Source organism: Haliotis rubra, unplaced genomic scaffold (genome assembly GCF_003918875.1).
Source record: "Haliotis rubra isolate DU_JTF1 unplaced genomic scaffold, ASM391887v1 Scf519, whole genome shotgun sequence".
Taxonomy (NCBI): domain Eukaryota; kingdom Metazoa; phylum Mollusca; class Gastropoda; order Lepetellida; family Haliotidae; genus Haliotis; species Haliotis rubra.
Genome location: NW_025767212.1, coordinates 400,022 through 472,110, shown reverse-complemented (window position 1 = coordinate 472,110; position 72,089 = coordinate 400,022). Strand labels below are relative to the sequence as shown.

The 72,089-nt window shown below is 39.9% G+C and overlaps 5 protein-coding genes across 5 annotated transcripts in view; 3 read left to right on the top strand and 2 right to left on the bottom strand.

Annotated features, from left to right (window-relative positions):
• Nucleotides 1–13,365, top strand: part of LOC124292484 — a 23,880-nt gene extending 10,515 nt beyond the window's left edge. The window contains exon 2 of the mRNA XM_046729574.1: nucleotides 11,003–13,365. Within this exon, the coding sequence (XP_046585530.1) occupies nucleotides 11,148–12,986 (1,839 nt within the window). The 5' untranslated portion in view covers nucleotides 11,003–11,147 and the 3' untranslated portion in view covers nucleotides 12,987–13,365. The remainder of the gene's footprint in view (nucleotides 1–11,002) is intronic.
• A 7,535-nt stretch (nucleotides 13,366–20,900) lies between these two features.
• Nucleotides 20,901–24,019, top strand: LOC124292488. The gene is made up of 5 exons (XM_046729579.1): nucleotides 20,901–20,957; nucleotides 21,576–21,874; nucleotides 22,221–22,319; nucleotides 22,745–22,894; nucleotides 23,307–24,019. The coding sequence occupies exons 1-5, from the start codon at nucleotides 20,955–20,957 to the stop codon at nucleotides 23,488–23,490; spliced, it is 735 nt and encodes a 244-aa protein (XP_046585535.1). The 5' UTR covers nucleotides 20,901–20,954; the 3' UTR covers nucleotides 23,491–24,019.
• Nucleotides 24,020–54,141: 30,122 nt separating this feature from the next.
• Nucleotides 54,142–56,627, bottom strand: LOC124292466. Its single transcript, XM_046729555.1, has 4 exons — nucleotides 56,515–56,627; nucleotides 55,933–56,040; nucleotides 55,299–55,436; nucleotides 54,142–54,860 (listed from the first exon to the last, which is right to left on the bottom strand). Exons 1-4 carry the CDS (start codon nucleotides 56,625–56,627, stop codon nucleotides 54,539–54,541), a joined length of 681 nt encoding a protein of 226 aa, XP_046585511.1. The 3' UTR covers nucleotides 54,142–54,538.
• A 245-nt stretch (nucleotides 56,628–56,872) lies between these two features.
• LOC124292465 lies at nucleotides 56,873–60,178 on the top strand. Its single transcript, XM_046729554.1, has 5 exons — nucleotides 56,873–56,878; nucleotides 58,092–58,390; nucleotides 58,792–58,890; nucleotides 59,213–59,362; nucleotides 59,516–60,178. The coding sequence occupies exons 1-5, from the start codon at nucleotides 56,873–56,875 to the stop codon at nucleotides 59,697–59,699; spliced, it is 738 nt and encodes a 245-aa protein (XP_046585510.1). The 3' UTR covers nucleotides 59,700–60,178.
• Nucleotides 60,179–64,844: 4,666 nt separating this feature from the next.
• Nucleotides 64,845–67,735, bottom strand: LOC124292459. The gene is made up of 5 exons (XM_046729548.1): nucleotides 67,700–67,735; nucleotides 67,116–67,267; nucleotides 66,513–66,620; nucleotides 65,837–65,974; nucleotides 64,845–65,561 (listed from the first exon to the last, which is right to left on the bottom strand). Exons 1-5 carry the CDS (start codon nucleotides 67,706–67,708, stop codon nucleotides 65,240–65,242), a joined length of 729 nt encoding a protein of 242 aa, XP_046585504.1. The 5' UTR covers nucleotides 67,709–67,735; the 3' UTR covers nucleotides 64,845–65,239.
• Nucleotides 67,736–72,089: the final 4,354 nt, after the last annotated feature.

Here is a 72,089-nt window from a genome sequence, read left to right as displayed (position 1 = left end):
ATCGTATGTTTATTAAAACATGGTTGAAAGTTACACTATGAGTATAAAAATTACAAACAGCAGATATTGTCGAGTAATAATATTAAGGTCACTAATACAGCGTTGAACTCTACGCTGTAAGGGCATGCTCTAAGCGAATATAGCATTATGGACGTTATTGCCCTGGTTAACCCAAGTGACTGTGAGGCTTTAGAAGGTTAATAGTCAAATTACCTATTCCACCGGGTACCCATTTTCTGCTGGGTGAACAGAGGCAGTTTGTAACAAACTCACCTGCCTAAGTGTCACGCGTGCGTCTTTGGACAGACAGAAGTCTTAGCAACTCCCAGGAGTCAATCTGCCAAACACGGCCACCCATCCAATGATTCTTCATGACCAGCGTTGCTTAACACCTAGATGCGGGTATAGCAACGTGCAGTAAACATGGACAAAGTACTGTGACTATGTGTCCCAGTTCACCCAGCTGTGAATGGGTACCTCGTACGGATGGGAAAGCCGCAATAACTCGATGCGCCTTGTGGCAGCAAGAGTTGTATGATCCCCAGGGAGTTGAGATTGATAATAAAATGTGCCGTTGAGATTGACATCCAATGATCGAGGGAACATATACCAGCGCCTTGAGCATGCACTAGTGCGTGGATATGTGCGCTATATAAATATCCAATAATAATAGAATAATAATAACTTCAACGTTACAGGGTATTCATTGCCATGTACTGAACTGGCATCAATATACTCATGCCAATAATGGTTGTCACACACACACACACACACCCAACCCCCCCACACACCTCACACTTCCACCCCAAACCCCCTCTCCAATTAAAAAATTGAAGGGGGGTGACAACCATTATTGGCATGAGTATATATCATTCCCGATTTTTAGTTATTTCTAATTCAGCGTTCTCATTTGGAGGCAAATGAACTATGGACTGTAGGGTCTTTTACTTTATCTCTCATAAAATTCGTATTCATTACACTGACATACGCATTGTCACGTACGGCATTATAATGCGCCTTGATATGTCATATATAATGTGCCTTTGTTTCTAGCATTTCTGTTATGATAAATCCTGTTGCAGCACGTGAAAGGTAATGGGATAATAAATAAATCCCATCCCGAAATAACAGTTCCATTGATTAAGAGACGGACATTCGCTGACCTGTCGTCTACCCTACTTCAGCGAGTCGGGTGATCACACAGTCCACGTCTTGACTTCTCAGGCCTCTTTGTCAAACTCTTGACATCAATGGGGATTGAGCGTAAGAGATCAACGATTTGGCGATACTGAATGAGAAAAGAATAGCCTTATATCCTGCTGGCCATCATGAAGAAATATTATATTTCGCCGTGTGGCATTTGTTTTGTATCATGGTCTTTAACTGAGCGATGTGAGAGTAATTACTATTTTCTGGGTTATGCGTTGAAGTCAAGCGAAGTTTAGGTGATGACAAAGTCCAGATTCAGTATCATTCAACTCATCCGGGGCGGTTAGGTAGCCTAGAGGTTAAAGCGTTCTCTCGTCACACCGAAGACCCGGGTTCGATTCCCACATGAGGACAATACGTGAACACCAGAAACCTATTATCGTGGGTTCGAAGACGGTTAGCCAGGATCATATGGCTTGGTTTCTCGGCACCATGACCCATCTCGTGGGTTTCACTGAAGTGGTTAGCTTCTAAGACCATTCATTACTTCGGGATTTCCTCCCACTTTAACCCGACAGCACGCAATTTAACTGGGATACTATTTACATCACACTACATCATTCTACCACGCCCTGGGTTACCTATGATTCAGTCATTTCGGGAAAATTCGTGTTCAGAGTTGCGTCTCTTTCGTCTCAGAATCGTTGGTTCGAATCCCAAAATGGCTTAGACTAACATGACACCATACCCGTGCTCGTTGGTTTGACTAGAGTGGTAAACGTCTGAGATTTTCATCAAGTCGGGTCTATCTTTTTCTATCCTATTAAGCTGACACACCGTGCCAAACTGAAACATAGATCAGAACCAGAACAGAACCTACGATTCACCCTTATTAGCACTGGGTATAACTATTCAAAATATTGACACAAAACGATACAAGTTGATGTGAGGGTTAATTATGCGTACATTTTATTAAACTGAATTCAAAAATGTTAATTTTTATCTACAAGAGATGTCAGGCCACTTTTCATGAACTACATAAATCTACTATCTTTCAACAAGATGATGCAACATGTCTTGTATGACAAGCGCGGAGTATCTGATATTGTATCGCAACCCTACTGTCAAGATCCACATCCTAATGTGAAAAGGTGTATTGTTACAGTCAACAATGAAACAAATGCAAAAGAAAGTATACGCATGATATTTGGATTTGACTAAAAACCACATTATCAAGGCGTAGGCTGAAACTAGTCTCCAGAACACTGAGAAATGATCGTCCAAACATCACAGTGACATCTCTAAGGAATTACCATTTTATGTATTTTCTCTTCTCTAGATGCGTGTATATTTGTCTTGACCGATATGGTTATTAGTACCGTTGCATGATTGGGCTGGACCGGGAACTGAAAAACCCTGGCAGTCAGAATGAAGTATACTTCAAATATAAGCAACAACACCCCTTTCTACAATTATATGAAGAATCCATTGTACAATTCTGATTACATGATAAACATGTGTCTATGAATCACTGATACCCCATTTCCGCGAATTGATGGACACATCCTGCTCCACTGGTACCACGCCATAAACACTTGCAAAGGCAAGGTAATTGTTCACCTGACGCAACACGGAACATATTCTTAAGTCTTAACAGGGAAATATGTAGCGGTTTTGTGGCTTTTATTTATACATCTATACCCCCAACCGTTTGTAATAATTAAAGTCCAGATAAAGACTGTAAACAAGACAAACTCCACTGCCGCTGTGATTTACAATGTATCAATCTTTAATCCCAGTGTTGCGTTTGATCTTGAACACACGAGCAAACATGCATTTCAGGCACAAAACTATTTTAATTACGAAACAAATCTAGAAGAAGCTATTCACAAAACTCAGATTTACGAGGCTTCGGGTCAGAGCTGTTGTTATGTCGCCTACTCACAGTTGATTGCACCAGGGAGACTATATAATATTGTAGAGTATCCCTGATTGCACCGAACCCTTTGAACATGTTAACACACAAACATCATTTTGAGAAATCGACTTAACATGGATCTTATTTGAGCCTTTGTAACACAATGGCTAGATGAAAAACTGAAAAGGTGACTTCATAATTACGGCAGTCTTGAAAGACGAGGCGAATCAATAGTTCAATCTTGTTTGAACTTTGTCTGTCAGTGAATAGTCAATTCTTTGTGTGGCCGGGACTACAGGTTTCGGTGACAGACCGGGTGTTAGGTTACACGTGTGTGTATTGACGCGCCCCTCCCTGGGGTACAAGCGAAAGCTCATCGGTTACGTGTGGTGCGTAAAGCGTGGTGTCAGACAAGGTGCACTTTCCCCACCCCCTGGATAAGTGAGAATCAGCCATGCGCACTCAACAGGTACCACTGATTGTTTTCTTTCAGACATGTGATAACTATCTATATCCCATGCAGTTTATTTGGTGATTCTACGTAAATCGAACAGAAGATTAAGTATATTCGATGATTCTACGTATTTCGTACAGTATACTCAGTTTATTTGGTGATTCTGTGTATATCGTACCGAAGACTCAGTATATTCGATGATTCCGACTGAAGACTCTGCTTATGGAAATGGTTTTAGGGTTATTGTCGCGTTTAGAGTGTTTTGATTCAACTTGCATAGATGAATTGCTCTTCGTAAAGCAAGGTTCAGAATGAACAATTGTGTCCATAAGCATTGTGCTTTCTGGCAGAGGGACGGCCTCCTGCCGATTGTCTATTCAGCGGGCCTTTCAATAATGCCGATTAATTGTGTCAAACTTTGACAGTCTGTCCTATTACCATTTTTCTTGTCCTACTATGCCTGCATATATATGTTTAGCAAAGAGTAAACACTTTAACATCGGTTCATAACCGTAGGATTCCATGTAGTATTTTAAGCATATTGGTACAATAGCAACTGGCTATTTAAAATGCAGCCACTGTCACTGTGATATATTCCATACTATGAAGAACATACATACAATACAATACATACTATATTCCATACTATGAATAACAGAGGATAACATACATGTCTACATATTAACAATTCTAGATCTCCTATTGCTCTAAGAGAAAAGAGATCGACTACTTTCGTGTGTCTGTGATGGAATATTTTCTTGCCCCTAAAGCATTGTGTTGATACACATTACATTTGGTGATCCTGTCAAAATAAAATGTATTGACAATGACGATATCGGGTTACAAGAAAGGGGGTTCAACCGCTAGGCCAGGGTTCGGTTTCAGAAACATATCATACAACGCACGAACGTCTATCACTATGATAGTACATCGTTGTTACCGCTGTGTTTGTCCTCTCTGATAAGAAATTGAACACTCACAAGTATGTTGGTGTAATAAAACGTACTGACGCAAACAGACCAATAATCCTTTATCAATATTTATCCCGCGATTAGCAATACACATATTTTATTCAGGTACCTACCCCATTGCTATAGATTACAGCGATGGTATGACTTACACAAATAGTGTAACATTGATATAATATTTCTATATTCAAATGGTTGTGCCGTCTATAAGGATTATAGACAGCGTATAGCAAACACATTAGGCATATATCCAGAAACTTAACCGGGAAATCAGTTCAAAACCCTGACATTTTATCACGTGTTGGACTAATTGACAAGAATCGTCATTACAAATATCATGACACTATACTTAACAGCTGACAATGTTTGCCTTTAAGGGCATTTACTGAAATATTTCATTAGAATATTCTCGGGTTTTTCTCCAGTGGAATATTATCAGAAATATGTTCCTGTTCACAGCTCATATTACTCAGCCAGCAGCACCTAGACGCTGTTAGTAACTGCACATTTTAATATTCAGTTCAGTTTGGGTCCAATTGGACATAAGGGTGTCTTAAAGTCTCTATAGTTAAAAATATACATTTATATGAGCCCTCTTAACACAGCCAGCCCACTCGTCCACCCAGTCCACCCTGGTAACGCGGTATCTCAGATACCCAGTTACCGGTGCTTATCGCCCTGTGATATAAGTGGCCTTTTTGTTAGTTCACGGAGCGATATGGTTGACATCTGCCCTAAAAGGGGAAAAGAACGGCTGGTAGTTGTAAGAGGGATATTTCACCCGCGTGACATGTTTTCTGGCACAGTGGCATGACGTACATTTCTACACTCTCTCTTGAGGGGTTGGTCAGGCGCATTGTCTCCCTGCTTGTAAATACTGACACTAATTTTCATTGATCCATTCTTATCATATTCACTATAAATTTCGCTCATACTACCAATAGAATATGTTCTGGTAGATAACAGAAGGTGATTATACACTAGCGCTGACGTTTTCGTAGAATATCAGTATAATTTAATCTTTAACGCAAAGTTGATTTACGGAATCAAACTTCCTATAATTCAATCAAAGCAACATTTTGGTTTACTTTGCATGATAAGTGCCTGTAAAGCCTCTTTAAGAAGAATTATTTAAAATAAAATCCATACGTCAATTGGATCTTCACTGACACTACAATATTCCAATCTAGCATGGTCGAACCATTTGCAACCACTATTCAGTTAGAATTCAGTTCGTGTTGACCTTCCACACATTCCTTCTTGGTTTGACTCCGTGCTTTACGATAGTACAATTCAGTTCGTTTTGATCTGAACACATTCCTTCTTGGTTTGACTCCGTGCTTTACGATAGTACAATTCAGTTCGTTTTGATCTGAACACATTCCTTCTTGGTTTGACTCCGTGCTTTCCAACCAATTCTTCCCATCGCATGGCAATATGTAACTTTACAAACATACAGTGGTGTAGCGTCCGCTCGTCGCCCTGAAGACCCGGGTTTCGATTCCCCACATGGGTATATATGTGAAGCCCATTTTGGTGACACCTGTCGTGATATATTAGCTGACATATTGCTAAACGTGACGTAAAATCATACTCACTCACTCACTCCCTTCGCATGGAGTTCATGTTGACTGTCTTCACATGCGTAATAATAACGTCGATGATCTTCCTATCCACTATAATAATCAAGCCTTACACTTCAGTACTACACTAATGTCATAAACATTTCTACAACACGTCACAGCAATAAGTCTCTATTGATTCCTGTTGCATTCAGCATTTCATTATTGCGACCCTGTTCGATAGATCGAAACCCCGCAGCGATTAGATTGTTTGTATGAACCGAAGGCCCGACTTACATCGGTCACAGGGTAATTGAGAGACCTGAATTTTCTTTGAATTCGTCACGTTCCGGCAAATGGTGTTTCATTACTGTTTTACTTCAAGTGCTCTAGTTGCCTTGTCGTGTTGCATAAGGAGTGGCTGTGTGCGTGTTATCGAATGATTCGACATTCTGCTTGTTGATAATGCAGTAAAAACAAAATTTACACGGCCAGATGTAAAAAATCATTGATGGGACATCTGTTGTGGATATTATACGCAAATAATTATTCGCAAATATTTCGTTATGGGGTGCAGCCTCGTGACATTTGTGTGGAAGAAATGCTATATGCTTTAGATGCAGGTAGGGTGACATAGCGTTCAAGAGTATTTCACTGACATCATGACCTGCTCATGGGTGAGTGTTTGTGCCTCATTTTATTGGTCTTCAGTTCAATACTGCTCACTCAGACATATTCCTCAGTTTAAAATGAATAACACACTAGACAAGTCGGACTGACTTCAAGCCATGCAGCCTTGTTCTGCGTTCCCGTAGGAGACATATGACAGGTATAATATTTTTACGTATTTTGGTATGACAACCTTTCCTCTCTCCGGGCGGACGCTCTCTCTAGTGGTAGTGGGTTGTTTCTATACGTTTGAATATACTATCACCTGTATTTTTGGCTCTTATCACAATACCTTGATTTTATGGAGAAGATGTTCAGGATGAGCAAACAATAACTCCATGGGTTATTTCCAGTCAGTAACGTCTACCTATTTACTGAATCCTACAAAATATTAGACGTTTGTTGCTAGACTAGTTTCAGAGCGTATTTCTACATGTTAGTTAACCAGACTCACACAACAAAGTAGCACATTGTCTGGACAATAGCTCGGAGCATATATCGATTACTGTGGTTTTTATCTGTTTCTCTTAAAGTGACTCATCAGCGTTGTATGTGAGGTATGTGAGGTTTTTTTATATATAATTAGTTCATACTCTGTCTGACTTCAAACGCCTTTGATATTAATCCAATAATCTTTGACAGACGTTATGGCGAGACGACATTGTTGCTGAATATTGTGAATCGACTGATCCATGCATGTCTCTGAAAACCCTCACGGACGTGTCTCGTGGAATGCTTTATTTGTGTGATCTCAATGAAAGATCAGTTTTTATTATGTCAGTGATTTTCAGGGACATAAAATGCCGGGTTAGTGAAAGTAGACCGCCATGTTTGATGGTGGATAAACCAGTGACATATCCACAATGGAGCGAGTTCACCTACGAGATAAAGAGGTGAGCCGTGCTGCTCTGAATGCTTCGCTTACATTTAGAAGAATTTAGAAGAATTACTGTTGATTTAAATTCTTCCTGTGTGGCCTCCAAAGTGACTAGCTTTTGTCTAATCTTGACAGAGAGAGAGAGATCGAGTCGGATTAGTACATGTTTCTATTGGATCGAAGAACCTCTAAGACTAAGTCGATGGTTTACAGTCTATAAAAGACATGATCGTTAACTTTATTGTACTGTTATATCTCTACTCCTTGACCCGTATTGTTGTGTGCCCAGTGTCGCAGTAGGGGCTTGTAGCAGGGGCTTGTCACCCCTTCCATATCAACATCCACCCGAACCCTGACATCACAACATGATAAATAAGCCTGGATGGGTCAGAGAGTCCAAATACAAGTCTGGACAGTGTTGCCATGGAGACGGATATACACGCATCTTAAAGTGGTAATATCTTACTGTACTTAAACTCGTACATTCGATGGACGTTTATTGCGTATGGGGTTTTAAGGTTACTTTGTATTTAATTAATTATTGTGTTTATTCAGTATGACAACCTCAAGCGTTATCTGAAGGTCGATGGAACCAACTCAGTGGTTTGACATAAGAGATCTAAATATGTGGGGGCGGTAGGGGAGCCTAGTTGTTAAAGCGTTCTCTCGTCACCCCGAAGAACCGGGTTTGATTCGCCACATGGGTGCATGTGAAGCCCATTCAGGTGTTCCCCACCGTGGTATTACTGGAATATTGCTAACCATACTCACTCACTCTAAATATGCGCACTGAATTCGAGTGGTAACGTTTGAATAAGAGTTGTTTATTTAGTCTTAACAAATGCTTTTCGAATCCGGGATTCGAACCTATAATTACAGGTCACAGCTCAACGAAAGGATGGGAAACTTTTGCATAGCGAATTACACCTTAGACGACGGAGCCACCCGTGCCCACAAGCATTAATACTGATATTTACGTAGAATTAAACATAAAGCCAATAGAACTCTTAATACCAGCAGGTGACGAATACGAAAACTCATATGCTTAGATCCAAATGCTTAACAATAAGCCTGTACAAATCGCAGAGTACTTGGTGAAGATCTCCAGACGTTCCAATCAACCTTTTTTAACACAAAGACTACCACGCAATTCAATAACACGCACAGCCGGGTGTCTGTCTCAGCGATTGACTTGGCCAAACAGATCCTATTCAGACATAATGTTTTCATTGATATCGTGAATGGATTTGCTGCTATCGTTATATCTGGCAAACATGGGTGTCCGAGCGTCAAATGTGGGAGATAAGCGACTAGGTAGCAGGTGCGTTCAGCCATGTAGGAAGGTAGATGTTCCTTGGCGTTGTGTGCTAGGTGGGTCTTCGTCAAGCAGTGTTCCAGCAGTACCAGAGTGAACACATAGGAATGCTGGCTGTACTACTATAAGCGTTATTGGCAGTCGTATATGTAGTAAGCTCCCCTCAACGAAAGCCTGTTCATGGATCTCTATGTACTATCATCGTCACCAGTCACAGCTCCCGACTGTGACAAGCCACCTGCAACCACTCATGGGTTTGAACACGCAAACAACTGTTTTAAAAATACATTGACGACTATTCTTCTCCATGCTATAAAATTTTCTGTATGTGTCTGAATTTATTTTTTTTCTATCTCATTTAAACTTTAGGACAGTAGAGATGTAAGGTGGGGGAGAGAGCGATTTGTGCTTTTCGTTAGTATGCAGTCTCCAATCGTTCTGGTCAAATAAACATGGGTACACTCATTAAACTGACATTCCCCAAAACATACATTGTCACTATATTGGGGTTGAGAGGTAAAATATCATATTCACTTCTTGCAAGTGAGTGAGTGAGTTTAGTTTTACGCAGCTTTTAGCAATATTCCAGCTATATCACGGCGGGGGACACCAGAAATGGGCTTCACATATTGTACCCATGTGGGGAATCGAACCCGGGTCTTCGGCGTGACGAACGAACGCTTTAACCACTACGCTACCCCACCGCCCCACTTCTTGCAAGTAACATACTGAATGTCAATGTCTTCTATTGATTGTTTTGGTAATCATTTACTACAATATAGGACTTTGTCATTTAGATGTTTTGAATGGGATATTTTCTTTCCAAAAGAAGCACTTTCCCCAATATGACCCTGAGCATGGCCTTTTCATCTCTCAAAGTAGTTCATCTGTTTGACTGGCATGTTAGGAGATGGTGAGTAACAAGAAAAGAAGGCAAGTTTATGGAAGACATTTTCTATATTACACAATGATGCGACATTTCAATATAGATTCGCGTCACAGGATTACCTTATATTACGTTAATTGTTACTGTCACAGCAGTACTGGTATTTGTTAGTTCGTTCCATCTGGTGTTGTAAAGTGAGTGGCTCGATCATGTCAAGCTAACTGGGATCATGACGTAGACGGACACAGAGACAGGCCCACTTTCCCGGCTACTCGGGGATTTGTATGTCATTATCTTGTAGTGTAGTCGACAGGTATTCAATAAAGTCTCCCTATTTCTCCCGACCTCGGCCGACAGCACTCATCAACGACTTTGTCCTCAAAGAACATTAACGGACAAAAGAACAGCGCGTCAGAACGACACAGGTATTTCTCCTGATCGATGGTGTTCCTGATCGCACTGCCTTGTTTCAACACAGATTCCATCTGAAGGTTCAAGGGTTGTGTAAACTGATAACATATGGCAAACAATATAGGAATCCTGTGTTGTATTTGTAATTAGCCGTTTCAGTGATCTATCGTAGTAAGGACAACTTCATACGGGAAATGAGTTGAGTGGGAAAGGAGATGAGCTTGTTTAGAACACTGGGTGTATTATTACTCACTATGGTGAGTGACCCTTGTTGACTCTACTTAGTATAAGCTGTTTGGAGTATCGGCGGTTAGAGTGACTTCACTGTGTGGTTTTCTAGAAGGTCAACGTGTGCTGTTGTCAGTTCAGAACTTGATGTCTACAGCATGTTGATAGATCTTCTATGCTTGAAGTATTTTAGTGGTATTGATGGATTGGAATTGAAGGTCAATGTATGGGTGGAGTGTATATACTGGCAAATTATAATGAACGCATGAAATAAGTCGGGTTGGGTGTTGACGCCCTTCTGGGCACCATTTTGGTAATAGCTTGGCGTATGGCGGCGTTACCATCAGTAGCATGCTTTAAGAACAAGATCATTACCTTAGGCTTAATTCATAACCATTTTTATTAATAATATATTATAATAATGTTCTGCTTCAGTGTTGTATATACGTATCGTTTAATACTACTAAACACAACTGTCAGGACCTTTCCGTTAACGTTGACACTGGCAAAATATCGTCCTTGAATTATTTGTAACAAACCATCTAATGTTTTGTTTTGTTTGTAGGAACAACGACGAGCTGTGTAGCTGTCAGTAATCTCCACGATGACTGGATCAGGAAACAAACAGTTGTGCAAAAAGTATCACATGCGCTGCAATATACAAACGGAATTGATACTGGATCCAACGGAACATCTGTAGATACCCATGGATGCTTAACGTGTATGGACACATCGTTACTCGCCATGACTTTGTAGCAAACTTTAACAGAGGCTCCATGGACAAGATGAGTGCCGCCATTTTGATGACTGACAACTGGCAGCCGACCGTCCTGCAACTGATGCCCTTCTCAAGCAACAATGCATCCCAGACTCCTACTCTACATGCAGATAACGCTCGAGGGTATGGCCAGGCTAGGGGGTTCCCCACCCTGGCCGTAACGAGACCACAGGGCAGAAGGGACGGGGCCAAACCCCGCCGTGTGTCATCTGAACGAAGGCCTAGAGAATATTCCTCAACTGGAATCACTTTTCCTCCCCAACGAGCAAGATCGGAGTATAATTCCCGTGTGACCAACTCGTTAGAGACGACAGAAAGTGACCACACTGTGACTACCGTGAATAATCAAATTGTGATTCGAACGCCTGACCTGTCGGAATCTCTAGGCTCATGTGAGAGTTTGTCGACCATAGATGTTCCGAAAAATGTTAAGGTTCTTCCAAAGCCTTCCCCGTGTAAGGCGCTGGACGGGCGATACTTCATGCCCCAGAACGGTTTCTGGAGGTCGGTTACCTTGACACCAGGAGAAATGGAAATTCAGAAACACAGAGATGGATTTATGAAGGACAATAAGAAAAATAAGAAGTATAAATTAAATGTGAACCAGCTGCCCAGGAGCACCACCCCTATCAACGATAACGACCCAGATAAGCTCAACATGAAACAAGTCATTCGATTTTTACAGACAAAAGAAGCAGAGTCTTCTCCTGTTCAGAGTCCGAAGAAGTTGGAACGCCGTGTTCAGAGTGGATACCCAAGCACCTCTCCTTCTAAGATCGCCCTAAGAGACTCTGGTGATGCGATGAAGGACGTAAATTTTCCACCCATGTTACCGTTCAGGAGGGAGGTGACTAGTATATCTTTCACAACCATCAATCCAACCACTCCAGTTATAAAGAAACGTTCTCAAAGACCAAAACGAGATGCAGATGATGTAACGAGATCTTCTGAAAGTGCTAACCGTTCTTCCTTCAAAACCACGCGAGAATTCCGTCTGCATCGGTTCCTGACGATGGCTCCAAACGCAGACGAGTTCACCCATGTGACCCGCAATAAACAAAGTCATCCCATATCGTCTGCTCATAAACGTTTGCTCATTACGGGATGCTCTAGGGATGATGATGAGACGGACTCCATGAGGAACTGTTGCTCACCTGTCCCCGCTTACTCACACTCGCGACGAGGGGAACGTTTCGCTAAATTTCAGTATCGCCTTCCCAACAAACGTTTAGGGTCATCTCAACCACAAGTCAAAACCACACATTCCTCAAAAGCCGAATCCAAAGACGTTGATAGTGAAGGTGTGATAAGACTTCCGAGTATGACAGACTTCAACAACGATTCCGAAAATGACGAAAGTAAAGATGACGACCCGTGGCGGAAGAACGTTCGGAATTTTAGGACTGCTTCATTATGTGTGGAAGACTCATCTGCTGATCTGAATGAGCGAGAGTCAGATTCACAGTCATCTGCCAGAGATATTTCATGGGATTCCGACACCTCAAGTAAGCCGAATTCAAGGAAAGTGACCATTAGCCTTCCACGGGAATCACCTTCCGACAGACCTGATATCGTGCTGCCGACCAGACGGACACACGATCCCGTTCGTCTGTCGTTGAGGCAGGAGCAGACTCTGACGCGGGAAAAGACGTACATGAGTGACATGGCGAGGAAGGGGGAGCTCGGTGGACGGGGAATGATGGAACCGAAGCTGCCGTTCGTTGCTGTAAATGCCAAGGCGGAGGATGGGCTATCTTCACGGAATTCTTGATTATAGTATTATGTTGTACAGGGACCAAATGTCGACAGAAGGATTAAGGTATTCGAATAACAGTTGTTCCAGTTTTAAGGATGAAGCTGTTACGGGGGATGATGTTTGATAGCCTCATCATAACATTGATACAGTGTCACCAGCATCCCATAAAAGAGATTTTATCAACCACTCAATCAAGATTAAGACAACTTTTTATGATAACGTTTAAATTCCACATGATTCATGACATGGCTTGGGAGTCATGGCTTGACCTAGTGGTTAAAGTGTTCGGTCGTCAAGTTAAATGCCTGTGTTCGTTTCCCCATATTGATACAAAGCGTAAAGCTTGCATGGGGTTCCTTTCCACGTCAGAATCTTAAAACAGTATAAACACGAAAACTCGTGATTCTTTTTGAATTGTCATGGCACATAATTCATTCTAGCTTGTATATTCGTATCACTTTACAAGATGACGAAAGAGTATGAGTTTCATGTTAACGAGATGATTTTTCACACAGTGCCACACCAGGTTATGTAGCTTCACTGAGCATTTGTGTATGTTGATCCACTATCTTCTCCTTCCTGACACCCATTTCTGGTGTCCCCCTCCGTGATATTGCTGGAATATTGCAAAAAGCGGCGTAAAACCATACTCACTCACTCACTCCTTCTTGACAGGGCATTATAAGGATGTTAACACATGGACACGTGGTCCTACGTCCTATTCATCCCGGTATAACTTCAGCTGTGAACATATCGGAAGCACAATAGCCCAATGCGTATGGGGGCGGTGGAGTAGCCTAGTGGTTAAAGCGTTCGCTCGTCACGCCGAAGACCCGAGTTCGCTTCCCCACATGGATACAATGTGTGAAGCCCATTTCTGGTGTGCCCCGCCGTGATTATTCTGGAATATTGTTAAAAGCAGCGTAAAACCAAACTCACTCACTTACTCAATCCCTATCTCACACAGCGTCACCGTGTTTTACCTCGAGGTCCTTAATCTGGTATATAGTTACGGGGCGGTGGGGTAGCCCTGTGAAAGCTACCGGGCTCGATTATTGCTAGGAACAGCATGTCCACCACGTCAATATTGCTGGACTATTGCAAAAAGCGGCGTAAGCCCATATTGACTCAGACAATAGAGTTGATTTCGAGGTAATTACTGGGTCACAGCATAATCTACAATAGGCATTTCGCTTGTATCGAACTTTGTATAACAGGATAAGCTTCCGTGTCCAAAGTTTCCAAACCATATGGTATAAACAAAGCATTTTAACAGTTATTTCGTATTTTAAAAAGTTAGTTTCCGCAGCTATGTAAAAAAGTGTTGTGGATTGAATTATGATTGAATTGATAGTATTTTAGAAGCAATAATTAAGCAATAATTAAGAACTAAATGAATATTTTACAACACAAACTGGACACATCCCAGCAGTGTGGTAGATGTATCAGTGTATGAGGACACCGCCCTCACCATGTCAGTGTAACAGATTCATAATCTTGGAGACAATTACGATTGAACGAAAATCTGGTACACCTGGTTGTATATTATAACAAGGAAAGTTTTGTTATGTTACGCATTTTAAACTGTGTCCAACGTTAAATTAATCGCATTTACAGACCAGTTATTGAAGTTCCAGAGTCATCTATGTGAGGGCTTTGATGAGGCTGTGGTTGTCCACAACGAGGTCCGTCCATTGTCCCATAGTAATAGAGCCGGTTTGATTGTATGCTTTTGCACAGCTCTATTTGATATGTATGAAATATATATTTTAGAAATAAAATATATTCAACTGATGGTATTCCTATTTCCTTGTTCTATCGCATATTGTTGGTTGTGGGATACTTGTTAAAGCGTTCGGAGTGGATTTCAAACATGGGTACAATGATTTTCCGGGTTATAATTGTCAGATTGTATAGATCGATGCTCATGATATTGATCAATGGATTATCTGGTCCAGACTCGATTATTTACAGACCGTTGTAATATAGAGTGCAGCGTTAAACAACAAACAAACAATGTGTGAAAAGCATGTCTTGTGTCACCCGCCGTGATATTGCTTTCATATTGCTACAAGCGGCATAAAGCTCGACTCGCTCACATACTGTATGGATGTATTATGTATGCTTTTTTATCATTGTGTTCTCAACATGATCCGACATTTTACAGACTGTATCACATCAGCGGTGTAGGTATTGCGTTGAGTTAATTGAAACATCCCAGACAACAATATTCGAGATGTACCACAACAATCTGTAAATGTTCGAGTTTGAATCAGACAAACCAGTGACGTCATTTCAACATACAGCAGAGCATTATTTCATGGGATTGGCACAACCTCCTCAATTCATCGAGACGTGGTAGACCAAGATTCACCACCTGCATTAGATCGGTATCGGACCAAACAATCGTGAGTTCCCTGTGACTGTAGGGAATTGGACCCGGAAGATCGATATTGAGACGTTTGCATCAACGACCATGGAGAAACACCGTAGACAGATGGACTGGCAGTGGATGTCTTCTCCAACGCTGAGATGGAAAACAGCGTGTCCACCGACGTCGACACCTGTGGCGATCCGAGTTAGAATTGGTCTTCAGCACCTACCGCCTTGTTCCTGCATATTCAAAGCTTGGTGTATTTATAAGATATATAGTTTCAAGTAAACTTGTCCGTTACTTTCGCCACTAAGAACTTCAAATCGCACATGAATTATACGACTAAGAAACAAGGGGAGATAACTCTTCCGACCGTGTTATGGCTAGAGGGATTGTACTGCGCATCCATCACTTGCAAAGTCAAACCATACCAAAATTGTCATGGATATGTGCGCAAGACACAAAATTTTACACAAAGTTTTACCTTATATGATACAAACTTGGAATAAATCTACCAGTATATTTCAAAATAATTGGAAATAAGTAAAAGACACTGTGTTCCTAAACATATGAGAAGAAGGGGCATACTAAAGTCGTCATATGAAGAGCAAATTACATGCAATTGGATTGTATTTTGTATTACTTTCGTCCTGTCACTGGAGATGTAAATAAATGGCATAACTAGCCTGATCCACGAGTGTTATAATTAACGATCGATTAATCAAAATATCACATATACCTCATTCAGAGAACTTGTAGAATCTGTACAACCCGAACCTTTCAAGACTCAGACCAGGACATTACATGTATATAGCTCGTACATATTAGTATGTACAAACATAAATACATAATATTGCCTTAGATGCGCTTGTAGTTAAAACATGTGAACCATTCGTTATTATTCAGTTATGAAGCAATTAAAATGTAGAAATAACCGGCAACGTTTAATAAATAATAACACTTAATTCGCCCATTTATACAACTTATTAGTATGCGTGTGTTAGCTGTTTTCTGTTGACTAAGATAAACACATATAAACAAGAAGCCGATATCAGCATGATGCCCCTCTGTTAGGGATAGGATTCCAACTCTCTGGCTGAAAGGACGGATGGCGATGTTTAGAAGTGACGCCAATGACTTTGTTGCAAAATACTTTTAGTAATTCGTTACACGGATAAAAATATTAGCTCCGATATTCATTAATTAGCACCATACACAACCCAATTTTAACCCAGGCTTAACATTCGGAGGAGCCCTGTGGACGATTTTGAGATTGCCGTGGAGATTTAAATAGCCAGGGGACATAACTCTTCCAGTCTTAGATGTACACATCGTTAGGCATTAGTGAACATGTTAACATTCAGTTACAGTGGAAGCCAGTTAATATTGTGACAGAACCACCTTTATTGATTTTATTATCTTCCTCTTTTTATATATATTTCTATTTTTATTGACATGCACTAAATTGGTCACCCGTTTTCTACACGTGAATATAAATACAGACAAATATAGCATTGATAATAACATTTTGGAAAAAATCCGTTCAGTTGGGGATATTTTTCCATCTCATTAACTAATAGCGATGTAACAAGTTACTAGTAACATTTTAAACACGCATTTTTGTAGATTGTAAGCTTCTAAATATCGCCGCGAAAGCCATTAGTCTGTCCGCGTCATTCATGCCCCTGGTTTCTTCCACAGGCGTGTAGCAAGCCAATTTTGTGAAAGCCCGATAGGTTGCAAAGTTTATATGTAGATAGTATTGAGGGCTTGCGCAGCCTTTCAGCAAGAATCATGTGTAAGCCAGGGCTTTTTATAATGGTAGCTACGCCCCTGTTCCAGACACCATAAACGCATGAAATTCGATAGTTTTCTCCAAAATATAGCTGTCACGTGTATATCACTGAATGACAGTTCTAAGCGAGTTCCGTTGCTATCACTAAAGTGCTATGCTGCCTAAAAAGGAAGAGAAAAAGGAGGAAGCGTTTACTACCCTCAGGTTGGCGGAGGGTACAGCCAGGGTGCATTTCTCTCACGGCACCAACGAAAGATGGAAAGATGTAGCTACTGAATGCAGAAATGTGGCAAAGCCACTTGAACTTGAACCAATCACCTCCGAACAACAAGGCCTATTGGTTTTATTTTACACGCATGCGAGCATTTCTCTGAATGCAAGTCTAACTTACTTTGTAGAAGAGTAGCTTTATGGCTGAAATAATGCCGATGCGACGTAACATTTTAAATCAGTCATTCACTTTGTAAAATAGGAATGATATTTGAAACTGGCAGAATTTCTGCAAGAGTATTGACAAATTGTATTTTGGTTTGATTTGTATATATATATATATATGAAGTGTATATAAGAAATATTGTACACAGGTGAAAGTCATCCTCTGAAGGCAGGGTTTGGGGATTATCTACTTCTCATGGAGTTGAGTAAATAATGGCTTGTAGTCAGATCGGTCGGATCCTCTGGGTTGCAGTAGTCTTGGGATTATTCTTTGGGTTTACGAGCGAATGACGTCATATTCTGCACGTTAAAAACGATATATTTCACTTTGAGCCTGACATTATGCGCTTTCAGATTTCCTGGTGCCATGGGGTATATTCATAACTGACTATCGGACACGCTTTTTATATATTTTTCTGTTGACATCACAGTCATGCCATTTTCGTACACCTGAGGACTGCACATGTTTATTCAAATACAAACGGATTTAAACATTTCATTGTATTTCCGTTAAAGAAAACATCCAACTTATGAGCCTAAAGTATTATAATACATGCAGAAATACCTATTTGAGACATGAACATATTCATTTATTCAGTATTTATGCAATGTCATGTTGTCATGTTTCACATAAACACAACCATAGGTGACATGAAGTGACATGACGCACAATTTTCAAGGAAGATCTGGAGTTTTGATTGATTACGATGTTCCTTGTCGTTTTTGTTTTATTTACTTTTTTCACAACTATACGATTTAGGTACAAATCTTGAAGACTGTTGAACGAGACAATTCAAATATATATTTAACGCCAAAGGGTCTTTTTACACCTTGTTTTGTATTTTTCAGCTAGCAATGACTAAGGAGAAATGTAAGCGGTTCTCTGAGACATTAATTGCATTCATTTGTAGTTCACCCATCAATCATGTATATTTTTAAACGTTATTTACGGATTCAGCTTGCGTAAATCATGACATGCTCTATTCTAAGAGGGAAACACAGCCAATAAACCTGAAGCAGAAACAAAGCGGTGGTGTGACGTCAATTATCAGTGTTTAGAATGGGGATTTACTATTGACATTTAAAAATGTTGATGGAGCACGTGTTACAACCAAATACAATCCTATATTGTACTTGTTGACCGCGGTGCCATCAAGGGGCTATAATAATGTTATGAACCATATGTTCAGTCTGTGCTCATAATCATCTGGAACTATATGTGTGGATTATTTTTCTTTGACTTAACTACAGAAGACTGTATCCTATGGAGACATTTATATATAGATGCATCTCAAAATATTTATGTAAAAAACATACCACGATAATGGATTTAATGACAATACAATATAATACTTAATAACTTTGAATGTAATTTATGTACTTTTACATGACTTTTTGAGAATATATGTGTGTACACATACTAAGTTCCTGAGTGTTTTATGTAAAAAGATGTCACTTCATGTTAAACCATACAATACGAAAATATAACCCCAGAGAATAAATAGTTTCTGTCGAAATACATCCAAAAAGGCAAAACCAATAGTGGAGACAGTTACATGAAAGAACCATTGGAAGTGGACGAAGACACAAGGTGTCCGCGAAAAGGATGCTATAATAATATAAGCATTTCGTGTCCTTGCCGTAGGTAATCACTTTGAAGGCTTATGTTCGACTCCCATGTGAATACAGTGTCTGAAGCTACTTTTTGATGTTCCCCGTCACGATATTACTTAAATATTGCTAAAACAGATTAAAATAGACTCAAAACCTCACTCACTGTCCCCTGTCACCAACACAGTTTGTATTAACAGCATGTAAAAATTAAAAAGGAAAACTGACAAATGAACTAATGCCCAACATACGAACTACATGTAGATGTACATCTCAGCGTCGTGAGTTATTACGGAAAGTGTCCCCTTCTGTCACAGATTATTGTTATTGTTATGAGTCAGTCTAACTATATATAATTTAAGGTTATGATTAACTCTGTTAAGAACTGATCGTGAGCAACCTATGTGTGTTGTACGAATCGTACCGCGTAATCAATTATCAAAAAATATTTAAATATTTAAAAAATGAATAACAGATATTCATGTTTGTACATGAAACAAACATGACCATAAATGGAACACTCCCACAACAATTATCAATACCTCCATGTCACTCTTCCTAAGTGAAACAGATTAATTGTATTGTTGAAACAGATATTTTCTCTAAAGTATCTCAAGATATTCACAACGAAAACAATGGAAAAACTTAACTAATTAACATATTATTGGCATAAAGAATGTGTAAATATTGCCATTCACCACAACATCTTGTGTTACCATAAGCCACCTGTCAGTACCTAACCAGATGCCTCCATCTACTAAGATATATGCGTACGGCATCTACAGTGACTGTCCTAAGAAGTAAGATAGTGTCGTGATTTGTCATTTTTCGTTAGTGGTCAGTTTGACGTATGTGACACATACGTCTTGTCCAGGAAGTGACCTCTACACCCGGAAAGAAAGTCTTAGAAACCAGACATTTGAAAATATGGATTTGATGTGTGGATCACGAGGGGCATGAAAAATACATATCTGACCCCGATAATAAGCTGACCCGGATAACAAACTTCAGTGAACATGTGAACATGCATATTTTCTCCGTTAAGTGACTTTGAGAACTAGGCAATACATCCAAATCTACCCCTGAACATTCGGGCTAAACGCAAATAATTACACGCATAAAAATCAGCATTTTTTAATATTACGTATTTGTATTATATCCCGTTTTTGGTGTTTATGATATAGGACAGAGTGAGTACATATAAACAAACCCTTTATACCAATACTACCTCGTTCAACAAATAAGAAAATAGAAAGTGACCATGATGCAAATACACTTCTATTTACATGTACATAGAAGTTAAGCGAACTTTTCAAATACATGATTTTATCTAATCTATCTAAATCTACCCACAAAACATTTTTTTAACTGAAATGCGCATTCGTACACATCAGCGTTGGAGGACGTAAGAAAACCTAGATAAAAGTAACTGAATTGACATTGAATAACAGGTGTCGTCTGCCGACTTTGTCAGTAGGGCAACGTTCTTACTTATTGTTATTCGCTTGCGTCAAGAATAATTGTAAATTTCATCAAGTTTGATTGATTAACAAGGTAACTGTCAGGCAGTGAGGTAATACGGAGGAAGAAGTGTAGCCGTGTGACGTCAGAAGCACTCAAGCAAAACGCCTCTTCTGATTGGCTGAAATATGCTCCGCCTTCTAAACCGAGAAGGAATAAAAGCAAGCGTAAGATCCCAGCAAGTCAGCCATCGCTGTACACAGCTACAGTAACTATTTTAACATAGATTGGTCTTGTATTTGTAAATATGGTAAGTAGAATATTTTGTAATATTTTGTGTACTGTGCTAATGTCTTGAACGTTCGTTCATATTTTAACAGATGTATACATCTTATCCAGTATTGTCTTCCAACTAATTTTTTTGCGACGTTCGCAAATGCTATCCTAATAATTGGTAACAGTAGCAGTAGCAACAGAAATATTTTAACATAGACTGGTATTGTATTTGTAAATGTGGTAAATTTTGTAATATTTTGTAAACGATGTCTTGAATGTCTTGTAATACCTTGAATGTTCGTTTATGTTCTGAGTAGTTTTAACAGAAGTATAGATCTTATACAATATTATCTTGCAACTAATATATATACTACGTTCGCAAATGCTATCTTAATCTTTGGTAGCAGTAGCATCATCAGCAACAACAGCAGCAGCAACAGTAATAGTAGTAATCGCGGTACTAGTGTCAACAGCTACAGCATGTGTACAATGCTAATGTCTTGATCAGTAGGAATTTTTAATTAAAACGCTAACGCGTTCGGTTTTTAAATTACATTTAGCGGTCTTAAATCAACGAGAAAGGACCGCAAAATTGAAAACAGAGTAGCTTTATCTTCTAATTTTCAACAACTGTTTCTCTCATTTCTTCCAGCAGGTTCTCAAGACATTATGCATTCTCGTGTCTCTGGCTGCCGTCAGCTTGGCATGGAAAAGTCCCTCCGTCAACGGGCGTTCTTTGGGTGGTTCCACATCCAGCAGATTCGCCAGCCTCCTGAAATCAAAAAAGTCGTCCCTGTTTGGGGCCCGCATCCGTGACGGCTCCAGCATCTTCAGCCACCTCTCCTCCAAGACCAAACAGCCAATCTGCTACTTTGACACAAATGGCGTCCCACAGTACGAATGGCCTACCAAGGAGAAGCTGTGTTTTGACAAATCCTACAAGTACCCAGTGTACGCATTTTGTCTTGAGTATTTTGTATAATATACGCATGCTCTGACGTGTTTTTCCTAATATGGGTTTGTATCATAGCATATATCTGTCGGTTTTGGTAAAAGTTGTTACTCCTATTTTCGAAAATGTTTCATTGCTGCCGTTAATGTTGTACACCTTAAACAGTAAGACAGGATGGCCAAGATGTAAATGCACCACCTTTCATATCTATATGGTCCGTGATCGATCCCCGTGTCTGTATAATTTTACGAAATACACATTTGTGAAGCTGCAACGTACCTCTCCTGCCTATATAACTGTGTAAGTATGAGACGACTGACGCTGATGGTAACGTGCTTGTTCCAGTGACCGTGTGTTCAGCGCCCTGGAGAAGGACCCCGACGCAATGGAGTACATGTTGCTGGTGCAAGGCTGCTACCTCCACAACAAGATGAATGCCACTGGGTAGGTGTATATGTTATCCCGAAGCAAAAAAAAAAGACCTGTTCAAAGGGACGTTAACTCTCTCAGTTAATCGCCAACAGTTGTCATTCTTACATAATTACGTTTAATTTACCTTTGCAATACACTCATTTCCGTGTTTGATCTGAACTGACAATAGTACCAAATGATGTGATAGAAAGGATTTGTGATCTCATCTCCAACTTCCATACGACTCACTTGTAAACAGGGTGATGAAGTGGCCTTCTGGTTAAATGGTCGGTCATTCCCAGAAACCTAGTTCGATTCTGCCAATTCCTTGCCTGGATATTGCCTGCTCGGATTGTATTGTTGCTGAAATTCGATATCACACAGCCATTTATTCTGGCACGCTGATAACTATAATGCATAAACTACAGAGTTTTTTAACAATATTTGTGGTATTCCAGTCATTACCCCGCCTACCGCTACAAGGATCTGTGTTCCGAGGACACCGAGCTCCTGGAGAGAATCTGGTGGACCAACACCCAGAGCGGACGCCGAGAGGTCTGCTACGTCATCATGCCTGAAGCCCAGGGAGTGGATGTCGCTCAATGCGGGTACGTCACACACTCGGCATCTTGGTCAAACATGTCCAGCTTTCATAAATGCAGTATTTACGATATCGTAGTCATGGGTTCCGGGAACATTTCAAACCAAAGTGCAATAAACGCGGTTCCTATAAATCAATTTTGGGAATAATAGAAATTGAAAACAATATCTCCCGCAAACGCGCAGGATGTTTGGTTCATAATTTTAACGAACCAGTCAGAATTGTCCTTTTGTTTTACGTCGGTTTGAGAATATTTATAGACCTGGGATTTGAGCTGTTTGAGTTAAGCAAAGTTCTCCGCTAAATTTTGAAGTAACTATTTTGCAACAATGTGGCCTATCATTATTATGCTCGTATTTTATCATGTATCATCAAATCAGACGATATTCTTCCTCATCTAATTATTCTCTTTTCTCCAGAGGTCACTGCGTCATGGACACAACGGAGGTGAAACACCACTACTGCGTCCCCGACGGCATGGTTGAACGTGACATCTACGTCTTCTGTCCCGGCGAGATCAAGCAGTGCCGCAGAACCCGCGTCACCATCCCAACCGGATGCAGCTGTAAGAAGTACGAATGTCTCAAGTACCAGTTTGAGTAAACCGTGGTTTACACTCCATCTTCAGAGTCGTAACTTTACGCATGCGTAAATGTGGCGTAACTGCATCAACTGGAGAACGCCAAAAACAGGCATTTATGTGTACGCACAGAGATTTGTACGACATGTTTACGTATAGGTAAATGTTGCGAACACTTTGAACAGGACGGACAATTATTGTAAAAGTGTTTTGTTCTTTCATAGACCATGAATATTCTGACCTTACAAAAATTTATATATTTTTAAAAAGATTTCGACTTTACAAGAACACTAAATGATTGTAGTTTCAACGAGTTTGTTAAACACAACTACCTGCTTCCCCATTGATATATACCATCTGTACATATATCATGCGCGCACATGTAAATAGTTTGTTAATATTGTACATAACATGTATATTTGATTGTGGAATTCGCGAGATATTTTTTACCATTTTCTGGTGCCAACTTAGAGAAACACAAAATCTACTGTGTTTTCTAGTATGATGTTTCCTGTGAATGATTTATACAAAATAAAACAACTTGAAGCAAAACATATTGTTCGCCTATGATTGACAAGTATATTCACTGAATATTGACATCCGCCTACAATCATGTTCAATATTGACATCCGCCTACAATCATGTTCAATGTTGACATCCGCCTACAATCATGTTCAATATTGACATCCGCCTACAATCATGTTCAATATTGACATCCGCCTACAATCATGTTCAATATTGACATCCGCCTACAATCATGTTCAAAGTAACCCTCTTTCGATCATGACTGCGATGTGAAAACATTTGTAAACCAAGAAAGACCCGTGAAGGTCCGGGTTAGAATGAACTTACAGTAACCCATGCTTATCGTAAGAGGCGACTAACGGGATCGGGTGGTCAGGTTCGCTCACGTAGTTGACACATGCCATCGGTTCCCAATTGTGCAGATCGATGCTCATGCTGTTGATCACTGGATTGTCTGGTCCAGACTCGATTATTTACAGACCGCCGCCATATAGCTGGAATATTGCTGAGTGCGGGGTAAAACTAAACTCACTCACTCACTCACCAAGCAAGCGATCAGGGCAAGGAATCTTTTCAAATTAGGCCATATTGGGGGTTGTGTCTGATTTAACACTTGCATCCAACTTCTGGTATTTTTTTGTTGTCTTGTGAATAGAGCCCAGGTCACAAATCAGGTGAAGTTAAGCAACTTTGTTCACGAACAGACCTTAGATTGGTGACCGTGTTCGGCAGCTTGACTCCTGAGGGTTTCTAGGACTTAAGCCCTGCCCCACACGGAAATACACATGTGGTCTCACCTTAGACATCTCAGTGTGTTCAAAACAGCCTCTGTTCACCTAGCAGTGAATGGGTCCCCGGTCGGGTAAGTCATGACTGTTAACATGACTGATATTTTAATATCAAGACAGTTTACTGGTGTGGGCAAAGAATTTGATAAGGAGTGTAGAGTGAAACCATCATTCTTCAATGACAAGTTTATAGACCACCAGGAAAACACGGCAGATGAACTTCCGTAACACTAAAAGAGTTTAAAGATAAAATACAAGATTTTACTGCACTTGAGGTAGATCCAATGATTTAATGACCTTGGACAAATTGAGTTGTAGTAACTGTGTACGGGCGCCCGTTGACCATAAAACAGTTGCTTAAATGTATTGACGTTCCATGTTGTGCTGGGGGATGTGTGCCCTGACTCGCCTGGTCCGTCGAGGATCGCAAAGTCAAGGAGCGAGAGGTCGAACGACCATGACTCTTAACTGTCCACATCACATTCGTGCACTGGCATACATTCCTACAATAGCCAACATAACACCAGCTTCTATATTCACATTGGTTCGCTTTGTCTCAGTCCACCTCTCTTACCACAAGTTTAAGACAAGGACTTGATAGGCTGTCCAATAGTGGGAAACTGAGTGACGGCAATTCTCCTCGATCGATTGGATAGCTTGCACAGCCAATTACCGCGTATTCTACCATGACATCAGTAAACACTGGATTGTGATTGGTCAATTAAAGTCATTCTGAAGTATATAATCGCAGAGTTACGTCCCCTGACCTGTCAAGACGTGGTTTTTGTCGCTCACGAATACTGAAGTTTAAATCCACGTTTTAAACAGGCATCCATCGCCAAAAGTGGTAAATATTGACCTAAAAGTACTAAATACACCCTACTGCTAAGTTTTGGGTGTCTATTTTCCCACTTTACCCACTTTATTTTCCCCCATATTGATTGATTTTGAAGAGTTTTTAAACTTAGAAAATTTCGTCACACAATGTGCGATTCACTCATGGATTCGCCAGCCTATGTCGATGCAGTGATGTCTAAGAACAATGAATCTGTGCTCAGTGACGATATATGTGAACCTACTGCGTCCGAACGTCTGAAAATAGGCACCTGTGACACGTTCCAAAATGCTGTCGTGACAATATCGAACGCGGATATAATAATTAGTGCGATTAACATTCTCAGGTGTGATATGATGACGCAAATAGAGTCGATGGAAAATCGTGTCACAGCCAGACTGAAGGATGCTCTGAAAGCGGAAACCGCACAACTGAAGAAGGATTTCGACGACAAAATTCAGGTACTCACAGATAAGGTTAAAAGCGTGGAACGTTCATTCAGATGCGAGGCTAATCAGAACGAAGAAACCCTGAATGCAATTAAACAGAGAATTGCCTGGATCGAGTCGAGTACCACGATAACAGGGGACGACAGGCAGTGTTGTGTTGTGATGCGCAATCTCAGGGTGGGCAAACGTGAGTCGGACGACCCAAAAACTCTGTGTAACCGGGTCAATCAAGTGTTCAGGGACGGTCTTAAACTTAGTGATGTCCGCGCAATCAGTGCAGAACGAAAATCTCGCAAGGACGATAAACCTGGTCTAGTAATGATCAAACTTGAGAGCGCAGATCAGAAGCGAAAACTGCTGGAAAATAAGATACATCTAAAGAAGAACAATGAGTTCAAAAACGTCTATATAGACAACGCCCTGACACGGGACGAACTCATCGCTCGCTCCAATCTGCAGACCTTGGTGAAGGGGGGCAGGGTTTTCCGCTTCGTTCCGTTTTCATGGCAACCGTCTGGTTCCAGCAAAACGTGCGGTTCGGATTCTGGAATTCCGGGGGCTGGGGTCGGAAAGACTCCGTGAACAGTACTTTCAGATAAACAGTCATCTCTGATCTCAACTGTGATTTGGATTAAGTGAGACATTCCTTCAAGGTAAAGATCAGCTATACGTGGACGGATTCACCTGGTGTCGGAATAACAGGAAAACTACTCATAAACGTGCCAAACGCGGGTCGTGGGGTGTAGGTGCACTTTTTAGAAATACACTTTTTTAATGACTTTTTAATCGTAGTGTTAGATGATGAAGAAGAGGACATTATCTGGTTTAAACTGACATATAGACATGATAGCAGTTTCTCAATAGTACTGTGCGTTTGCTGCCTCCCACCATCATGTTCATCTCGGCCAAATGATGCAGAACTTTTATTTGACACTCTGTTAGAGAAGATCTACATGTATCAAAATGAAGGTATCGTGTGCCTGTGTGGAGACTTCAACGCAAGGAGTGGATCTAACCACGACTACATCGAGGGGGTTGACTCCATTCGCGAGAAACAGGTGATCGACCACCGGGAGTATTCGCACGGTAACACTTTCATTGACTTTCTCATTAATACAAACTTACGCGTGTTAAATGGGCGTGTCGGCACGGATGATTATACGTATGTTAAGAATGGCTCATCTGTCGTCGACTATGCAATTACCGCCTACGAAACACTGTGTAACTTTTCCGACTTCAACGCGATAAGGATGTCAACACTGGTTCACGGGACCAACGTGCCGGACACAATCCCTGACCACTCTGTATTGACGTGGCAGATTCATCTTCCGACGTTCCGTGGTGACCATAGTACCCCAACAGAGGACACACTCAATGCAGACACGGGACATATAGAACGCTATACAACCAAGCTAAACTTCCTGGATCGTTTCTGCAGGGAGATGACATTGCTGCTTCAGTTGACCTCGCAATCAAGGAGATCGAGTCTCGGCTGTCGATAAACCAAGACTCGATAAACCAAGACATCAACTCTGCCTACGGTGAGTTTACCTCACTGAATCATTTAGAACTGGATAAAATTGCATTAATAACCCCTCGACAACGGACATGTCACCAAAAACCGTGCAAGTCTCGTAATAAGTCCTACTGGTGTGAGGAGCTACAGACTCAGTGGGACAAGGCAGAACGACAGTGGCTCAAATGTAAATCGCCTGTTCAACGCAAGACTCTGAGGCACCGGTTTACGACGGAGAGAAAAATATTTGATAAACTGTTGCGGAAGTGTAAAGCTCGTATCAGCGTGATGAACAACACCGGCTGCTCGACCAACATAAGTTTGGGGATTCACGTTCATTCTGGAAGTACATTGGCAAAATTGGTGTGGCTAGCGATCGTGAAAATAGTGTTCCATGGGAGGTTGTAGATGGTGATGTGATATCAACTCATAAACGTAATGTGCTGAATAAGTGGGAAAAAGATTACAGTGCACCGTTTGTGGACACGTCTCCTTCAAGTCAAAGTTACCCACACCTGACACACGTGCGTCAGGCATTGGATGACAAGAGTGTGCCATGCGACGTTACACCTGACACTAGTGACCTGGACAAACCCATCTCCCTGGCAGAGGTCGAGGCAGCTGTTGCTCGTGCAAAACGAGGAAACGCGTTTGGCCTGTACTCTATACCAGCTGAGTGCCTGAAGAACCGATCGTGTATTGACATTCTTTTTAGGTTGTTTACTTATTGTTATGACAACAGTACTTGTCCAGATGTTTGGTGTTCAATCATTATTAATCCAATACGTAAACCAGATAATGACCCAAGAGATCCTTTGGGTTATAGAGGTATATTGCTCATTCCTGTACCATGCAAACTTTACTGTGATACTTTAAAACACTCATTTAAGTAACTGGTTGGAATATAATTATGCTTTAGCAGTTGAACAGAATGGTTTCCGTGCTAAACGTAGTACCACTGAACATATTTATAGTCTACACTCTGTCATTAGTAACAGAAAGTCAACACGCCAGTCTACATGTTTGTTTTATTGATATACGAAAAGCTTTTGACAAAGTAAACCTTGATTGCCTGTGGTATAAGCTTAGACAAATTGGGATTCGGGGTAGATTCCTCGACGCTATACAAGCAATGTATGCTAACACTTGGTCTAGCGTCCGTGTCAACAACTTTCTTACAAACCCATTTCCAGTTATGTCTGGTGTCCGTCAAGGCTGCGTGATGTCACCAACGCTGTTTTCACTGTATATTAATGACTTAGTAGATGAAACAGTCTCTCATGTGGTATTAGAATAGACGACCTTATGCTTAGTACGTTACTGTATGCAGATGACATAGCTCTCCTTGCACCCGACGAACTCTGTTTACAGCAACTGCTAGATTGTGTGGCTGACTGGTGCTCTCGATGGAGGTTGTCTGTAAACATTGGTAAAACGAAAGTTAGCCATTTCCGTCCTGTGTCTATGAACAGGTCTCAACGTACGTTTACCATTGGTGATAGTATCATATATATCCATGCATACAAATACCTGGGCCTTTGGTTCCACGAACATATTGACTGGAACTTTACAGCTAAAGAACTTGCTAAGTCTGCTAGCCGTGCTTTGGGCGTTATAATTTGTAACTTTAAAACCGTTGTCGTGATGGCCTATGATGTTTTCAATACCTTGTTCGACAATTTAGTCCAGCCCATGTTATCATATGGGTCAGCTATTTGGGGCACCCGGCAATTCAGCTGTATAAATGCCGTCAGAAACCTGTAGGTTCTTTTTAGGTGTTAACAGTAAGACTCCAAATATTGCAGTCAGGGGTGAAATGGGTTGGTGTACAATACTCAATGCCATTAACAGATGGTCTACTTAATTCAGAACATCATGGTATAATAATGTACTGTCACTACTTAGTTCTTTACAGCTCCCAGTCACTGATGTATACAGCATGTCTCGGTCAGATCTCAAGTCTGTTCAGGAATGGCTCTTAACGTTAGACTATAGGGAATGACTCTCAGAGCTGTGGAATGACAGAGGACAAGTGAATGGTAACAAATTACGCACATTTCGTCTATTTAAGCAACATCTTTTTACAGAGAGCTACGTCAACGCTATTTTGGACTGATCGCAACGTAGTAAATTCCTTTGTGGTACATTACCTTTACAGGTCGAACTAGTGAAATTTAAACGACCTACGACCCCCTTTTGGAAGAACGCATTTGCAGTAAATGTAACAGCAATGAAGACGAGGATGAAATTCACTTCTTGGCATGTTGTAGTTTTTATTCGGATATCATATATGACTTATGGAACGCTGTCACGGCAGTATACCCTTCCTTTACCCAGTACACCCCTGTTGACCAGGTCACTCTCATTATGCAAGGTAGCCAGTTTATTAAACAGGTAGCCGCTTTACTCCTATGCATGTTTAGGCGTCGTCGACTCGCAAGTTAACCTACCTCTTCACTATTTACCTTCACCTTGTTGTTCTCCTAACGTCGGGGACCAACTTAGCAACCATAGCAACATTACACTATTTTAATACTACACTGTTCCACCAACTATAGCTGTTAGTAATTTATTATCAAATTTTAACTTCTGTGTTTAAATACAACATAGTGTCTCATAGGCCGTATTGGCCGGATGTTGTACTCTATGTTATGCCAATATTTTATGATGTACAAAATGTGACACTTTAATAAACAATCTTCTTCTTCTTCTTCTTCTACAGTATGTATTTTGTTTTAAAATCTTAATAACGCGGTTATGGTAGAATTGTTTTAAATAAAATTTAGAGCTATTATAATTTCGTTATATACGTCTGATTTTCCAACACTGTATGTTTATCTCCTAATTCAAAACTGAAGTTGTCCTTGAAAAATATTTCGCATATATCCATTACTCCTTGGCTCTTAAATTCCTCTTGTTTAGAACTTCCTGCCATCGTTTTCCTATGGAAGTAGGTAGGTGACACAAAATTCCACCTGAAGAAAGAATGTGTAACCTCGACAAGCGTGATGATGGCGATGCATTCCATTACATTGCCCTCTGCCCATTCTTCAAACATCATCGGAATACTTATATCCCAATCTAGTATGTTAAAAAACCCAATGTGTTAAAGTTTAATGAATAGTTTAACTGTAAACGATTTTTTTTTTAAAAGTGTGTAGTTTGTACAATCTTCCATGTAAACCATCCCGCCACCCTATGTACGTTCAGTTAACTGTATATTTGTACCTCTCATGCCGAGTATCCCGGCCTGAGCGTAATAAACATTCTGTTCTGGGCCCTGTTCCTCAAAGCGATCGTAGCGCTAAGATGATCGTAACTCCCATAATTTGACATAGACTTACGACAGTCGTAGCGCTACGATCGCTTTGAGGAACGGGGCCCTGTTCTGTACTCGCGACCGCCTCCGTGGTGTAGTGGTTAGAGCGTCCGCCCGGAGAGCGGAAGGTCGCGGGTTCGATCCCCGACCGCGTCATACCAAAAGACGTTAAAATATGGTACTTGTTGGTCCCGGCCTGGCGCTCGGCATTAATGGGTACAACAAGGACTGGTCTCCTCGGAGTCAGTATAATGTGTCTGAGTGGGGTATTCATGCTTCACTGCGGCATGGTATCTCAGTGGGCTAGCACTATAAAACCAGCTTCAGTCTTGGCTAGTACAAGCAGCCGCACATACACATACACACGCATGCACGTCGTCATATGAGCGAAATATTCTCAAGCACGACGTAAAACCCAATTTCACTTCACCTCTGTACTCGCATTAGTTTACTTTGTCTCACTCTAACACTCTCACCACAGGATAGGCTCGTCCCATAGTGGGAAACTGAGTGACGGCAATTCTCCTCTGTCGATTGGAAAGCTTGGACCACTCTATTAGGTATCTTGTTAAATGGTTGGAGCAGGATAGGCTCGTCCCATAGTGGGAAACTGAGTGACGGCAATTCTCCTCTGTCGACTGGAAAGCTTGGACCACTCTATTAGGTATCGTGTTAAATGGTTGGAGCCTTACCTGACTTTGATCACATGTTCTAAAACATCCTTTTGACTAACGGGGCAAGGTGCTCGGTGACTTGTTTGATGCATGTTATTCTATCTCTATATCAGCGTAGATCGCTGATGATGATGTCAATGGTTGGATTGTCTGGCCCAGACTCAATTATCAACTGGCCGCCATAATATAACAACAAACAATATAACCTTTTCAGAATTATTACTTTCTGCTCCAAATACCCGACACAGCCCAAAACATAGTCACTGTCAATGTCAATATCAGACACTCGCAACCAATGGCCATCGTTCACCTAGACGAATTCACTGTCTCTCCTTCAAAAACTGCTACGATAGAGTGGGATTTTGCCAATGCATGTATATAGAAATCTACTCTCCTAATGTTTACGTCCAGCACTTTAAAAATGACATTTTCTTCAGATACGTCTCATTTTCTTACCTTTTTTTCACTACAATACTCTATTTATGAAAATGCCCATGCGAGTCACCGCCTTAAAACGACATAAGTACAATACATCTGATTAATCGTAAAAGACGTACTAAATGTCAAAACATGTACTAAATGTCAAAAACTTGTCTTATTCTGACTGAAGGTTTTCCACATCCACGTCAGTCACTATAGAAGTTAATCATATGGGGCAGATCATCATTTTGCCTTTAGTCGATGAAAGCACTCCACTTAACTATATGTTACCGAGTTAGGTGTTAGCTTTTCGTTTCGTTTTGTATTTTAGCATTGATCAAAGTATAAGCCAAAGGCTGATGTGACATAACCACAAGACGTTCTGGAATATATACTTCTCTTCAAAAGTTTAGACTCACTTAAAACACTCACTATATGTTATGTGTATATATATATATATGGTTACGTCGAAGATTGATTTCTCTACTAACTTGGGGTAACCAACTGCCAACTTTATGCACATGAATTGCACGAGGATCATGCATCAAATTTTTGACAAGCATGTGCAAATATCGTGCATATGAACAGCTGCGTTGTGGTGTAAAGTTTTGTTAAGAATTCGCCAATTTTCACTGATTTTCATCATTTACTGAATTCATGACAATACATTTTTCAATGTAATACATCAGTTCATGTGTAAACAGTACCTTGAACCAGTATGGCATATTTTGCAAAATTTAGTTTAGAACAGTTGCCGGAAGTAAGTGGTTATATTTACACTAGTGAGTCTAAACTTTTGATGAGAAGTATACGAAAACACGAAAACTTTGAAAGCTCTTGCAAAAATATCAGTGTATTCCAGAACGTCCTTGTGCTTATGTTACACCATGGAATAAACGGCCCAGTTGAACAATGTCCTTTACATACTCTTCAACAGGAAGCTGGGGAACCTGAACCTTCAAGTTTGATAGGAAGTATAATCGTTAACAAACGTTTCAAAGACAGACATCTTATGAACGCACCACCATTTCTCTTTATCACCACCCCTATACACAGCACATGGGATGCACGTGCAGAACGTAGTAGCCCCATACACATGCATGGGGTGTCATTCTTGATTTTGACGGTTTTCAAGAAGGTGAATAAATCACTGTAGGCCATTAATTTTGACAAGAATCTTGCATCACACAGTTGTTAGTGTTTGTTTCTAGCCGGGTTTTTTTGTTTGAAAATGATAATCGTGCATATGCAAATTTCACGTCATACACCAATCATCTTTCAAGAGCGATTACTGTACAAACAACTATGGTCAAATGGAAGTGCAAGTGGTGATGCACTGTCAAAACATTCATTATTATCATATCAACATTGATTGACTCCGATATATCTCCCAATTTTTCCCTACTTTTCTGAAGAGTATAATTGAGTATTACACACACTAACTTTGGAAGAGTAGTTCAGAGGAAATACATATCAGCGCATTAGTCACAATATCGCAGTAGTGAAAATACTACTTCTCACATGTACATGAGAATGTAGTGAAGCTTACCGTATTCATCTTGCAAGATGTAACTTTACACACATCCATTATACCAATATGTATTCTAAATAACTTATATCTGAAGTATATTTCAAGGTATAAACCATTTCAGATGAACCAAACAGATATATAACCTTCCCATGGCAGGGTGATGTCTGTAGGTCAATACTGGAAGTGCTCATAGTCACTGGCTAAGACCGGTGTCTCTTTTTATACTACCGAGTGGACTCTTTTGTCACAATCAATCAATCACTGTGACGTTGGTACTGCATCAATTGGTTTGAGCAAAAGGTGTTGTCGTTTGACGTGAAAGACGCCAAATCATAACGCCTCTTCTGATTGGCTGAAATATGCTCCTCCTTCTGAAGCGATGGAATATATGAGAGCGTAAGCTCCACGCAGGTCAGCCATCGCTGTACACAGCTACAGTAACTATATTCACATAGATTGGTCTTGTATTTGTAAATATGGTAAGTACAATATTTTGTATCCGATGTCTTGAATGTCTTCTAATGACTTGAATGTTCGTTTATGTTCTGAGTAGTTTTAATAGATGTATACATCTTACACAATATTATCTTGCAACTAAAATATATATACGACCTTCGCAAATGCTATCTTAATTATACATACATACATACTAACATTTGTATAGCGCCGATATCCAGCTCAGCTGCCCAAAGGCTCTTTTGTTTTCCCTCGATCACTGGATGTCAATCTCAACGGCACGTCGTATTATCAATCTCAACTCCCTGGAGATCATACAACTGTTGCAGCCACTTAATTATTGGTAGCTGTAACATCATCAGCAACTACAACAACAGCAGCAGTAGTAGTAGTGTTCGCGGTAGTAGTGTCAACAGCTACAGCATAAATTGTACATCATCAAGATATTAATACAGTTTCAACTGTTTCATCAAGTACTTTTCTCTCCTTTCTTTCAGCAAATTCTCAAGACATTATGCGTTCTCATGTCTCTGGCTGCCGTCAGCTTGGCGTGGAATCGTCCTGGTCTACCGTCCAATGGGCGTTCCCTTGGAGGCTCAATGTTCAGCCGATTCTCTAGCCTCTTGAATAAAAGAAAGTCTTCCTTGTTTGGTGCCCGCGTCCGTGACGGCTCCAGCATCTTCAGCCACCTCTCCGCCAAGACCAGACAGCCAATCTGCTACTTTGACAAGAATGGCGTCCCACAGTACGAATGGCCTACCAAGGAGAAGCTGTGTTTTGACAAGTCCTACAAGTACCCCGTGTAAGTACTTTATTTAGACACACATGTTTGGATGTTCAATTTAGGTTTTTTTATAATTTCAAAATATGCTCTTTTTTAAAAGTACGACATTAAACCCCATTTCACCTCACCTCACCAGTCAAGAACGTTAAACATTAAATGACATCCTATAGTTTGCTTGTAAGCAGTTATGCCATACGTAGGATGTCTGCAAAATAAACACTTTGACTGGGTATTGTTGAAACTGCTGGAAACAAGCAGTTATCTATCAGTCGTCGAGAAGCAGATTATGGAACACATACCAACACACACAAACAACAGGCTCTACGAAATCGCGTTAAGACGCCCAGCGATGCGGCTGTAAACTCCCATCAGCCTAATGGAGTCAGCGGTCCGCCAATTTGAAATCATCTTCAGTTCATCTCCATCGTCGACGACCATGTGTTCGCCACTGCTTACATATCGTAATGCTGTAAACAGACGTTAATGGTTATAGTTTATTTGCAGTGAAAACGTATCGATGAATTTCACTTTAAACCAAAAAGTAATTTAAATCAAATAAAGTGAAATTATTAGTTCGCTATTATTGGTTTGTATTACAAAGGGGCTAAGAGCAGTAGTTGGAACAGTGAAACAAATGAACCTGCGGTACGTGATGAGTGTTAACTTAGACCAACCCTACTTGTTCTCGGTGTTTCATTTAATGTGCATACCCCCTTGTAATACATACCAATAATAGCAATTTGAAATATGATCGTAAGTTGAATAAAATGCTCAGATTTGAATGTTCATTTGGTAAAGTAAAATTATGAGGATTCGCAATTATGAGGATTCTTAATTTCAATTTATTTGATTTACTGGCTTGTTTAAAGTGAAATTCATCGGTACGTTTATCACTGCAAACAGACTATGATGGTCGAAACGATTTCCATGAGAGGTGCGATCGGGTCTGGTGATTTGGAAATCAAAGTAACACTGTAAGCATTTGGCTGCATGAGACATTGGACTGTGGATCGGTTATGTTTTAGGATGCAGTATATATGAAGTCTTCATTGTCACGTCAATGACACTGTTTGACAAATCGTGGCGGACTAAGACACTTCTGACCCAAAAACAACAACTTAATATATATTATACCTCTATTGTGCTTCTACATCTTTGGCCGGCATTGCATCTTCTGTTACACTTCAGTACCGGTTGTCATGGTTTCCCCAAAAATGCATTTAAATTATAATCATTCTGCTAGAAAATAATTTTGAAAATTATTCAAATATTTTCATTTATTCTGCAAAGCATGTTCTGTAAGTAAGGAAGGATAGTCCAGTGGTATATGCCATCGTCCTTCAGAAACCCGTGAAGATCCAGGTTAGAATTGATCTTCAGCGACCCATGCTTGTCGTAAGAGGCGACTAACGGGATCGGGTGGTCAGGCTCGCTGACTTGGTTGACACATGTCATCGGTTCCCAATTGCGTAGATCTATGCTCATGCTGTTGATCACTGGATTGTCTGGTCCAGACTCGATTATTTACAGATCGCCGCCATATAGTTGGAATATTGCTGGGTGAGGCGTAAAACTAAACTCACTCACTCACTCGTCTGTCAGATTGTAAGGTCTGGGTTCGATCTCCCTGTTTCTTGTATTATACAGTAACAACAAAGTCCCACCGCAGGCTATATAACAAAGTATGTAAGTATGACACTGATGGTAACGTGCTTGTTCCAGTGACCGTGTGTTCAGCGCCCTGGAGAATGACCCCGACGCAATGGAGTACATGTTGCTGGTGCAGGGCTGCTACCTCCACAACAAGATGAACGCCACTGGGTAGGTGCAGATGATTCAGTTTTTATCAAGGTACCCTCTTCTTTAAGATGCGTCTCCCTATTCTCCGTAAAGCACTTCCTGGAAGAAGTTCCATTCGCTGTCTGGGTTGCAGGAGGCAAGGTTACCTGAGCTGATGATGAGATTAACCAGTGTCTCTCTGCTGCATTTTATGTTAATATGTAAAATAATAATAACCTACGTTCAAATCACTAAGAGTTATCATGGTTACATATTCCCTATTAATACAGCATTTACCTTTTTTTGGTAGCCATGCCACTATCATTGTCAGTTTATATGATTTTAATAAAACTCAACTCATTTGTAAGCCATCTCATCTTACAATAATTGTGGTATTCCAGTCATTACCCCGCCTACCGCTTCAAGGATCTGTGTTCCGAGAACACCGAGCTCCTGGAGAGAATCTGGTGGACCAACACCCAGAGCGGACGCCGAGAGGTCTGCTACGTCATCATGCCTGAAGCCCAGGGAGTGGATGTCGCTCAATGCGGGTACGTCACACACTCGTCACCCTAACGAAACATGTCCAGCTTTCATATACTGGTACTTATGATAAATGTTTTCATTCAGGCTCGTAGTGTTCGTGGTTTTTTGTGAATGTATTAAAACAGAAATAACAAAATCCTTATAAACGTATGCAAAGGCTTGCTAACTGTTCACCTGAAAACGTATGGTTCATCGGGAACGTATGGTTCAAGTCAAAGAAGGGAATTGCATCGGACATCTTTAACTCCAATAAACACTCATCCCTGCTGTGGCAATATAAGTTCTTAATATAACAATGTGGACAACATATATATTGACGTTGTTTTGTTCCGTTTTGTGACGCACCTTTTAAAAATATCAGCATCATCTTTTTCCTTCTCCAGAGGTCGCTGCGTCATGGACACCACGGAGGTGAAACACCACTACTGCGTCCCCGACGGCATGGTTGAACGGGACATCTACGTCTTCTGTCCCGGCGAGATCAAGCAGTGCCGCAGAACCCGCGTCACCATCCCAACCGGATGCAGCTGTAAGAAGTACGAATGTCTCAAGTACCAGTTTGTGTAAACCGTGGTTTACACTCTATCTTCAAAGTCGTAACTTTACGCATGCGTAATCGTGGCGTAACTGCATGGACCCATCTTCATGTCAGTAGAGACATATATCTGTACGCACAGACGTCTTACGACATGTTTAAACTTACGTAAACTTTACGATCACTTCTTAAACAGGACGGAATATTAGTGAAACGGTGATTTTGTTTTTGCATCATTTTATTAAAATTATATTTTCAAAAGGTATAATACGACCTTACGAAATACTATTGATGAGGAGTTTGTGAGAATATTTGTTTAACGTTATATTACCATCTGTACATATATCATGCGCGCACACATAAATAGTTTGTTTATATTGTACATAATGTGTATATTTACTTTGGAGTTCGCAAGATACTTGATACAATTTTCTTCCGCCAACTTTGTTAGACACAAAACTTGTGTCTGAATATGACTGTGTTTCATTTTCCTTTTTGATGTTTACTGCTAATAATCGATACATAATAAAACAAACTGAAACTAAACTTGCTTTCTGCCTATTTATGACTAGAACAATTTGGCCAGTTTGACCTATGTGACCTTCAGTTCTATTGCTTTCTTGTTCCAAATATACCCTAGATCGATCGTGATCGGCTGTCATCTCGCCCCAGTTGGGAGTTTGTTGAGCTTTCCCCATGGAAACAAGTTGTATTCATCTCCTTGCCCATCTGATTCTTTATGCATGCGAGTCAAAATTTCTGTCCAAACATGTTATATATAGCCAAGACATGTTACTTCTTGCTCAAATAGCCAATTACCCACTGAGAAATATAAAATACAAAATAATCTTCTAGACTTTATGACCAAAGAGGCCTCGAATCTGATCTAGTATGCTCTTTCTACGAAGATTTCAAAGAGCGCCATACATGTACGCCTGCTCTTGCTCAAAACTTGTTTGATCAGCGTTGCAACATTAAAAACAAATGGTCGACATGAGGAGGACATTTTCATATTTGACCAAAATTATAGTTGCAAATTTATACATTTCCCGTTTAAGCGCACTGTTCCAGTTTTAATGATATGCAATAAAGTAAGGTAGGTCTGTCTATCTACCAAATAATAGTAGTCATCAGACGCAATATCCCTTTAAACATTGGCTGTCATCATAGACAAGAGCGCCTTTAAGAATAGTAAGTATCCGTAAGTAGGTCACGAAGACCTTAGAACTTCCGGTGACAAACAACGTTTAATGCCTTTTCGAATGGTTTCATGGTTGTCAGTTGACAGTAAGGAACCTACAACCCTTGCAGGAATAACAAATTCCGATCTAACTATCCCCAAATTAGCCAACTATTACGACTGTCAGCAGCTGTGACAGCCAAGCATGGTTGTACACTTGGCCCGGTCTAGTAAAGTCACACTTGGCGGTCGCGCAATTTGGAACCAGAACTGGTTATTGAATATACGCCAGTAACCGGAAATCTGGTACCGGAAGTAAGCTGGGTCCCGTCTCGCATATCGCAAGTTGACGCGCGTAAAGGGAGCCGGGTACCAGTTTAATACCGGAAGTAACACCCTGCGAGGCTTACAGGCCCTATACCGCCTAAACTTAGAAAAGTGACGTATAGAACATCCTCAAACAAAGGCTCTTTTCCCAAAGAGAATACAGCCTCTCCTTCAAAGCCTAATTCTACCATGGCTACGTGAAATGCTCGAATTTGATTGGTCAATCAATAAAATCAGACGGTATCAATTTGGATTGAAAATGCGTCTGATTTCACGGCGCTTCACTGCGCACGTATACAACACTGCCGCACTACTTCAGCTTGGCCACCAACACGACTAATATCAACACAACAGACGTGATGGAAATGCTGATGAAACATTAATAAAACTCGAAAATACAATTATACGATTTCTCCTCCACAATTTTTAGGGAACCTCACTATCATAATTATTACCTTCTATTATAAAAATATTCAAACTCAATAACAATACACAGCCCCAAACATGAACAAACAATATCTAACATATAAATCAGAAAACCTTGTAAAAATACATCCCTATCTATACATCCCTATTTGTGCGGCAAAACGTTCGTAAACATTTACCTACCTGGTAAATGGTATATTTGTTTCCGTTTAGAATGGGAAATTCGCAACATAACGGTCAGGCGAAACATAAAATGTATGCCACTCATACTCCATCATGTCCCGTTGCATCGTTCAAAATGTCAAAAAATTCCGCTTTCTGCCACCTTCCCCGCAAGGCTCTCACGTACTGCTATGTTCGTACATTTTGAAAAGCTTGGCTACAATCCAGTCCCAAATGATGAGAACAATGTTCCACGTACGTGAAATCATGATCGACACTCGCCGGTCATAAAAATGAACAGTCTTTGATGAGTTACAGGTCATAGGTCGATCAAAAAAGGATGTATTCTTCGATTCTGCAGGGTTCAGGTTCGACAGTCAGTCAAGTATTTTCCACTGTCACTTCGAATTTCAACCTTTCGCAAAATGTAAACACTGGCTCGTCCGCCATTTCAAACTGTTGCGTACCGTAGGTCAAGTCAGACGATCCCATTATAGTCTGGCCAGGGGGGTACAGTAACACGGCACACAAAACAATAGGCTGGTTTCGGTCGTGTGGAGTTATGATCATAAAAAACAAGCTCTTAGGTGTTACATTATTGCATTGAATAAACAGTAGTTTGTTTCTCTAGACCGAATATTTTTTATGTTGCAATGTTAAAAAAATACGAACGGCACCTACCACTCCCTTCACAGACGAGTTCAATTCGCCTCTCGTCCCATGCCGGATTACGCAGTGTCTTCCGCAGGACGAGGAAGTTCGATGTTAAATCGGTTATGGTAGAATGGAGATAAACATACTGTGTTTGGAAATTAGATGAATGTTAGACCGAATTCATTTGAAACCTCACGCTACGCGTTCGGCTTCAAATGAAATTTAGAGACTATCAATTCGGTCTAGCATTCATCTAATTTCCAAACACAGTACGTTTATCTCCTAAGTATTTGCAGATTTGATGAAAAGGTATTTTGACAATGAAAGTACATTAAGTATTATTTCCAGGTGTTTATGCCTTACAGATTATTTCCTATTTAGTCAGCTAATACGTTTCTAATTTCACATTTTGCCCCCTTCACCTCATTTATCTAACCTCTCTGTACTAAAGACTTCCATATAAAACCCCGGCCAAGTGAGTCACTACCTGTAGTAACACGTGACAACGATCTGATTAATCAAACAACTCTCAAATGTCAAAACATGTCAGAAAATTATCATCATTCTGATTAAAAGTCTTTGTGTAACAACTGATGACGGTATCCACATCAGTCATTGTGAGTGTTAATCACCCACGGCATATATTTCGGTTTGTTTGGGATCATTATTATGTCTCCATCGGTGAAAAAGTCCACCAAACAACAGGCTACCGATTACGGTGGTGTCATTAAACAGCAATTCAGCTGTTTTTGTGTGATGTATTGACAAGATGAGACGTAAGGTGGTTGACAAAACTTTATTTATGACCAAATGTGGTATTTTATGGCAAGATTTGTCTGTAAATACTCGAAACGATTCACGAAAACGTTGAAAGCTATGCCTGAAGCTCTTATAAAAAATATTGCCATATTGTACATAAAGTTCCCATTCCGCTTTGTCTGGTTCCGTCTTTTTGTTGCTCAGTGATGGCAACATCTATCAAAATACCCAAGGCTGTGGGTTTCACTTTAAAATGACAATTGAGTCACAGATAAAGACTAGAAAATGGGTTTCTCTTCAATATCGCATGGTATATGAACAAAGCAATATTTTCAATCAATATACGATTAGAAGTTGACAACAGTTGGATGAATTTATGTTTTGACGGTTGTTTCGTAAAGTAACTGGGTATATATTTGCTTCTAATGTTTGTATAATAATCACAAATTAGCAGAACATGGTATTCATCTTTCAAGACATTCATTTTACAGTATCTGCACACAGTAGATTTCTTATAAAATTTTCCCTTATAACAACTTAAATCATAATAAACGGAACGAAACTGTGATAAGGCTAGTCTTACTTTCTTGATATTGATACAACGTACATACGGTTCACACAAGAAGTCTTCTTTTAACAGGGAATAAGTAAATGTACAGGGACTATTTTGGAGTTTTGCATGCCACTCCTGTATAAAGCAATCTTTGCTTCTTCTTACAAGTAAATTTAAAGTAAACTCATGCCAATAATGGTTGTCACCCCCTCCCCACCCAACCCCCACACACCTCACACCCCACCCCACACCCCTTTCCAATTAAAAAATTGAAGGGGTGACAATTAAATATGGGCATGAGTATAAATTAACCTCTCGATTAAATTATCTAAAAATGTCAATTTATTCGAATAACGTTTTATTTGACAGCAGTCCTGTATTACATATAAAAAGAACGAAAGCTCTGTACGAAAATATTTGTTAAGAAGTAAATTTTGCACAGATTTTGTTTCATCACTATTTGACAGTCATTAAGATCACATGCTCGTGCAAAAGTCAGAGCCTTACAATGGGTGCAAGTCGTACAAGCTGTATGCATGACCCCATTTGTGTTGTTAAACTACTGTTTGTCCCAAACATTTTTCTTCACTTAAAAGCATCGGACTCTTTGTACTTCTACACGACAGTCATATTTCAAAATTATCTAACCAAATTTTCCTCTTCATAGATCAGTTGATTGTCAGGTTTGTTTTTCATGGGAGTACTGCTTCGCACCGTCAGGCACAAACACTTCCATCTTTTAGGCAAAATGTTTGAATGACTGGTGCTACCTGTAGGGCAGGACATGCTTAACCTTTTCGCGAACACCTGGTGTCATCGTTGAATTTCAGTGATCCATTCATATAATTTTCACAGCTATTTTTCCCTTACACTAAACGGAATTTGTTTCTAAGGATAGTCAAGGCTGGGTATGCTTTTGAACTGACTGACTGACTGACTGAGTTTGGTTTTACGCCGCTTTTAGCAATATTCCAGCAACATCACGGCGGGGAACACCAGAAATGGGCTTCACAGATTGTACCCATGTGGGGGATTCGAACCCGGGTCTTCGGCGTGACGAGCCAACGCTTTAACCACTAGGCTACCCCACCGCCCCCCTTTGCACTGAAGTTCTATATTTAGCATGCTATTATTAGGTTGATGGTTGTCACACAACCTCGATCAATGCTATTCAAAGTTTGAGTATCTAAATCCGGCATACTAATGACACGGAGGGAGGTTTACAGGACTCGATATCATCATAGCGATTCTTTATTTTTTCAAATTCGTATGTACAGTTTGGTTGTGCAGAAAGATTTAGACGTCATGAGTCATGATACACTTTGTCAGCTCTTGGACGCGTGGTAATCTCCAGATGCACTAGGTCCGTATTGCTCAGTGAAGTCTGAACCGGTCATCAATGTTTCAGGAATATAACCCGGCCTGTTAATAATCGAGACTGGATTAGGCCAACCAATGTTTGACATCATGGGCATCGTGAGTGAGTGAGTTTACTTTTACGCCAGCTCTCAGCAATATTCCAGCTATATGGCGGCGGTCTGTAAATATTCGAGTCCAGACCAGACAATCCAGTGATCAGCAGCATGAGCATCGATCTGCGCAAATGGGAACCGATGACATGTGTCAACCAAGTCAGCGAGTCTGACCACCCGATCCCGTTAGTCGCTTCTTACGACAAGCATGGGTTACTGAAGGTTCATTCTAACCCGGATCTTCACGGGTCTCATGAGCATCGAATTACGCAGGTAGGACATGTGTCAGTCAATTCAGCGAACATGACCACCCTATCCCGTTAGACGCCTTTTGATCGCCATAAACATTAATCTCTGTGAGAATTTTTGCCTTTTTGTCCTGGAATAATAATGTTGTTTAACAAGTTTTATTAATATATGACACAGTTCGCCGTTTTTACGAGGAGGAGTGCAGAGAACGGGACAGCCAGGTGTTCGAGAAGCACGTTCACAAAGTTATTTATTCATTAACCTGTGCTGTGTCGTTGTCCATCCGTTCTCGAACACCTGGCTGTCCCTTTCTCTGCACTCCTCCCTCGTAACAAATAGTGAACTGTGTCAATTGCCATGATAGATTGTTAAACAACTTTTTTATTTTTAGGACAAAAATTCGGCAAAACCTCACAGTGTTGCTATGATGTTTTGATTATGATCAGCGTTTCATTGAGTATTTTATGTTTATTAGTTTTCGAGTTAGATTGCAATTCATCGGTCCGCTTTTGAGCCAAACGGACTATAGGACATGTGTCAGTCAATTCAGCGAGCATAACCACCCTATCCAGTTAGACGCCATTTTCGACGCCATAAGAATTAATCCCACGTAATACCTGGACAAAAATAAAATATGAACATCCAATCCCGTTAGTCAACCAGTGATTGCAACAATGACCAACGATTTATCTTACCCATGTCACAACGGCTGACCACTCAGTCCTTACTTTAGCCGGAAGGCATGGCAGGGGATGACGTACTGACAATGTAATTAATCACACAGGGGCATCTTACTTTAAACAGCATCTAGAGTAAAGGTAGCTTGTCAACAGTATAACCCACCTCAATGGTGCAACTAAAGTGGACGCAGTCATCACTCCGCACATATGGGGCTACCCTCCAATATTTAGCTGTTTTGATATTGATAAATAAATGTTCACACGCGTTATCCTAACTTTATAATCTGATCACTGTAATTGATACAACGTCCAGTAGTGAATGGCCCTGGTTTACTTGTTCATCTTCCTTCAGCTGATAGAATGTTCACATTGTCGACCACGGATTTCATTGGATATGAGTGGATTGTTTCAGAGAAAAAATACTTGAAAATATGAACCTGTAAACACATTATGAACATCGACCTACGCAATTGGGATACTATGACATGTGTCGACCAAGTCAGCGACCACCTGATCCCGTTAGTTGCCTCTTACGAAAAGCATGGGTAGGATTGTATGAATGGTATGATTCCACTGTGTCTGATAGCAGAGTTTCGGGTACGAATACGCGTAGCCGTTGATGCTTTGGTTGATATTATATGAATCCACTGCCGACGTCATAGTGTTCCAAACTTTGGCAAGCAAGGGTTACTGAAGACCAATTCTAACCCGGATCTTCACGGGTTCCATCACTATGAAATATTCCATGCAAGTGTAGTGTGTCACCAGCTGTATGTATGGTGATCGTGTACACCATAAGCATAAGTCTTCAAAACAGAAACTGTACATATTTTCATGTTGCTTTTATTTTCACATATTTACGTCTGTACATTATATACATGCGCGCACAATCAATGATGAGGTCTGTTTATACTGTACAAGGTGGAATATATACATATTCACAACATACTATATGGAGTATTTACACGCAATTCACCAAATATTGAGAATTCTCATCTTTGCCAACTTCAGACCAAGCATACATGGCTTAAAGTGTGGGGAATTATATATATATATGCCTGAAACATATTTTGAAAAATTATCACCAGTGTATGAAATAACACTAGAAAATCAAATGTAACCGAAAAGTGTCTTAATATTCAATACTGAAACATTAAATGCTTGAGGAAAACAATCGTTGTTAATTGGTCCATCATCAACGTAGTCATCATTTAAAGAATCCTGTCATGGGGACAGAAATATCCCCTGCAGCCACAGTAGCTGGGAAGGGTAACGCTCAACTCCGTGAAGTAGCCCTTGGGTTGGTAGTGGGCCCCGTCTTGGAGGAGGTTGTGCTGCATGCGGTAGGTGGGTGGGACAGCACGGGGATCGTAGAAGTTGTCGACGGAGGGGTCAAGAGCGTAGATAGGGTCAGTATCGGGGAAGATTGCGGGGTCGGGGAAACGGCAGTAACCCAGGAAGTTGCGGTAGGTGATGCCGCGTTGAATGCAGTGGTAGCCGGTCACACCGTCGTAACCAAGGTTACATTCTCCTCTGTAAAAACAAACAGCTTATATTAAGTATTGTAGATAAGTAATATCATATCATACAGTATTGCAACCAATGTACATTCTCTGTTTAAACTGTAATGTAATCAAGTAATGCGAGATATATTGGATAAGTAATACTTTAATTATTAGAAGCATTAGAGGCTCGATAAGTAGATATGTACGTTAACGAAATGTGTTTGACAAATGCAAGGGTTTTTATTCCTTTAACATTTCCTATGATAATAAATATAAAAAGAAATGCTTTCAAACTACTCCTACAATCATTTGCCTGATGAAGTACCACCTTATTTTATTAGTAGAAAGTTTTGAAAATATGAATTTTAGTAACATGTATGAACTATTGAGAAAACATTACTGTGCACGTACCCGCAGGTGGCGTAGTAGATTTTCTGGGCGAGAGGACGAACAACGTGGCAGACTTGACCGTCAAGGGCGTAGACGGTGTGGACCATGGTGCGGGTGGTGTTGCACACGCTCTTCAAGTTGTAGTATTTGGGCTCAGAGCTGCAAGGTCAAGGTCAGCAGTAACGTTTCCAGGATATTTATATATAAGCGTACAGTAAAGTGCTATTCACCAAGCTAGTGAATAGTTTAATATATATCACGGCCTCACATATACTGATGAAGATAACAGGGCAAATGGCTAAATCAGGTTTTGTGTGTTTGATTTTCTGGCAGCTGGACCAGATCAAACTGGTTATCAACTGAATAAACCATAAAACCTACATTTATCACAGTTCGTGGTTCGTGTGAAGCATTTCATTTTTGAATGCGGCAATGGATATAATTTAATAATGTGTTTGATAATAATAATTAATAATGATGGCTCTTAATTCATAAAGCGCATGTTTCCACGCACTTGTGCACGCTCAAAGCACGAACAAATTATTACCCAGGATCACCCTAGTTGTAAGTGAGGCGCTAGAAGGTTAACAGTCAATTGTTAGTGATATATTCTGATACCCACAACGGAGACTGATTTTAGAAGACATGATTTTTTATAATAGAAACGTTTTTTGTTGTTTTTATATTGAACTAGATCTCATGATACTGGTGCTCTACTTACTGTTTGTTCAAGAAGTATGTGTCTTTGTCCTGGAAGCAGGTGGAGGTCAGGTTGAGGTAGATACGCCAGTGGTCGTCAGCGTAGTACAGAGCCTCCTCGATCTCCTGTCTGTAGACAAAGTTAATATGTCAGACAGTTCGACTTAACCGTACATAACAGTTGAATACCCTACAAAGTGTAAAATGCAAGTATTTTGACTGAACGGCACATGCAATTTATTCAGATATGACTCAATTTAATTTGATTTTATTTAATAGATATTGCAATTCGTTTTGTTTTGGCAAACAGAAAGGATTCATTAAATAAAATACAAACGTCAAATACACTAACGTACAGTTTATTATCCATTTTACCGTGTTAGGTAATTCCACTTAAGAGTGCATGGGGTATCTTACAAGGTTTATATCATGTCAGACAGGTCGACTTTTCAGAACTTTTACAACATACATGTAAATACTTGTAAGATAATTTGATGAAACGGTACATTATGAAGAAGCATGACCCGTTACAATCTGATTTAATACATATTTAGGACTTATTGCATTTTGGCAATCGAAAACCTCTAACGAAATACATATGACCTGTCCTGTACTGGTTTAATCAACCAATGTTCAATGCTAAGCTAAATGCACTTACTCGGGGTATTGTCTTCCATCATTGCAGACAAAGCTGAGATCAAAGTTCTGGTCAGACTGAAGCTGCTGAGAATAGCAGGCGGGCATGGGGAGATGGGGAAGGGCTGTCGTCATGGCGACGAGGCAGGCTAATGCCACGATACTATATATAACCTGAAAGAGAAAGGCTGCATGTTATGGCTATGTTACATTTCTTTTAGAGTAGACATTAATGTTTTATCACGGTGAAGGGACATTTTATTGGTATGCGTTTAAGTAATGTAATATATAACTCTTATGCATGATCTTTTAATTTTGGTAATCGCTGTTTTGTCCAAAATTTTCCAGAATAAACATTCAGTATTACTACATACCAAACAGTAGATTTGGAGATATCCACATCAATTTGTTGACCAACTTATTTCGATACGTGACTAAATGTTCAACGCACACATTACAATTGTAGTCATCATTTGTATTTGTAAAAATATACTCAAATCGTTTGTCACCTAGTAGCATACAACTTTATCCGATAGTAAAACACTACTTCTACAATATTGATAATGTACTGATTCTTACCGTATTCATTTCATCTGGTAAAATGTAGCTGTACATACATACGTACAGATATATACTCTGAATAATTTAAATCCGAAATACATGTTAAGGTATCAACCATTTCACTTAAATAAATCAGATAAAGATATATACCTTTCCCATGGTAGGATGATGTGTGAAGCTCAGTTCTTGAAGTGTTCACAGTCGCTGGCTAAGATTGGTCCAGTGTCCCATTATATACCGTCGGCTCGTTTCCCTCTTGTCACGTGATAGTTGTTAATCAAACTCTGTGACGTCAATCTTTATCTGTTGATAAATTATTCTATAACGTCAATCTTCTCATAATTGTCCAGTCAAGTAATAACCGGCTTCGTTTGTATATATATATGTCATGTTCGTTGATGTATGGGCAAGGAATAATCCCTTAAACAATGGTTATGTATATACAGAAGTCGTTATCCATAATACCTCATGTCATCTTCCGTGACGTAGATACGTCATCCAATGCATCCATTGTTTTGAGGAAGAAGTGTTGCCGTGTGACGTACGACGTACTCTGATTGGCTGAAACAAGCTCCTCCTTCTGAAGTGAGGAAATAAAAGCAAACGTAAGCTCCCTGCAAGTCAGCCATCGCTGTACACAGCTACAGTAACTATATTACCATAGTTTGTCCTTTGTTTGTAAATATGGTGAGTAAATAGTTTGTGATATGTGTACTGTGCTAAATGTGGGAAGTTGAATATTTTGCTTATGTTTGGATAAGTGGTATATTTACGCTCGAAGTGGTTGACAGATTATCGTATCCCATGTTCTCTTAGAGTTGCTGTGTAAAATATTGCTAGTTGTAGAAACAAGGCATCCCTAATAGTTTTCCTGTTCCGAGTGTCAGATTAATCTGGGAGGAAAACCCGAAGTAATGCAGACCCCAAACGTTTCTTAATAGTAGTAGTAGTAGTAGTAGTAGTAGTAGTAGTAGTGGAAGAAGAAGTAGTAGTAGTAGTGGCAGTAGTAGAAGTAGTAGTAGTAGTAGTAGAAGAAGTAGTAGTAGTAGGAGCAGTAGTAGAAGAAGTAGTAGTAGTAGTAGAAGAAGTAGTAGTAGTAGTAGAAGTAGTAGTAGTAGTAGTAGTAGTAGAAGAAGAAGAAGTAGTAGTAGTAGTAGAAGTAGTAGTAGTAGTAGTAGTAGTAGTAGTAGTAGTAGTTGCTGTTGTTGCAAAATATACAGCAAAATATTCAAAGAGAAATTAAGATATCACATCCATTTTCAAGAATTGTTTCTCCCATTTCTTTCAGCAGGTTCTCAAGACATTATGCGTTCTCATGTCTCTGGCCGCCGTCAGCTTGGCATGGAACCGTCCCTCCGTCAACGGGCGTTCTTTGGGTGGTTCCACATCCAGCAGATTCGCCAGCCTCCTGAAATCCAGAAAGTCTTCCTTGTTTGGGGCCCGCGTCCGTGACGGCTCCAGCATCTTCAGCCACCTCTCCGCCAAGACCAAACAGCCAATCTGCTACTTTGACAAGAATGGCGTCCCACAGTACGAATGGCCTACCAAGGAGAAGCTGTGTTTTGACAAGTCCTACAAGTACCCTGTGTAAGCATTTATTTAAATATTTATTCTGAAATATGCTTTGCTAATGTTATATCATATATTATGCTTTATACTTGATTCAGGCAATAAAGTTATGGACAACCCAGTGATAAATGTCATTGTTTGTCAGATGTGTGAGGTTCGAGTTCGAGCACCGTTTCTGTAATGTTAAGAAATACCGTTTTGAATTTGCACAGATTCGTTAAACCGTATTATTAATGTAACAACAAAGATCTACTGTTGTCTATGTAACATAGTACGTAAGAATGAGACGACTGACACTGATGGTAACGTGCTTGTTCCAGTGACCGTGTGTTCAGCGCCCTGGAGAAGGACCCCGACGCAATGGAGTACATGTTGCTGCTGGTGCAGGGCTGCTACCTCCACAACAAGATGAACGCCACTGGGTAGGTGCAGATGATTAATCATAAATACTAATCATTTCCCCTGTTTCGTCAGTTCGGTGATTCTTATCAAACTGAACTGTCCCGTCCCTGTATTTCAAATGCTATGTAAAGCTACGCTAAGCTCACTGACTAACTTATATATACGATAAACGGTTTAACAATATTTGTGGTATTCCAGTCATTACCCCGCCTACCGCTACAAGGATCTGTGTTCCGAGGACACCGAGCTCCTGGAGAGAATCTGGTGGACCAACACCCAGAGCGGACGCCGTGAGGTCTGCTACGTCATCATGCCTGAAGCCCAGGGAGTGGAAGTCGCTCAATGCGGGTACGTCGGACATACTTCATCTTGGCCAAACATTCTTTCATGGAAGTGTACAAAAGATAATAAAATGTTTTCCTTCAAATTCATAGTTTTTGGGGAATATATAAAACGCCGTGATAAAAAACGTACCTCTTTCATATAATAGTATTGAATGGGATATATGTTGTCCTACAAGTTCGTTGTTGTTGTTGGAGGTTTGTGTATCAGATCAAAATCATGATTATTATATTCACAGATTTTCATTATTAGTGGTATTTAAATATTATGCATTAACACAATGATGAGCAGCATGCATTTCTACGCCTGATTCTATTAGGATTATTAGTAATTCCTTCTCTTTTCTCAGGGGGTTGTTTGGTTCCGTTTTAGTGACGCACTAATCAGAAATATTATGACCATTGTTATTTTTTCTTTTCCTTTCTCCAGAGGTCACTGCGTCATGGACACCACGGAGGTGAAACACCACTACTGCGTCCCCGACGGCATGGTTGAACGGGACATCTATGTCTTCTGTCCCGGCGAGATCAAGCAGTGTCGCAGAACCCGCGTCACCATCCCAACCGGATGCAGCTGTAAGAAGTACGAATGTCTCAAGTACCAGTTTGTGTAAACCATGGTTTACACTCCCTCTCCAAAGTCGTAATTTTACTTATGCGTAATAGTGACGACAATTTGTGGATATCAAATACAGGCGTTCAATTAAGCTTACGCAGGTCCAAGATCTCTTACTTGCTATTTAGGCATATGTAAATGTTACGAAAACGTTTGAACAGGACGGTAAATATCTTTGTATCGGTCTGTTTGTAACAGGTTGTTTGTTTGTTTGTTCTTTTTATATAACATGTATTTTGACCTTACCATTTCTGTAAATGGTATTTTTCAAAACACCAAATATATTTTCAGGAATTTCTCAGGAAATATTTGTTTTATCAATTTCGGACACCCTCTGTACATATAACATGCGCGCACATGTAAATAGTTTGTTTATATTGTACATAACGTGTATATTTAATTATTGTGACAACACAATACCTATCTAAATAATACTTGTATTTTCCTGTGAATAATTTATACAGAATAAAACAAAATGAAAAAAATACTTGTTTGCCTGTTTGCAAATGATATGCTCAAATAGTTTTACAATGTTACATGGCTCACTGAATATTGAAGTCCACCTACGCTCCGGAGAGTAGAAGGTCCGTGGTTGAATACCCGGCCGCACCTTAAACTGCCGGGCGCTAGGTATTTTTTGTTTGTTTGTTTGTTGATAAACGCTGCACTCAGCAAATTTCGAGCTATACCACCAAGAGACTGCCGTCATGGCAGACGTCATTAGGACGTAATCAGGATACGAGGACATGCATCGACCAAGTCACCGAGCATGACCATCATGTCTTTGCAGAGATTCTTGAGAGGCATTTAGAAGTTGGTGAATATATAAGACGAGTATATGGATGGCAACTTCTTGTTTATTGTATAACACGACGTTTCTTGGCTACTTCTTGACCCTTCTTCAGGTGATTGATCAATCGTCTTATATGTCTTTGCAGAGTTATGTATTTTCATTTTTCACATAAAACATACCGAGAGTTATTGTGTATTAATACATTTCACAACGAAGAATAGTCAATATTAAACTAATTCTGCCCAAATAATTATCAAATATAAACAATGATAAAAACATTTAGAGTCTTTTGTACGGTTCAGAAGAAATCATAAGCATGTGTTTAGGAATCACTGTCAATTATTGGCGATACCAAGTGTCCGCGAAAAGGTGAGCGTATCCTACACCCGTCACAAACACATCCAAAGGCTAATCAGTAGTGCGCCAAAGAGCATTCAGGAACATATGGTTTCAGTCAAAAAAGGTATCGCTCCGGATTCATTTTTGTGACTTATGCGTTAAGTTTAGAATGTTTTGAAAGTGTTGCTGACGTCGAGAATACGTCAAACCTTATCCAACAAGTCTTAAGAAAGAGTGTACTTGATAGTACATGTATTTCAAATGTTGCAAAATGTAATCGTGAAAGGCTGAAGTTGCTTGAATATTCCGAAACAAAGGGAATGTTCACTGCTGGAATGTTTGTCAAACATTCTTGAGACGAGTATGGCGTACACAGTCACGTTCACTCATATTACAGAAACAATGATGTTGAAAGTGCTCATAACTCCACAGTATGGAACTTGTGTACTGATAGATACTATGTCCAGTAAGACATGGTATATATATGATCTTGTAGATACTCGCTCAGCTGCGATGGGGTGAGGTGCTCTCATTGTCGACCATAGGTCTCACTGCTCGCGGGCTTGTTGCGTATTTTTGAACGGAGACAAGAAAATTATAGACGTGATCGGCCGGAGGACTGTATTTCCGCATTATTGGGTGCCGATTGATATATTACCAAAACCGGTCTTCAGCAACCCAAGCATGTCATCGTTTCCCAATTGAGTAGGTTGCCTTATGATGTTGTTCAGTGATTGTCTGGTTCAGATTCGATTATTTGAAGCAGCAAGAATTGTAACCGGGTTGCCTAAATCGCTTCAAGGTATAGTTTATACAGTGAAACTGGTTGGTTACCATTGAAGATTAGACGAACACAAAGAAAACTCTGTACATTCTACAAAATTGTTAATATACAAGCTCCTCATTACCCAATAGATTTACTTCCACTTTTTACTGAAACCATTTCCGGATACAACTTGCGTAACATATCAGATTTGGCTATTCCTAAATTTCGCACCTCAATTCTACAAAAGTCATTTAATTTATGATTCTGCAGGTTTATGGAATGCACAACAAAATGTACAAATTCATTATCGTCGTTTAAATCAAAGTTATCTGAAGAAAATGATAAAGTTCCAAAATATTTTCTATTTGGTGAAAGAAAGACAAATATACTATACACGAAGTTAAGACATTCGTGTAGTTGATTACATGTAGATCTTTTTCGTGGTAATTTATCAAAGACTAAAGCTTGCAATTGTGGCGCTCCGGTATTTCTTTTTAAAATGTCCAAAATTGTGAGCTGCCGTTTTGATCTGAAGCGAGACTTTGAACTATCAAAAGTTCACTTAGATATTGATACCATTCTTTACGTCAACCTGCTCTGCCAAATACTATTAATGAAAATATCTTAAACTTGAGACATGTGCATAAATACATTGTACGAAGTAAGCGCTTCGAATAATGAATAATATGTCTTAACATTATTATGTCCATTCAATACGTCCATTCATTTTTGTTCGTGTTTCTGATGGGAACGGGCGGTAATAAGTTACATAACTTCAGCCCAATCCCTTTCAACATTGAATAAAATATGTTCATCGTACAAGTCAGTTTTGGAAACAGAAGTGTATATAACTGCGTTGTGCACTAATAGAGACTTGAGGTGTATTTTATGTAAATTTCGTTGCTTATCGCACAAATTGGATGTCCGACAGTTGCGTTTCAATAAGACTATGTCGATAATACTATAGCAATATGTATCAAGTGTCATTTAGATGTCGTAGAAGACGAATACCACTTTTTATTAGTATGTCCTTATTACCATACAAGTCGGATGCAGTTTATACCTGGCTTTATCATATACATCCATCTGTCTTGAAGTTTAAGCAGTTGTTATGGACCAAAAATGTGAATGTTATTAAAAGTCTAGCAATCTATCTGAAGAGAAATCTACCTGTTTGACTGCTACTTATTGGTGTACTATATTTATGTATATGTATTGAATGCGCACAAACAAACAATTATGTATTTTGTGTACTCTGGGCCATGAGGCCATTATGCGAATAAACTCTCCCTCTCTCTCTCTCTCTCTCTCTCTCAAAATATGTTCAAACAACTCGATTATTTACAGACTGCGTTAAACTACAACAAACACAACTATATTCATGTACTTGTTTCCTTTGGCCAACATTAAGCATTAGTCATCAAGACAGAAACTGAAATATATTCATATTGCTTTAATTTTCACATATTTACATCTGTACATTATATACATGCGCGCACAATCAATGATGATGTCTGTTTACACTGTACAAAGATAGAACACATACATATTTACATGGAATTCGCAAAATATTTACAATTCACGTATATGGCAACTTCAGACCAAAACTACATAGTGCTATAAAGTGCGAAAAAATCAGTTTGAGAGAAACATAATTTGAAAACAATTTTTTGAGTGCCAAAAACCGCTAGAATTCCAATATATCTGAAAAGAAGTCTAAAATTCCTAAAACGTTTATAGGTCTTTAATACATAGTGTCACTACTTGTGAAAACTGAAATGTTTGAAGATTGATTCATGTTCCTTTTGTGTCGGCCCCGTAAATATAATTATCATTTAAAGAATCCTGTCATGGGGACAGAAATATCCCCTGCAGCCACAGTAGCTGGGAAGGGTAACGCTCAGCTCCGTGAAGTAGCCCTTGGGTTGGTACTTGGCCCCGTTCTGGAGGAGGTTGTGCTGCATGCGGTAGGTGGGTGGGACAGCACGGGGATCGTAGAAGTTGTCGACGGAGGGGTCAAGAGCGTAGATGGGGTCAGTTTCGGGGAAGATTGCGGGGTCGGGGAAACGGCAGTAACCCAGGAAGTTGCGGTGGGTGACGCCGCGTTGAATGCAGTGGTAGCCGGTCACACCGTCGTAGCCAAGGTTACATTCTCCTCTGTAAAACGAACAGCTTATATTTAGTATTGTAGATAAATAGTATTATGTCATACATTGTTGTAACCAGGGTACATTTTCCTCAGTAAAGAAAGCAGGACCTGATTAGCCATGTAGACTAGAAACAATTACCCTATAAACCGTTGAGATATAAATTATAATAAGTATTGTCCTTAATTCAACATCTACATGTCTTCAAAACTTCTTTCATGGTCAATAAATGAGTATATTTGCTATCAAAGGTGTTCCTTGAATATCACAACATGTAAACATATACTTTCAAACTACGTATACTTTCTCAATTATTTGTTTCAGTTCGCATTCGTTTGCATATATAAGAATCAAACGTATTCCGCTGTTTGATAAATCCATACAAATATATTTCGGTTATGAATGGTAGTCAGGAATATGCATCTATTAAAGACATAACTGTACGTACCCGCATGTGGCGTAGTACACCTTCTGTTGGTGAGGATGAACAACATGGCAGACTTGACCGTCCACGGCGTAGACGGTGTGGACCATGGTGCGGGTGGTGTTGCACACGCTCTTCAGGTTGTAGTATTTGGGCTCAGAGCTGCAAGGTCAAGGTCGGGTTTCCAGAAAACTTGTATATATCATTATGTGATATTCACCAATACCAGTGATTAATCTATATGTGGAGATGTATATGTGATATAGATGCTTAGGAAAGTACGAAGGGAATTTCTGAAAGGTATGCGTTTGTTTTCATGATAATTCATGATGCCAAGAAGCAACTTCGTAACATTCTGTAATGAACTAAATACAACTAGACTGACATTTAAGACAGTTAGTTTTGTTGATTTGAAGTGTTTCGCTGAATACACCTAAATACAGCAATTCCACGCCAGTATAGTGGACATAAAACAGGGGGCGTGATAAAAAGACGTTGAGCCATTGATGGTAGATGCTCACAGTTCTCCGGAAGTACATATTGTGGACGACTTTATATAACCATAAGAACATTATTCGCTATTCATTATTCATTATTGCGGACATTTGTTAAACCGGACAATTTTGACACAAACTAATCCTTGTGATGTGTTACTCACTGTTTGTTCAAGAAGTATGTGTCTTGGTCCTGGAAGCAGGTGGAGGTCAGGTTGAGGTAGATACGCCAGTGGTCGTCGGCGTAGTACAGAGCCTCTTCGATCTCCTGTCTGTAGACAAAGTGAATATGTCAGACATTTCGACTTAACCGTACATAACCTATTATAACATATTCATTTGAAGTATAAGATATGTCCTACAAAGTGTAAAAGCCATGCATTTCGTCTCTACGGTACGTTAACTGTCGGAGCATATACACATCTCAGCTAATTTGACTTAAAGGCAAATGGTTTTAATATGTCAGACATTTCGACTTAACCGTACATAAACTGTTGTATGATACATTCGAATTTGAGGAATATGGTATGTCAAACAAAGTGAATATGTAGGAAATTCAGACATGTTAGGTACATACGGGTACATGTAACTTAACTTAACTTAACTTAACATGTAACTCGTTTTAACTTGATTTAATTCATATAGAATTTATTTTCGTAAGCAAAATTTTTCTAACGAAATGAAACGGTTGTCCAATACAGACCTGAACAGTATATTAATCGTTTCTAATATTTTAATGCACTTACTCGGGATATTTTCTTCCATCATTGCAGACAAAGCTGAGATCAAAGTTCTGATCAGAATGAAGTTGCTGGGAATAGCAGGCGGGCGTGGGGAGTGGAGGAAGTGCCGTCGTCATGGCGACGAGACTGACGAATGCCGCGATGCTGCAAAAGAACTGAAACACAAAGGGTTACATGTAATAACTGACTATGGTATACATATTGTTTGCTGTACACACTTGAGCTTACATCAGGTGTTGTTATTGCTCCCCAGATAAAGAGCTCTAAAGACATAACACATATCTGTGTTAATATACAGGAAAGTGCTATATGTAAATTAACAGTTACACGTGAAAAACACCATATTTGAAGACTCTTGAAGATGCGGGTTAGAACTGGTATTCAGCATCTTTGTCGTAAGAGGCGATTAACGGGATCTGGTGGTCAGGCTCGCTGACCTGTTTGGCACATGTCCTCGTATCCCAATTGCCTAGGTCGAAGCTCATGATGTTTGTCACTGGATTGTCTGGTCCACACTCGATTATTTACAGACCGCCGCCATATGGCTGGAATTTTCCTGAATGCGGCGTGAAACAAACCAGTCAACCAACATACTCGAACCATATTCTTTTCAGAGAGCAATTTGCAACATTACATTTAAATGTGTTCTCTCTGTGCCCGCAAGATGGAACACATTTCAATGTATCAACAGTTTTAATAGAATCAACAGTTTCAATAGAATAAATCCAATATAACTAAATACCTTTCCCATGGTAGGATGATGTGTGAAGCTCAGCTCTTGAAGTGTTCACAGTCGCTGGCTAAGATTGGGACACCGTCTCTTTATATAGTGTCGGCTCGTTCCCCGACCCACTTATCAGCTGTTAATAAAACTCTATGACGTAAGTATTTACCTCTTAATAATTTTTTGCATAACGTCAATCTTGTCAAAACTGTCATCATTTTTATGCATCTAATTCAGGCTTCGTTTGTATCTCTACATAAGCCATGTTATTCCACCTGTCATTCGCCTGATGAATGGGCAAGACGTCGTGATGCATGGTGAGTATATTTCCAAAAGTCGTTAGCCAATAATACTCCATATTATCTTCCGTGTACGTCATTCAATGCATCCATTGTTTTGAGTAAATGCAGGCACTCAAAAAATCGCTTCTTCTGATTGGCTGAAATATGGTCCTCCTTCTGAAGCGAGGGGAATAAAAGCAAGCGCACGCTCACAGTCAGTCAGCCATATCTGTACACAGCTACAGTAACTATTTAACATAATTTGTCCTTTGTTTATAAATATGGTGAGTATATATTTTGTGTCCTAATGTCTTGTTAAGCAATTTATTTATGCACGAAGAATTGTAACAAATTTATAACAAACAATCGTAGTTGTTGTAGTAAAAGTGGTGTAAAGTTTCTGTCTTGATATACTTAGTAGTTTAATTGGTGTATACATGCTAAATATTATCTGACAAGTGCAGGGTAAATTATTGATGTTGTTCTTGTTGCTGACTTAAATGTAACAGCATAATATAAAGGAAAATTCAGAATTCATATCAAGTCTCAACAAATGTTTCTCTCATATCTTCCAGCAGGTTCTCAAGACATTATGCATTCTCGTGTCTCTGGCCGCCGTCAGCTTGGCGTGGAATCGACCCGCCGTCAACGGGCGTTCTTTGGGTGGTTCCACATCCAGCAGATTCGCTAGCCTCCTGAAATCCAGAAAGTCTTCCTTGTTTGGGGCTCGCGTCCGTGACGGCTCCAGCATCTTCAGTCACCTCTCCTCCAAGACCAAACAGCCAATCTGCTACTTTGACAAGAATGGCGTCCCACAGTACGAGTGGCCGACCAAGGAGAAGCTGTGTTTTGACAAGTCCTACAAGTATCCTGTGTAAGTATTATATTTAATCACATCTTTTTGGTGCATTTTCCTAAAAATGTGTATATATATTCAAAACGTGATACATCTTTATGATATCTGATGTGTTTCTTTTTGTTTAGGCAAAGCTTCTAATGCCTATATCTGAATATGCTTCAGTATTGCTAATTTATGCCTTGAAGTTAGTTAAGGCGGGAAGTATAACCAAGTGGTAAATGTCATCGCCTGGCCGATGTGTTAGGCTCCGGTTTCATTCCCCGTGTATACATAGTTTTTTAGAAACAAACCTGTTATGAAATTGTGAAGTTGGATTAAGCTGTACCTGACTACCATGTAAGTTCTACAGTTGTCCATATGACAAAGTGTGTAAGTATGATGACTGGCTGACACTGATGGTAACGTGCTTGTTCCAGTGACCGTGTGTTCAGCGCCCTGGAGAATGACCCCGACGCAATGGAGTACATGTTGCTGGTGCAGGGCTGCTACCTCCACAACAAGATGAACGCCACTGGGTAGGTACAGATGATCCACTTGAACTACAAGAAAAAATCCGTGGAATCCATTGTCATTTCGAGATTCATATATCTATATTTGATTCTACTTTTTAGTTTTGCAAAGGTATATTCTAATGCAACGTTTTGCATTGGTTGATGTGACAATATTACCAGTGATGGGCAGTCAGGATTTGTGATCACACCTCCAAGTTCCATATTACCTTTTTCAATAATATTTTCTGGAACACGGTCACAAACTCCAGTCACAGAGATATTTATTCAAGAAGTAATATGTTTATACCATGGGCGTTTTAAACAACATAGTTTTTGTTAATTCCAGTCATTACCCCGCCTACCGCTTCAAGGATCTGTGTTCAGAGGACACTGAGCTCCTGGAGAGAATCTGGTGGACCAACACCCAGAGCGGGCGCCGAGAGGTCTGCTACGTCATCATGCCTGAAGCCCAGGGAGTGGAGGTCGCTCAATGCGGGTACGTCACACACTCGTCACCCTGAAGAAACGTTGTTTCATTAGAACGTGGTACAGATAACTGTTTTCCTTCAAATATATATTTCTGTGGAACACGGGTTATATATTGTTTATCATAAAATATTATTAAAACCATTAATTCTCCTTTCTCCAGAGGTCACTGCGTCATGGACACCACGGAGGTGAAACACCACTACTGCGTCCCCGACGGCATGGTTGAACGTGACATCTACGTCTTCTGTCCCGGCGAGATCAAGCAGTGTCGCAGAACCCGCGTCACCATCCCAACCGGATGCAGCTGTAAGAAGTACGAATGTCTCAAGTACCAGTTTGTGTAAACCGTGGTTTACACTCCAATTTAAAGTCGTAACTTTACGCACGCGAAATAGTGACGTAATCGCATGACTTAAGAACACCAAATGCATGTATGCTTACGCAGGTGCGAGATCACTCACTACATGTCTACACATTTGTCAGTGTTATTGTTATATTTGTGTCAGTCTACTGGCAACACAGGTTTGTAATTTCGTATAATATATATATTGTGACCTTCCAAATTACAGTTTTTTTAAAAATGATATAGTTGAACCATACAAAAAGACCTGGGGAGAATACATTTTGACGATGTTTGTCAACTATATCCTTTACAGTTTTCTAACACCATCTGTACATATATCATGCACGCTCATGTAAATAGTTTGTTTATATTGTACATAGCCTGTATATTTAATTATGGTGCCAACACAAAACCGCTCTGAATAGTATTTGTGCATTTTGTGATATTTCATGTGATTTGTACAGAATAAAACAAATTGAATTTAAACTTGCTGTTTACCAATTATTTACGATTAATATGGTCAAATATACTAAGTCTTACAATCTGGCATGACTGACTAAATAATGAACCCCACCTACACTCCATTTCCGGAGTCGAAGGATCAATACCTGGCCCCGTCATACGCTGCCGGGTGCTCGACATTAGGAGAATATGATACTGACTGGTCGTATGCCTGTTGGTTAATAGCTCGACATGGTTTTACAGAGAAATAGCACTATATATACACTACGCAGTTAGTCGGGGTTTACCTCTTTGGCCATGTGGACAAGGCGTCCGACTTTGAATCCGAAGGTCTGAGACTCGAATCCCGGTACGAAGCAATGTTTCTAACCGCTATGCTAGTACAAGCAGTTCATCGCACGAACATGCACCTGCACGCGTGGATATATGCATGTCTCTATATACATCCACTGATCAGCATCGCGATCTTTAACTCCATTTCATCTCTTTGTTTTACAGTATGTAACCGAGTTCCTTCTTGTGCTATATGTCTATATCAGTTGGAGCTGATGGTGCTAGTGAGATCTACGACTGCAAGGTGTCACCTAGTTAGCTATTCTGTTGCTTAACACTGTGTGACGGCGGTCTGCAAATAGTCGTAAATCACCTACAAAAAGCATAAGTTTCTGAAGACCAATTTTTGCCGGATCTCCACAAGTATCCTCCAAATTTGTCACGCCATGGTAAAAACTGAAAAATACCATGTCACTGATAAGAATTAACCTCACATAATACTTGGACAATAATTGCCACAGAATCTCAAGACATATATCGATTGTTCCCTGCTTTTCCAGTAACCTTAATATAAATGAAGCATACAACTGTATGGATGACAACTCTTGTTTATTACATAGTGCGACGTTTCAGTGTTGATTCTTACACCGTTATCAAGCTATGGAGCTGATGTATACATGTATGCTTGGTCCAGTATAAGTCTACGCCGAAACGTCGCTCTATGCAATAAACAAGGTTGTATTCTTCATTATTGACTCATCAAACAATTAACCTTGATATTATTGGTAACATTCTTCATACGTTGTTACTTTTAATCAATTATTTTCGTATATCTTAGTTTGATGGAAGTAAACTTAACCTGGTGTACATGCTTGGGCCATTTGCATTCCAGAAACACCCATCTATTAATGCAAGCTTTGTGATATCAGCCAGTCAAGTAACAAATTCTTATTTTAATTACCATGTCATAATGTCATACATGGCAAGACAGGTTACAATCAGTTTCACTGTACATGCCCATAAGTCTGTGGAGCAAAGTGTCCGAAGATGTCTAGCCCCAAATACCCGAAACAGTCGAAAAATGGCCATCACCACTGATCATATCCCGATACCCCGAACAATGAACTTCAACAACAGTAATAATCTCTTTACGAACAGTCACCATAAGCGGCAATATCCCTTTGAACAATGACCGTCAGTAACGACAATACCATCATTGTTAATGTACGCACCCAAAATCACAACTGTCAGCTAAAGAACATCCTTGAGCAACGGTCTTCCTTCACCTAGAGGAATACAGTCTACTTAATTTACAGCTTGGGTGAAGCAATATTTTGCCCCTAATAATATATCAAATACTACTTTAGTGTTTATTCCCGACACTTATCTAGCAGGTTACGGGTATAACTTTTCATTTTTCTCAACTTTCTGTTCAATAATCCTCCTTATTGTCTGTTGACGTTTCAGTGATAACGATGTAGAAACAACTGATCTGATTAATCAAGCATCATTTAAATGTCAAAACATGTACGAAAACTATCATACTTCTGGCAATATGCTTTTGGGTTATAATATATGCATACATCCATATCAGTCTGTCGCAAACCTGTCAGCTGAATTAATTACACTTTGAATAAAGTCTTCTGATGTTTTACCTAAAGCAAACACACAAGCACTTAATGAAATGACCGCTCTGTTTTTACTGGTAAAGCCGTGCACACTCTATTGCTACTAGTAGAGGTCTGCAGCCAGTGTAAGTCAGTCTTCATCCTGTGATTTATATCAAAATGCCTACGGCATATAGATTACACAATGCCATTTAGAAAGTGGTCAAATGTAACATAAAGTGTAATCCCAAATATAACATATGTTGCCTATGGAATAGTTGGAATCGTACAAATGACTAGCAGAGATGTTTGTGATTAGGGAAATGCCTTTGTTGCTTTTATACACAATACTATTCTAAAAATGTCTATACTATGCTCACTCATGGCATGAAGTCTACAAGAATTCGGTAGTTTGTCTGGAAGTACGGGACGCCAGATGCATTGACAACTAAACATCACCCAGGACAATCCCACTGAAACAACTTATACAAGTGTCCCTATTCCAACAGCTCCATCCTTTGATACATGTCACAACTTATACAAGTGTCCCTATTCCAACAGCTCCATCCTTTGATAAATGTCACAACTTATACAAGTGTCCCTATTCCAACAGCTCCATCCTTTGATAAATGTCACAACTTATACAAGTGTCCCTATTCCAACAGCTCCATCCTTTGATAAATGTCACAACTTATACAAGTGTCCCCTATTCCAACAGCTATACATCCTTTGATACATGTCACAACTTGGTGTCCCTATTCCAACAGCTCCATCCTTTGATAAATGTCACAACTTATACAAGTGTCCCTATTCCAACAGCTCCATCCTTTGATACATGTCACAACTTATACAAGTGTCCCTATTCCAACAGCTCCATCCTTTGATACATGTCACAACTTATACAAGTGTCCCTATTCCAACAGCTCCATCCTTTGATACATGTCACAACTTATACAAGTGTCCCTATTCCAACAGCTCCATCCTTTGATACATGTCACAACTTATACAAGTGTCCCTATTCCAACAGCTCCATCCTTTGATACATGTCACAACTTATACAAGTGTCCCTATTCCAACAGCTCCATCCTTTGATACATGTCACAACTTATACAGGTGTCCCTATTCCAACAGCTCCATCCTTTGATACATGTCACAACTTATACAGGTGCCCCTATTCCAACAGCTCCATCCTTTGATACATGTCACAACTTATACAAGTGTCCCTATTCCAACAGCTCCATCCTTTGATACATGTCACAACTTATACAAGTGTCCCTATTCCAACAGCTCCATCCTTTGATACATGTCACAACTTATACAAGTGTCCCTCCTCTTCCAACAGCTCCATCCTTTGATACAGCTCCATCCTTATACAAGTGATTCCAACATGTCACAACTTATACAAGTGTCCCTATTCCAACAGCTCCATCCTTTGATACATGTCACAACTTATACAAGTGTCCCTATTCCAACAGCTCCATCCTTTGATACATGTCACAACTTATACAAGTGTCCCTATTCCAACAGCTCCATCCTTTGATACATGTCACAACTTATACAAGTGTCCCTATTCCAACACCTCCATCCTTTGATAAATGTCACAACTTATACAAGTGTCCCTATTCCAACAGCTCCATCCTTTGATACATGTCACAACTTATACAAGTGTCCCTATTCCAACACCTCCATCCTTTGATAAATGTCACAACTTATACAGGTGCCCCTATTCCAACAGCTCCATCCTTTGATACATGTCACAACTTTTGAGTACAGTCGAGCATGCTCTTTTTCCAATATTTCATAGATCGTCAGACGTCTTGCTCAGAAGTGGTCAATAAAAGTTAAAACATCCAAGCCCGAATTTGTTCAGGTGAATAATTCACTAGCCTTTGCATATGTTTATGAGGGATGCAGGTTTTCGGCTACTAGTCATCAGCTAAGTAATACAGGTGTATATTGGTATGTCAACGCGACAACCCACTCCTTGGTTTAACTAAAGAAGAAACTGACTTCAGTCCAGTACTCGGGAACTTCCCTCCAATATGAAGGTGATTCTGATATTACAGAAACATATTGTTCGGCCCAGCACCTATATAAATTGTGAATACGATAGATAGAATGTCTAATAAGGGATGGTCTTAGTTTAGACATGGCTTTGTGGACCCTCGCTCAACTGCAAACAATGTGGAGAAGTTTTCCATTGTCCATCGCAATTTTGATTGCCTACGGGTTGTGTTTAAAGAGCTTAATTAAGATAAATGTAAACTTCTTTTTTAACACAAAAGGCGGGAGCTGCAGAAGTCTTGCGAACGTTGGACATAAGGGAGAGTTGAGTACTGGAAATTTCAAATCACTCCTCTTGTCATATAATCTGAAGATGTCATCTGTGTGTGGAATGTTTGCTACTACTCTACTGTATTTCAAGATTAACATATTGACGGAGTTTCATTTCAGTGCTGGTCAGTCCAGGTATACCACAAACAATCTCTATCAACTGTGTTTTATGCTCATGGCGCATAACATGCTCGTACATTTTACAAAATCATAGCTCGTCTGATGTTTCACGCATGGCATTGTAAAGGATATACATGTACAAGTACACAAACTTTGTGACTTACAAACCACTACGAAAACACTTTTCAACCAAAAAAAATTTCTTTTCCGAGTTCGTGCCTTTTTTAAATCTCAAAATCCCCGCTGTGTACTTTCTTTTGTACCTCTCTTTACAATGTGAATCACAACTGCAAATATATATTTCTATTGGCCAACATAAGCACATACAGTCATCAAACAGAAACTAATATTTTCACGATGCTTTTATTTTCACACATTTACATCTGTACATTATATACATGCGCGCACAATCAATGATGAGGTCTGTTTACACTGTACAAAGAAGGATCATATACATGTTCACAAAATTTACTATAGAAAGTATTTACATGGAATTCGCAAAATATTTACAATTGACATACCTGCTAACTTCAGACCAAGACTACATTCATGGTGCAAGTTGGAAAGAATCCTTATTTGAAAAATAGTTACCTGTGTACAAACTAGTATCTGTAATTCCCATTTATTTGAAACAATTTTGGTTCTAAAAAATCTTCATCCCGTGTCAAAAAAGAAATGACTGAAGAAAACGACTGGTCCATGGTTCAGGTTCATGTTGTACCAGTCGCTTATATAAAGTCATCCTTTAAAGAATCCTGTCGTGGGGACAGAAATATCCCCTGCAGCCACAGTAGCTGGGGAGGGTAACGCTCAGCTCCGTGAAGTAGCCCGTGCGTTGGTACTTGGCCCCGTTCTGGAGGAGGTTGTGCTGCATGCGGTAGGTGGGTGGGACAGCACGGGGATCGTAGAAGTTGTCTACGGAGGGGTCAAGAGCGTAGATGGGGTCAGTTTCGGGGAAGATTGCGGGGTCGGGGAAACGGCAGTAACCCAGGAAGTTGCGGTAGGTGATGCCGCGTTGAATGCAGTGGTAGCCGGTCACACCGTCGTAGCCAAGGTTACATTCTCCTCTGTAAAAACAAACAGGTTACATTAAGTATTGTAGATAGGTAATATTTAGATTCCAAAGAAATGATATGTATGTTGATATTACTTTTGATATTAATCATTCCTAATTTCGCAAAAATATGTGTACAATAAATGTGTATGTATGAATATGTACTGCACCATTGCATGCAAAGGATTATGTTCCTCTGAGCTTCCTTATAATATTTGAATTTAGATACTAAATACCTATTAACTACCCCGACAAGTTTTATCTTGATAACCATAACAGTGTACGTACCCGCATGTGGCGTAGTAGATTTTCTGGGCGTGAGGACGAACAACGTGGCAGACTTGACCATCCATGGCGTAGACGGTGTGGACCATGGTGCGGGTGGTGTTGCACACGCTCTTCAGGTTGTAGTGTTTGGGCACAGAGCTGCAAGGTCAAGGACAATAGAATTCAGTAACATTCACCAATATCAGCGATGAATGTTTTGTGAAGATGTTTACGTCATGGTGACATGACTGTGGGCTGATTGAAAGAACTAAGCGAATTTCTAAAATGTATGCTTTTGGTGTCATGATAATTGATATGGACACCAAGAAGAGTAAGTTTAATTTTACGCCGCTTTTAGCAATATTCCAGCAATATCACGGCGGGGGACACCAGAAATGAGCTTCACACGTTGTGCCTATGTCTTCGGCGTGACAAGCAAACGCTAGGCTACCCCACCGCTAAGGATACCAAGAAGAAGCATTTCGGTGATTACAGCGATGAATATTTTTCTGCAAAATGTCCTTTTCAATGACGAGGTTTTTAGAAAGCCATTGAAAGTTAATTTTCAAACATGCAAAACAGTAATTGTATATATGCAATCATTGGGACAATACTCGCTACTCATTATTCCGTATTGGGGGTATTTGTTAAACCGGACGATTTTGACACAAACTAATCCTTGTGATGTGCTACTTACTATTTGTTCAAGAAGTATGTGTCTTGGTCCTGGAAGCAGGTGGAGGTCAGGTTGAGGTAGATACGCCAGTGGTCGTCGGCGTAGTACAGAGCCTCCTCGATCTCCTGTCTGTAGACAAAGTTAATATGTCAGACATTTCGACTTAACCGTACATAACCTGTTATAATGTATTCATTCGAAGTATAAGATATGTCCTACAAAGTGTAAAAGCCATGTATTTTGTCTTAACTGCACGTTAACTGTCGGAGCATATCTCAGGTAATTTGACTTAAAGGCAAATGGTATGTTATATACATGTATAGTGAAAATGTCAGACATTTTTATTTCAAGTACATATATTGTTATGACATATACACGTGGCAGGTAATTCGACTTAAGGTACATGGGATCTTAGAAAGTTTATATTATGTCAGAAATGACAGAACATTTACTTATACACGTGTCCGATAAGTTGATGAAACGGTACATCATGAAGAAATTGACTCGTTACAATCTGATTTGATAAACATTCAATAAAGGAATAGCTTCTCTAACGAAATAAATACGACCTTTCCTGTGCCTTTCCAATCAACCACTGCTCAATGCTAAGGTAGATGTACTTACTCGGGATATTTTCTTCCATCATTGCAGACAAAGCTGAGATCAAAGTTCTGGTCAGAAGAAAGCTGCTGGGAATAGCAGGCGGGTTTTGGGAGAGGGGGAAGGGCCGTCGTCATGGCGACGAGGCAGACTAATGCCACGATACTGTATATAACCTGAAACAGAATGATTGCATGTTATTACAGTACACCCTTAAGTTTGTGTCATAGTAAATGGGACATCATATTGAGTTGTTCAGTAATTTAATGGCAGTAGTTTGAAACCTTTCAAGTCCTGGACAATCTTGGTTTAAAACTTTCTAGAAAAAATGGTTCAGTTGAACGATGCCCTTTAAACATTAAACATTACTACCTTTGGAACAGTAGCTATAAATGCATTCATACCTAAGTGTAGATCGGAGTATCGCCAGAGTATTTCTAAATGGTAAAATGCCACCTTTAACGTAATTGTCTCACGCAATAAGAATATATTCATTTCTGTCAGCAATATCCATCATTACACACCAAAACCGCTCTCAATACGTTAAATCTGAAATGTATTTCAAAGTATTGCGTTTTATAAAAGATAAATTAGATAAAGAATTATACCTTTCCCATGGTAGGATGATGTGTGAAGTTCAGTTCTTGAAGTGTTCACAGTCGCTGGCTGAGATTGGTCCAGTGTCTCATTATATACTATCGGCTCGCTCCCTCCTCTCGTGTCACGTGACAGCTGTCAGTCAAACTGTGTGACGTTGGTACGTCATCCACTGCCGCCACTGCCGCAATAGACATCCCCGACCTACATGTTTCCGGATTGTTTGAAATGATAAATCAAGATGTATCCTTGTACGTCAGAGAGACATAATTAGTCAAGTGCGGCAATCTGCCAATCAATCAGGTTTTTATTGTTTCCTTATTTTGCTTCGGCCTTGCTTAAGAACATAAACGTCATATGTTAGTGTTTTTCTTGATTATTATTTTTCTTAACATTATGTTGACTTCAGTGTCATCACCCGTAGACAGACAATAACGTCTGTATGTTGATAAGACAATGAGCTTCATGTAGTGTTTTGTTGTTAGGTGTTTTTGTTTACATCGTAATATTTTTGGTGGCATTTATTGGAACGAATTAGGAAAAAATACTGGAAGTGAAGTGAAATGAGGTGAAACGTTGTACTTAAGAATATTTCGCTTATATGACGACGTTCATGCGTGTGCATGTGTGGCTGCTTGAACTAGCCTAGACTTAATTTGGGGGGTTTTGTGCTTGCTCTCTGAGATACCATGCCGCAGTTAAGCATGAATACCCCACTCAGACACATTATACTGACTCCTAGCCGCCCAGTCCTTGTTGTACCCATTAATGCCGATCGCAAGGTAGGGACCATATTTTAACGTCATTAATGCCGAGCGCAAGGAAGAGACCATATTTTAACGTCTTTAGGTATGACGCGGCCGTGGATCGAACCCGCGACCTTCTGATCTCCCGACGGACGCTCTAAACACTACCCCACGGAGGCGGTCGAAAAAACATTGGACAACAGATCCGAAATAGTAGGGAATGAAATTAATGGCTAAAGTTAATATTGATGATACTGTTTCCAACAAAGTGTAAAGAATACACCCAGACGCACACGCACACGCACACCCACAAGTAAGATGTTATGTGAAGAGTATCACAATTAAGATTTTAATTCAAGCATGTCCTACAGTGGGTATTTTGGTCATAGTTTATTGCTTGGTGTGTTAAATTGGAAATTTTTAATGAGACACCTTAAATTTTGTAACAAAATATCGTCAACACTAAGAGAATGCCAGCAGGTTACAGAGTGCATAACATCCACACACCTTATATCTGAAATTAGATGTAGGAGTCATTGAATACACCTCGTCATTCATACGGTGTCATTATCGTTCCTCTGATATCCTAATATCCCTGTCAAACGACTTAAATAACTCAAGTCGATAAGATATACGCGTTAATTCTTTCAAATATGAGTTTGGCGAGAAACACATTCCTTACACTTTGTGTAAGTATGTTGTAGGATATTCTGATTTATTCAGTCTATTATCCATATTCGGCTGGGCAATACATTGCAATAATATCTCGTAAGCATGCTTTGTAGAAGAAGTGTTCATCTTGTTAATATATATATTAATAAGAACACCATGCCCAAGATATATATATAAGACTGAGTCGAGATACTAAGCGGCGAAAGATCTTGTATGCACAAAGGAGCTTTTAACAAGCACGAATATCTGGACTTAATCTTTTATAAATTATACTAATTGCTTATGCACCTGACAATAGTATTTGCTTTCATGTGTATACAGTTTTGAGGCTATTTACTGCAAAACACACCAGAACATATGGCACAGGTCAAAATGAAGAACTGTATCAGTCATCACTGTGTCACTGATGAGTAAGAATTTGGTAACGTTCTTCCTATGTCAACCATAAAACGGTTTGAATGTTTCGCTGTGGCCTTGTATTTTGTAATGTCGATCACACAACCTTTGATCATGACCATTAGCAAAAGGATTAGTGCTTGATGGATAGAGCATTCTCGATTGTACCTCAAGAATTAACACATATTAAATTCGGTGGGAGAATACGTATTTAGCTGTCGGGCTGCACTAATCACGTTTATTCGTGATTTCAATGAATTTTAATATCAGAATTATACATTTGTATTTGACATATCCCTTGGAATTTGAGGATGGGTTTCAGCATTTCAAGCAACGTTTCCTCCATAGATAAATTCATTTGTCGTGTTGATAATTAATAGCGCAATTATAATACCTCGTTCTTCAGGATGGCATATAACATGAATCCATCGCGTAACTGACGCCAACATGACGACAGCTGACGTCACATTGTATAGATAACCATGACCCCATCACAGTTCTGTTTGGCCAGCTTATCAGCTGCTGTGCCTGTAAAGTGCAGCATTTGTGCGGCGTGTCAGAGGGCAGGTAGCCTGGCTGTGACGGATTACATGTCGTAACTGACAGTCGTGTCTCTGTCACAGTCCCACACGCGACACCTGTAGTGCTTTGAGGTCGAACATTGACAATGCCCTCCAACAGATACTACTTACCTACTGCATACTTTAGAACTAAATAAAACTATTAATTCCCATTAATAAATACCCCTTGAACATATAATCAAAATTTGTTTTTCGTCAATATTGAATTTACCATTAAATATTTGTTTGGAAGAAGAAAGTATGGACCACGGGCTCATAATTTCATGCTCTTTAACGATTTCAACACATAAATCTTTTTTAATAAACGTGCAAATGTTGCGAAAAGCTGACATGAAGTACAGGGAAGTCCTTGAACATTTGATTCATAAATTAAGCTCCAGCGTGACAGTTTGTGTGTTTAACCGTTATAAGCCTGTTGGTTTACTGTTGTCAGCGTGTCTCAGTTGTGTGGTTCAACTTGTTAATATAGACGCTATAATAAGTTCACAATCGTTTGGGATATATCATGCTAAAGGGGCACTGGTGTGGTTACAGTGTTCGCTCGTCACGCCAAAGGCCCGGGTTCGATTCCCCATGGGTGCAATGTGTGAAGCCCAAATCTGGTTTCCCCCACCGTGATATTGCTGCTACATTGCTAAAGGTGGCGTAAAAACCAACTCACTCACTCATGCTAAACAGGTTCATAGAAATGATCAGAATATATTTGTTAACTGTTTAATCAGTATGTCTTGCGTTGTGGTCACTGATTTTGTACATGGCATGCATGGTGGGGCACGTACTTTGTTCATACATCTTAGGAGGTGGTGGGGGTGGTCATTCCCAGTGTACATGCTTCTCCATATATATCATCATCACACACCTCTCTCTCTCTCTCTCTCTCTCTCTCTCTCTCTCTCTCTCCTCTCTCTCTCTCTCTCTCTCTCTCTCACTCTCTCTCTGCCTTCTCTCTCTCTCTCTCTCTCTCTCTCTCTCTCTCTCTCTCTCTCTCTCTCTCTCTCCCCAGAAACTATGCCCATGCCGAAGCAACATAGACATGTCGTCCCAGCATGATATACGGGACCGGCTTTGAGCATTTTTTTCGTTGAAGGCAAATCGTGCCTCTTTAGCCAAGCTTTGATGTCATCCTTCCTATTGGCGGTTGTTGGGCGCATGTCAACTTGCTTGCTATGATATGGAGCGTTGTCCATAACAATATCAGAGTTGGGTGGAATATTGGGTATCAATTTTTCACTCAACCATTTTGAGAAATTCTCAAACTTCATCTCATGGTGATAATCTGCCGTTTTGAGTTTTGCGTCAAATATTAACAGTGCATTTGGCATAAATCCGTTCTCAGAACCTGCATGCACTACTATCAGCCGAGATCCAGACCCAGATGGTGGTCGAACCCCACCTATATCCATGTCACCCTCCAGTTGCCAACATTGTGGGACAGTGTGGTGTACATGTAACCACGTTTCATCAATACAGATGATTGGGCGGTTTGCAACTCGGTATTTTTTATGTTCGTAAGTATTGCATTCGTTTTGCAACTATATCTTTCCTTTCCATGACTAACTTGCGATTTGACTGAGGTTTGCGCCATCTAAATCCCATTTGCTTCAGAGCTAACCATAAACATTCTCCAGAACCCGCCTAATTGAGATCTGTCTTTTGAGATGAGTTTTGCACAAACTGGCAAATTGCGCACTGGTTGAAATCATCGATTTCGGATTTAATCACAGGACGATTTCGCGACTTGCTTGGGCTAACGAAACTACCCTCCCCATTTATCACGATCGACACCTTCTGCTAGGATGTGAAGAGAGGGCTAAACCGGTATCATTGCTGGCTTTTAACAGTGCCTGTTTCGTAGTTGTACATTCTTTCTCCATGTTCTTAATAACATTGTATGCCACTTCTCGGGTCTGAGAATGTATTATCTGACCGTGCTTACCAAACTTTGACATGCTTAATTCTATCGAAATATATATCTATATATCCGAATTTTACCGACTTGTTACACC

What these genes read in the sequence shown, in the direction of transcription:
- LOC124292459 (XM_046729548.1), bottom strand. An exon ending in GATGGAAGAAAATATCCCGA is followed by an intron (nt 66,621 to 67,115) that starts GTAAGTACATCT and finishes CTTTGTCTACAG; the next exon opens with ACAGGAGATCGAGGAGGCTC. An exon ending in ATCTACTACGCCACATGCGG is followed by an intron (nt 65,562 to 65,836) that starts GTACGTACACTG and finishes TTGTTTTTACAG; the next exon opens with AGGAGAATGTAACCTTGGCT.
- LOC124292465 (XM_046729554.1), top strand. An exon ending in AAGTCCTACAAGTATCCTGT is followed by an intron (nt 58,391 to 58,791) that starts GTAAGTATTATA and finishes TGCTTGTTCCAG; the next exon opens with TGACCGTGTGTTCAGCGCCC. An exon ending in GTGGAGGTCGCTCAATGCGG is followed by an intron (nt 59,363 to 59,515) that starts GTACGTCACACA and finishes TCCTTTCTCCAG; the next exon opens with AGGTCACTGCGTCATGGACA.
- LOC124292488 (XM_046729579.1), top strand. An exon ending in AAATCCTACAAGTACCCAGT is followed by an intron (nt 21,875 to 22,220) that starts GTACGCATTTTG and finishes TGCTTGTTCCAG; the next exon opens with TGACCGTGTGTTCAGCGCCC. An exon ending in GTGGATGTCGCTCAATGCGG is followed by an intron (nt 22,895 to 23,306) that starts GTACGTCACACA and finishes TCTTTTCTCCAG; the next exon opens with AGGTCACTGCGTCATGGACA.
- LOC124292466 (XM_046729555.1), bottom strand. Translation starts at nt 56,627, where the DNA reads ATGACGACGGCACTTCCTCCACTCCCCACGCCCGCCTGCTATTCCCAG. An exon ending in ACATACTTCTTGAACAAACA is followed by an intron (nt 55,437 to 55,932) that starts GTGAGTAACACA and finishes TTGACCTTGCAG; the next exon opens with CTCTGAGCCCAAATACTACA. An exon ending in GTGTACTACGCCACATGCGG is followed by an intron (nt 54,861 to 55,298) that starts GTACGTACAGTT and finishes TTCGTTTTACAG; the next exon opens with AGGAGAATGTAACCTTGGCT.